Source organism: Pristis pectinata, chromosome 4, assembly GCF_009764475.1.
Source record: "Pristis pectinata isolate sPriPec2 chromosome 4, sPriPec2.1.pri, whole genome shotgun sequence".
Classification (NCBI taxonomy): Eukaryota; Metazoa; Chordata; class Chondrichthyes; order Rhinopristiformes; family Pristidae; genus Pristis; species Pristis pectinata.
Genome location: NC_067408.1, coordinates 14429808 through 14501896, shown reverse-complemented (window position 1 = coordinate 14501896; position 72089 = coordinate 14429808). Strand labels below are relative to the sequence as shown.

Here is a 72089-nt window from a genome sequence, read left to right as displayed (position 1 = left end):
CAATGACCTCAACCTCCAAACATCTGCCAGACCAATCACCCCCCGATCCAACCATTTTCTCTTCCACGTAACCCCTCCCATTGCCCATCCCCATGACACAGTAAATCTTTAAGACCTTAACAATCCACGGTTGAACTATTTCAATTATACTTTAAAAGACAATCCCTCCAATCCAGGGATCCACCAGATGAATTACCTCCAATCAATGTAGATCCCTCCTTAAATAAGGAACAAAACTGTAAACTTGTTACCTAAGATATTGGCAAATTTTTCTGAATTCACAAGGAAGAACTGAAGTGGCCCAAAAAGATATGAAAGGCACAAATCCAAGTTCAAGGTAGCAATAAAGCAATTTAAGATTTAAGAAAGACGTGCAGAACATTTGGTGACAGTTCAATGTTCCGTGGTAGGGGAACAGCTGTGTGTAATGCACCATGTCCAATTTTCCTTTCCATTGGCTTTCTCTCAGAAGTCACCTGTTGCATACATGTGAATCAGATGTGATTGTTGCCATTCTCACAGCAGTCACTGTGAGTCTGAGTGATGTCCTGGGGTTGTGGTTAACTCCATATTGATTTATTATTACTGGAATAACCATGAACAGTTATGGGCTTCAAATAAAATAAAGTCAAAACAATCATGCATTTCCTTTAGAAATAACAGGAAGTGTAATACAAATGATAAGGGAAGCACTTGGAGCCAGTCACTTGATCCAAATTATTAGCAACAACTTACACAGCATGCGTTATTGGCTCATCATACTGCACTCCGCAGTACCCTTGTGAATTCACTATGCAGGGTAATTGAATCACTGACCAAGTGTGGACGCTCCTGCTCCATGTGACTGTAACACTTGCTGTGACATCAATTGAACTAAACTTATATTTCTATTAAACCGGGCTCTTAGCGCAGGTGCAGTAGAGTAAGGGCTGGCGTAATGCTATTGCAGCGCCAGCAACCCAGGTTCAATTCCAGCCGCTGTCTGTAAGGAGTTTGTATGTTCTCCCCGTGTCTGCTTCAGTTTCCTCCGGGTGCTCCAGTTTCCTCCCACATTCCAAAGACATACGGGTTAGGAAGTTGTGGGCATGCTATGTTGGCACCGGAAGCGTGGCGACACTTGCGGGCTGCCCCCAGAACGCTTGACGCAAAGAGATGCATTTCACCGTGTGTTTCAATGTACGTGTGACTAATAAAGATAACTTATCTTAGTAGTAATTGTTTATGTTATTACCCTGCAAGAATCAACTTTGAATAAACCTGTTTTGAGCAACAGTGTCTCTATTTTGCTAGCTGCAATGTTACATTGAACAATTCATAATTTCAAAAACTTAACCCCTGCAGAAGCCATCAGTTGTCTTCAAGCCCGCTAAACAAGATAAACGAAAGTTCAGAATGTGCCAGCTCCATTATCAATATGGGTGCATTGCTAACTCCCATAATCTCCATAATACTCCAGCCAGCGAATAGTGGATGTAATATTTAACACTTTTTTAAATAATCATAAATATTGTAAAGGAATAAAGTGTATTTTCTGGAGCTTTCTCTTAAAGTCAGTCAATCTGCTGGGTTTTACCTACTTAACTGGATGGAAGCCTGGGACTTCCAAATTTATCTGGGACTCCAGCTGTAAAGAACAGCTGGGAAATTCCTGTAAGTATAGGATTAAAAGTCAAAGTCTTGCTGTTGGCTGGATTTCACCACAAGAAAGGTATCTGAATATTTACTTTACCCAATGCCAGAAAAAATAGATTAGATCCATTACTCCAGCTGCTGAAATGAACAAGAGTTGATGCTTAGGATAATTACAGAGCATAGAACATAGAACAGAACAGCACAGGAACAGGCCCTTTAGCCCACAATATCTGCGCTGTACACAATGCCAAACTGAACTAAATCTCTTCTGCCTGTACATGATCCATATCCCTCCATTCCATGCATATTCATGTGTCTATTCTAACAGCTTCTTAAATGCCTCTATTGTATCTGCTTCCACCACTACCCCTGGCAGCCTGTTTCAGACACCCATCATTCTGTGTAAAAAACCTGTCCCACATATCTCTTTCAAACTTTCCCCTCTCACCTTAAATGCATGTCTTCTGCTACTTGACTTTTCTACCCTGGGGAAAAGATTCTGACCGTCTACCCCATCTATGCCTCTCATAATTTTATGAACTTGCATCAGGGCTCCCCTCAGCCTTCAACACTCCAGAGAAAACAACCCAAGTTTGTCCAACCTCTCCTTATAGCTCATACCCTCTAATCCAGGCAGCATCCTGGTAAACCTTTTCTGCACCCTCTCCAAAGCCTCCCCATCTTTCCTGAAATGGGGTGACAAGAATTGTTCACAAGGCTTCAAGTGCAGCCTAACCAAATTTCTGTCTTTTGAATCTACTTTTTAATTTTAAAATGGAAGTTGTCTTTCCACACCATAACTCCATCCAGGAGTACAGTCCTTGTCTGATGAAGACAGACTAGATCTTTACTTTGTATCCCTTGGTCCCTTCAGTTAGTTATGTCAAAATCCAAAGCTGCAGCATCAACCCTTCCCTTTGCTTGGGTCGTATGTGGCTTGAAAGTGGCACTCTCACTTCTGATACAGAGGTTCCACCATAGAGGCCAGTACAAAATTTTGGATGACAAGTTTACTGCTAGGGGAAACGTCACCTTAAGGTTCGTGGGCTGTTACTAACGTAAGAGGCTGTCACGTGGCTATATCTTATTACATTATTTGTACAATGCTTGTATTTCAGTTGAAGGCCAACTGCCACGAATTAAGCTTTTGTTTACTTAATGCTCTCAGTCTTGCTGAATTTGCATAAACCTCAATTGTAGAATTCAAAAAAATCCAGAATACATTGCAGCATTAAGAACAACACTCCAGAGGAAGTGTAATTTTTCAGAGAAGTAATTGAACTGGGTCCCTCTCAAGTGCATGTAAAAATACTGATAGCAATATTTTAAAACAGAGCAGTAAATTACTTCACAGTGACCTTGCCATAATTATTCCTCAACCAACATCACAGGAACAGATTCTACAACCCACCCCACCCCAGCTGTGTTTTCACTATCCCTTCCAATCTTCCATTTTTAGGTTTCGAATGATCTCGACAGAGGTCTGAGCTTAATTGCTCCACTCACATTAGTGAATTCTGAGCCCAGCATGATGTTCAGCTCTTCTTCTTCCATTTTGCATCACTGAGAGGGGAAAGTTTAAAGGAGATTTGAGAGGCAAGTTTTTTACACAGAGAGTGGTGGATGCCTGGAATGTGCTGCCACAGGAAGCAAATATAGTAGCAATGTTTAAGAGACATTTAGGTAGGCATGTGAACAGCAGAGAATGGAGCGATATAGACCATGTGCAGGCAGATGTGCAGTTTAAATTAGCATCATGGTGAGTACAGATATTGTGGGCTGAAGGGCCTGTTCTTGTGCTGTACTGTTCTATGAAACAGATTACCTGGTCAGCATCACAAGGTCTGTTCTTCCTCTTTAGAGATGACAACTGATCTACTTTTTCAGTAGTTGTTTAGTTCTTATTTAATATTTCCACTCTTTGGAGATTTCTTTATCATTGAAACAAACAGATTGAGTATAACTTCCTGTATGGAAAGAGTCATTACAGGATGCTTTATACTGTGAAAAGAGAAAAGGAAGGTTCCTTAGGGTGGAATAAATTGAATCCCTTGGAAGGAGTTACACATTTTACTTCTCTGAGTGAGTGTGGTGCAAGGAAGGCAAATATTCCGATATTTAGAACCTATACAATCCATCAAAATAAACATTTCCCCAACTGTTTGTTGGGTAAATGGAGAACTTGGCACTGAGCTACATATATTAAGAAAACTGAAATTTTAATCTCTGATTAGTGTTGACATAACTGATCTCTGGTGCATCTGGACAACAAAGACACCTATGTTAGGCTATTGTTTATTGACTACAGCTCTGCCTTCAATACTATAGTTCCAAACAAACTCATCACCAAACTACAAGACCTGGGACTCAACACCTCCGTCTACAAGTGGATCCTTGACTTTCTGACCAACAGACTGCAATCAGTGAAGATTGGCAGCAACACATCCATCACGGTTATTCTCAGCACTGGTGCCCCACAAGCCTGCGTCCTCAGCCCTCTACTCTACTCCCTATACACTCATGACTGCGTGGCCAGATTCTGCTCTAACTCCATCTACAAGTTTGCAGGTGATACCACCGTAGTAGGCCATATCTCAAATAATGATGTCAGAGTACAGGAAGGAGATAGAGAGCTTAGTGACATGCTGTCATGACAACACCCTTTCCCTCAATGTCAGCAAAACAAAAGAGCTGGTCATTTGTTCAGGAAAGGGGGTGGTGTACATGCACCTGTCTACATCAATGGTGCTGAGGTCCAGAGGGTTGAGAGCTTCAAATTCCTAGGAGCAAACATCACCAATAGCCTGTCCTGGTCCAACCACGTAGACACCATGGTCAAGAAAGCTCACCAACGCCTCTACTTCCTCAGGAGGCTAAAGAAATTTGGCATGTCCCCTTTGACACTCACCAACTTTTATTGATGCACCATAGAAAGCATCCTATCTGGATGCCTCATGGCTTGGTATGGCAACTGCTCTGCCTTGGACCACAAGAAACTAAAGAGAGTTGTGGACACAGCCCAGCACAGCACGGAAACCAGCCTCTCCTCCATGGACTCTGTCTATACTTCTTGCTGTCTTGGTGAAGCAGCCAGCATAATCAAAGACACCACCCACCCAGGTCATTGTCTCTTCTCTCCCCTCCCATCAGGCAGAAGATACAGGAGCCTGAGGGCACATACCACCAGGCTCAAGGACAGTTTCTATCCCATGGTGATAAGACTATTGAATGGTTCCCTTATACAATGAGATGGACTCTTGACCTCACAATCTACCTTGTTATGACCTTGCACCTTTTTGTCTACCTGAAATGCACTTTCTTTGTAACTGTGACACTTTACTCTGTATTCTGTTATTGTTTTTACCTTGTACTACCTCAATGCATGTGTAATGAATTGATCTGTACGAACGGTATGCAAGACAATTTTTTCACTGTACCTCATTACAAGTGACAATAATAAACCAATACCAATACCAGTACCAAAAATATTACAGCAGATTGTTCTCAGCAGCCCCAGGAATTATTCAGTCAGCCTCTCTGAACCCCTTCCATTGACACCTTTGCTTGCCAAGTTTCTTTTCTTATCTACTAATTGTCATTGAATATTTTCTCCTGGGCTGTTAAATGCATTTTTACAGGTCATGTTGTTTGCCTAATGGTCTACATATTGAATGTGGGTAAATCCAGGATTGGATTTCACTGAGATCTGTATTGAATTGCTCTGTGATCACTTTATTTGGGGTACACATGAAAAGTTTAATATTGAACAACACAAGAAAGTTTTATTATTTGTGGCAATGGAAAGAATCAGGGCTGGAAATTTGATTGTGTAGTGTGGTTTCTTTCAGCAATTTCCAGTATCAGATGCACATCATGGTGTCATTCCCCATGGTGTTATGAATGAGGAAATTAGTCCATAATAATCTGGGAAGAGACCATCGGAGGCAATAGACCATCCACTAGTTGCAGTCTTCGAGTGACTTATTCAATCACAACAGCATTAAATAATCCTGCGTTACAGACTCATTACGCTCCCGATAACATGACATCTCAGGATCATGAAGAATCTCAATATTGTACCTAGACGAGCCCCTCGAAGCAGATCAGACGCAGAAACCACCTCAGGATGAACCAGAATGTTGGAGCTATGAAGCAGAGAAAACAAGCGAAGAAACAAAATAATGATTAAGACTGCACTGTCTGAAGAAATTATCAAAATTATGCACTGACACAGACTCAGAAATAACCAAAGTAATTCAAGGGTTCATGGCGGAGGGCTCAACTCTACGATACCCTCGAAGGTAAATCCCATGACTTCTTTCTATCCAGGCAACCCCACCAAATGGTGTCGACCCTCCCAATCTCATGACTCTTCACAATTCCCTCCTCTCACCAATTAATTCAGGTTCTGCCTCCCTAGTTGCCTGGTTTGCCAACCACCACCACCCCCCAATAAGACCATAAGATAGGACCATGAGCATGAATTAGGCCTTTTGGCCCATCGAGTCTACTCCACCATTCAATTATGGCCGATTTTTTTAACCCCATTCTCCTGCCTTCTCTCTATAACACTTAGCCCCCTTACCAGTCAAGAACCTATCAATCTCGGTCTCAAATACACCCAGTGATTTGGCCTCCACAGCCCTCTGTGGCAACAAATTCCACAGATTCACCACCCTCTCGTTGAAGAAATTCCTCCTCATGTCAGTTTTAAAGAGACAACCCTCTATTCTGAGGCTGTGCCCTTGGATCCTAGACTGTTCTACTAATGGAAACATCCTCTCCGTGTCCACTCTATCCAGGTCTTTCAGTATCTGGTTGGTTTCAATGAGAATCCCCCTGCAGTACTGGTCTTCCAGAGCTTGCAATGGAAGCCCCAATCTACTGATAACCCATTCCTCTGACAATCCTGGATGTGGGGATGGTGGAAATATTGGAAGCATTTAACAGTTTACATCATAAATAGAGGAAATGCTGGAAATACTCACCAGATGATGTCAGTACCAAAAGAAAGAAAAACAAAATTAATGTTTCAGGTCCTATTTCCAGAATGGTTTATTTGCTAAGGAATGACTTTAATGTAAATGTGGCAAATTAATGTGCATGACATATTGTCTGAAAAAACTTCGAAGTATAACTTCACTGTGGTGTAAGTACTATTATTGTTTCCATGATAACATCCTCCGCTCTTCTTAACACTGCACAACATTGTAATCTGACATGGACTGGAGGATGGGATCCATAACAGTGAAATATACATCCAACACTGCCTTAACCATCACATCATGAGTACTTCCCATTCACTGAAGTGGTTGAATCCCTGAAAATAAACAGGGAGCAGGGGTCACTCAAGGATGTTGTCTCATTCTCCCAGGCAAGTGTTGCTAAGCATCAGGAGAGGAACTGAAGTGTGTACATACTGTAAATCTTGCAGTGCATCACTCTGTGCAGAGATTCCAGCCTAATGTAAATCATACCTAACTAATGTACAATGTACAATTATAATATAGTGTTTAACTACAAACACTGTCACACATGTTTAAGGTAAGAGTGTGCAAATTCTGATATTGCATGGTTCTATCAGAGGTAGCCTGCAAGCCAACATCTTTCCTTGCCAGCAACAGATTCCGACAAGCTTAATGCACAAGGATAGAAAACAGGAAACAAAGGTTGTGCTCTGTACTCCGCACAGATGGATCCTCCTTAGAAAATAAGGATGTCATTCACACTGATCATCTGATGTTTTTGTGGAAACTTGGGGGCTGTGACATACATAGAACCCAACCCTGAATCAGATGTTAAGATATTGTCAAATTCTGTCTCCTTATATCATAGTAAGTTAGGGTAAGGCATGAGAAAGTCTAAATAGCATTAGTTAATAGCTAACTAAAGAAAAGTAACTAGTTTCTGGGTGGAAAATGAAGATTAAAACTTAACCATCTGGAATCTGAATCAAATTACATCAAGTGTTGTTTGGCTAGGATCACTGTTTTGTTCAAGTTATTCAAGTCTGCAAGTAGCTTTTGCTTCTGAACTATTCCTGCAGGAAGCAATTCAATATGAGACAATTTGGATTCTCCATTATGTCATCTTGGACATCAAAGAGAGGCGAAGAACCAGTCGCACAGTGTTTTTCAGCTTCCCATTTTACAGTGTCTGACACATGATTTACATTTAGAGTGAGGATAACCGAGCGAAACAAAGAGTCATTCAGCCCAACAGATCAAAGTTTTATTGCAGACTTACATTCATATTTTAATGCTTAGACTTTGCAACTTTATTGTTTTGAAGCAAATAAAGAACATTACCTTATTTATCTAACATTATCAGTTTGTCTATTGTGTTTCTCTCTTGTGACAAACAAGTCAAATCTCAAATTGAAATATTTATCAGTCAGTGTGTTTTCCTTTGTCTACCAGAGTGAATAATGTGAAGCTTTACAGGACTATTCCTGGAACAATCAACTGTCCCAGGTAGATGGACATTCCTTCCCGTTCATTACATGAAGTAGATTGAAAAGAGATGGCAACTGTATAGATGGAGAAAGGCTGGTAAGTTGGTAAATTGGTTTATTATTGTTACATGTACCGAGGTACAGTGAAAAACTTTGTTGTGCATGCCATCCATACAGATCATTTCATTGCATTGATGCATTGAGGTAGTACAAGGGCAAACAATAACTGAATGCAGAATAAAGTGTTACAGTTACAGTGTTACAGGCTTTGAAAGGTCAAATGGTAATCTGTGCTTGTTTCTTCCCCAATTATGTAGATTTATTGTTCACATAGCTGGACAAGGTTTTAATACTTGATCACTCATGATATTTGGGAGGCACAGTAGCGTAGCGGTTAGCGCGACGCTATTACAGCGCCAGCGATTGGGGTTCAATTCCCGTCGCTGTCTGTAAGGAGTTTGTACGTTCTCCCGTGTCTGCGTGGGTTTCTTCCGGGTGCTCCGGTTTCCTCCCACATTGCAAAGACGTACGGGTAGGTTAATTTGGGTTTAAAATGGGCGGCGTGGACTCGTTGGGCCGGAAGGGCCTGTTACCACGCTGTAAATAAAATTTAAATTTAAAAAAAAATTAATACTCATTCACAGGATGCTGGCCTTGTTGGTTTTATTACCATTCAATTGAATCAGCCACTTCAGGAGGAAGCTAACAGCAACAACAGTGCTAAGTGTCTGGGATCACATATATGGCAGCCAAATAAGGATGGTATATATCTTTCCCTGAAGGACATTGGTGGACCAAATAGCCTTGCGCAACAATCTGATAGATTTTTAATAATTCCAGATTTACTTAATTTCTTGAATATAACTTTCCCCAGCTCACGTGGTGGGATTTGAGCTCCTAATCAAAGAGGACAGGGCACTATGCTACCATATGGTTAATGCAGCCTCTCCACTACCACATACGCCACACCTCCCAGGATGTTGAAAATGGGCATGCAGCAAAGGTAAGATAGATGTGGTTGATCCTGTTCAAATGGAAAATGGTCACTTCCTGAGGCTCAAAGGTTGCCATCTCAAGCATGAATGCACTTCAGGTTCAGCTGACAGCAGACTTGAGATGTTTCACCATTGATTAACTTGAAATAAGAGAGATTCTCTGTATCCATATATGAACAGACCAACTCAACTCACTCTTACTGCTTCCCCCTTCCTAATACCTCCATCACATTTTTTGTAGGGAAAGCATCTTGAGTACACTGAACACTTTAAGTGTATTTAATGTGCGGGCTGCGGAAGAGTTCGCCTTCGGAGTAATGAGGATCATTGAAACTTCCTAAAGAACCTTCTTCCAGTTTTCCAGTGTGCCTTATTATTCCTCTATTTTGCTGCTGTTTCAGATGGAGTTATGGTGCTCTAAGAGAGCATTTTATTCTTATGATCTTTTTTATTCAAAAGGCCCATTATGAATTACATTATGGCAAAATTGCAATTTCAGTCTGAAGTTCATACTTAACATTTTCCCTTACTTTGAAACTCTATTTTTGCAACAGAGACAAGAAATGTCCCCGACTATCAAAAATCTGCAGCTAACGAAAATCTGAAATAAAGACAGAATATTCTGGAAACTCAATAGGTCTATGGAAAGAGAAAAAGAATTAATGCTTCAGATTGAAGATCCATTATCAGAACTGGGAAAGATACAAAACAAGTTAGTTTTAAGTTGTAGAAATGATGGGGGAGCAATGGACAGGATGAAGGGAATATCTGGGCACTGTTGCTGTGAGAATAAGGTGTAGATGAAGTCATCAAGTTGATAGGTTTATGGAGACAGTTATATAGAAAGAACGTGAACAAGAGAACATAAAAGCTAGGAAACAAGGGAGAGATTGAAAGAAAACTAACAATGGAATGTAAAAGCTGTGAAATGCAGGGCTCCATGAAATGCTAAGCAGGTGAGGTCATGCTAATGGAGAGAGAATAACTGAGCCAATCTGACCTTGAGCAGAACTGACTAGTTCTGATTTAAACAGAAAACATGAGTTACAAGAAGCTGTAGAACTGAATTCAGAAGGCTGCAAAATTCCCATACAGAAGCTGAGGTGTTGTCCCTCAAGGTTTCCATTGGGCCTCATTATAACAGTGCAGAAGGTCACAAACAGATTCCAGAGTGGGACTGCGATCGATATTAAAGTGACAACAACAGGAAGCTCAAGTCCATGTGGACCGAATACAAGTGTTTGACAAAGTGGTCACCCAATCTGCATTTGATTTCTCCAAGGTCGAGGAGAGCACATTATGAGCATTAAATGCAGAATGCTAGATTGGAATAAGTGCGAGTGAATCATTGCCTCGCCTGGGAAGACTGTTTGGTTGCCTGAATGGTGGGAAGGGAAGAGTTAAAAGGACAGGTATTGCACCTTTTGCAATTGCGTGGGAAAGTGTTCGAGGAGAGGTTGGTGGAAACAAAAACCAGTGAACTGTGAAGAGAACAGTCCCTTTGTAATGCTGAAAGAGGAGGGAGGGGAAGATGCATCTGGTAGTGCAATCTCATGGCAGAATTATGATTGTTTTGCATAGTCAACTTCATTCGAAAATTATGGAGGAATCCAACTGTACCTTGAAAGTATTTTTTTTATTCTCAAGGGGCATACCTGAGAACTCTTAGGTTTTGATAAGGTGTCAATCAAACTTGGGACTCTCAAAGTTTCATCTGCCTATGCCTTAGTACAGCACAGCAGCTATCTTACTGGATTAGTAGCCAGCATTCTGCACCTTTGATTGAATCCCAGAATGGAAGCTGGGGAGAATAAAATTAACTAATTTTTAAAAATATGGACTTCAAGCCAGTCTAAAATCTGGAACCATGAAACAACTGTGTTATCATAAAAAACCCATCTGATTTACTGATGTCCTTCAAGGAACAAAATCTGCTTTCCTTACCTAAATGTGATTTCAGACCCATCAATTTGGTTGTCCTTCACAGTGCCCTCAGTTCATTTATTATCAGGGATGGGCAATAACTGCTGGCACATCCAGTGATATCATCAGCGAATGAATGAATTGATAAAAAAAAAGTTTGCTGAGCTGTGCATGCACAAATTGGCCTAATGGTTTCAGTGTAAGGTCGGAGAAAAAGTTCCTAGGCACGGCTGGCAACACCAAAGTTTACTATCCATCTCTAATTACCCTTGAACTGATGGTGTTAGGCCATCCCTTTCAACCCTGAAGATACTCCCATGGTACTGTCAGGTAGGGAATCACAGTGATGACTGAGGTATAGCAATGCATTTCTATGCCAGGATGATGTGTAATTTGGAGGGCACCTGTAAGTGATATTGTGTTCCCATTCACCTGCTACCTTTGTTGTTCCAGATAATTTGAGGATTACCTGAGGAAGCCATGGAGAGTTGCCACAGAACATTTGTAGGTGGTGCATAGTGCAGTCATGGTGTAGTGATGGTGAAGGAAGTCCATCTTATGGTGGTGATTTTTGTTTTAAATTTATTCATTCATGGGATGCAATGCTGGCATATCAAGATCAGATATCTTTATTAGTCACGTGTACATCAAAACACACAGTAAAATGCACCTTTTGCGTAGAGTGTTCTTGGGGGCAGCCCGCAAGTGTCGTCATGCTTCTGGCGCCAACATAGCATGCCCACAACTTCCTAACCCGTACGTCTTTGGGATGTGGGAGAAAACCCGAGCACGTGGAGGAAACCCATGCAGACACGGGGAGAATGTACAAACTCCTTACAGACAGCGTCCGGAATTGAACCCAGGTCACTGGTGCTGTAATAGCATTACGCTAACCGCTACAATACCATGGTGCTGAGCCATAATCATAATAAATGGTGGAACAGACATGAGGGGCTGAATGGCCTACTCCTCTTCTAGTTCTTTTTCTCTTGTTCCTATGCCAGGATTTATTCTCTCCCCTAATTGCTCTCAGATTGAAGAACGGCTTAAAATCAAATGATGTAGTTGGGTCAGGAGTAGGACATACTGAATAAGAACAGTAGGTTTACTTTCCTGAAGGATATCAGCAAAGCAAATGGGATTTGAGGACAATCTTTAGCTTCAGGGTCAATGTTAATTCCAGGTTTTGTTTAATTACTTGAATTTAGATCGTCCAGCTGCCAAGGTGGGGATTGAATTCACATGTCAAGCTAATCAAGAAGTCTGTTTTGCACTCGATGAGGCCAAGCTTCTTGTGTTGTTGGAGCCGGTCTCATCCAGGAAAGTAGAGAGTACCCCACCACACCCCTGCCTTTTGCTTTCTGGATAGGGGAAAGGTGTCAATGAGGAATCATTCGCCTCAGTATGTCCTTTTTACACAAGTCCTTCAAGATCAAGGATACATTGTTTCTGTTTCAGTTTTGGGGTTTCTGAGGTGGCAGATGAGTCCTGTACAGAAAATGCCATGGATGGAGTCAGAGGTGCCTGACATGGCTGATGGGTGGGTTGTTTGTAGTGTTGTCTACTCCTTGCACTGTTTGTGCTTGGCTTCAATCTGCTTCCATCAGAGAGACTCAAAATGTCTCTGTGTCATCCCGAATACTCCTCCATTCCTGGCCAGGAATCTGGTGTAGAAAACTGGCGACGGATACAGCGTGATATAGATCAGTTACAGATGTGGGCAGGGAAATGGCAGATGGAGTTTAATCCAGATGAATGTGAGGTGTTGTACCTTGGTGGGACTAATGTCAGGAGGCAGTACACTGTAAAGGGCAAGACCCTTAAAAGTGTTGAAGAGCAGAGAGACCTTGGGGTGCAAATCCATGGCTCACTGAAAGTTGCTACACAGGTAGATAGGGTAGTAAAGAAGGCTTATGGAATGTTTGCTTTCATTAGAGGTATTAAGTACAGGAGTCAAGAAGTTATGATGCATCTGGTTAGGCCGCATTTAGAGTATTGCATACAATTCTGGTCACCTCACTACAAGAAGGATGTCGAGGCTTTAGAGAAGATGCAGATGAGGTTTATGAGGATGCTGCCTGGATTGGAGGGCATGTCCTATCAGGAGACGCTGGAGAAACTTGGGCTTTTTTCTCTGGAGGGGTGGAGGCTGAGAGGTGATCTGCTGGAAGTGAATAAAATTATGAGGGGTATAGATATGGTGGACAAGCAACATCTCTTTCCCATTATTGAGCGATCCAATACCAAAGGGCATGCATTTAAGGTGAGGGGAGTAGGATCAGAACAGACGTCAGGGGCATGTTTTTTACTCTTTAGAGTGGTGGATGCCTGGAATGTGTTGCCTGATAGGGTAGTGGAGGCAAATTCATTGGGGGCTTTTAAGATGGGCTTGGATGGGCACATGAATGAGAGGAAAATGGAGGGACATGAGATTTCTGCAGGTAGAAGGGATTACCTATGTTGGAACAACACTGTAGGCCGAAGGGCCTGTTCTGTGCTCTGCTGTTCTATGTCCTATGTTCTTCTATGTTCATTTCTTTCAAGAAGACTTTGAGAACATCCTTAAAGTTTTCCTTCGATCCTCCTAGAAATTGCTTGCCGTGACGGGGCATGGAGCAGATTACTTGCTTTGAGGGTCTGATGTCAAGCAGGAGAAGAAGCAGATCTAGTTAAAGATCTGGTCAGTGGTAATGGGGGAATTAGTAATGGGATATTGGTAGTAGGGGAATTAGTAATGGGAAAGCCATTGAATGTGAAGAAGCTGTGAATAGATTCTCGCATCAGAATTGTTGCAAAGCAATTTTAATGTGATGCTTCGATCCCTTTCCTATCACTAAGCTGTTCCTTGCTAAAATGTAACAGTTTAAATCACTTACTTAATTTTAATCTCCATTCTACAACCCTTACAGACATCTAGTCTCTACCACAGGAAATTCCTTTTCACCACTTCGACTCACATTTCCTGTTGTGTTTCCTGCTCCAGTTCCCCTTCACCTGCAGCCTCTCTTTCATCAGACTCACGTCTCTCTCACTCTCAGTGGTGTTTGTGGTCAGAGCTCTTCTCTCAGGTTGCAGCTTACTTCTCAGCAGGCTTTTTCTCCCTCCTCATCACTCCCACCATCCCTTCCAGTCCCCTGCGCACCTTTGCTGTTTCTCTCCGAAGTCTAATTCCAACCTTTATCCATTACTAGTCAACAACCATCTATCTCCCTGAGGATCCTTTGCTGAATCTTACCCTGGCTCTCTTGGACTCCAGCCTTTGCGTGGTCCTTGTTTGCTTAAGTGTTTTCCCAGAAACAAGAGGGATCAAATTATTGTAAAAGTTCCATCTCTCTTGATCTATTTTCCTTGCTCCGTCTTTGACAGTGACCACAGACTTTTAATTGTGAAGTGCACTGCACCGTACCTGACGCTGCTCATTATACATACTCTTCTGGCAGTTTCTTAAGTCTGAAAGAACCCTCACTCAATATTAAAGTAAAAGACGCAATTTTAAAATGTATTCAGAGAAATTCTGCTTCCAAAAATATTAAAATAGCATTTGACTTTTGTTCCTCTTATTTTTCTGGTTGAATTCTGCAAATTGGCTGCCGGCTGTAGAAAGGAACCGTCAGTATTTTTATAGCTTTCGAAGGCGTGTAGTTTACAGGAAATACGGTAACACCAAACTGCTCACCACAAGTGCACACAGCAGACCCGGGTTCAGTTCAAACCAATTGGGTGACTAAGTACTGAAGGTTTAATGTTTCGCCTTCAGCGTTACAGTCAGCAGACTTTACACAGGCAGATCTCTGTCAGCCAGTCTGGAGAATGGGCAGTAGCAACAGCAAGTTGTGCTGCTGTAAATCGAGAAAGAAGGTAAGCTTCAAGTTCCTTTGCTCTGGGAACTTTTTCCCAACTGAGGAAACAAGGCAAGCAATTGTGTTGTTGGTTAGTAGCGTGCACCTCTCGTTTCACTTCTCTGAATTCAGTGGCCAGTGTGTGAGAAACTTGTGACAAGTTTTTAATGCTCACATCTATCTGCCTGTTATCTGTCTGAGTAAATATGTAGACCCACCCGCACTACATTTGGGAGCCATACACAATAGTATACAGTGTGCTAGCTGCAACATTTCATGTGGATTTTCTAGAAGTAAGCAAGCAGGAAACTACAAGGTTCATCAAAGATAGTAAAATAAATAGTTTTTATTCAGCTGAAGTGCATTTATTTTTAGTAGTTAAAGAATCTGTTCTATGCTTTGCTCCCACCTGAAATAGTTGCTGACAGTTGAAGGGATTTTAACTTGAGTTAAACCTTGGTTGTTAAGGTTTCCTGTTTGCAAGCATGCTTTCGAGTACAGATGGCAATCTGAGCTCACTGAGTGTGGATAAAGAGAGGGGCAGAGTGGATCAAAAGACTGGAGACACAAGAGACTGCAGATGCTGGAATCTGGAGCAATAAACAAAATGCTAGAAGAACTCAGCAGGTCGGGCAGCATCTGTAGAGGGAAATGGATAGTCAACACTTTGGGCCGAGACCCTTCACCTGGACTGAGTCCAAAATGTCAACTGTCCCATTTCCCTCCACAGATGCTGCCTGACCTGCTGAGTTCCTCCAGCATTTTGTTTAATGCACAAGAAAAGACTTGCCCTTATATTATTGAAGTAGACAGTACCTAACAACGGTTGATATAGTTTCTGAACCGTAGTTCCTGTTACAGTGTTGGACTGTCATTCAAAGATTCTTGCATGAAGGCCTAGTTAGTAACTGGTGAATCAGAAGGACCTTCATCTTACTAAGTATTAGATGACAAGTAAGTCTCTTAAGGGGAAAGGAAGCAGCTGAACATGAAAAATAGAGGTTGATGGGATGCAGAGTTAGAAACAAGTGGGAAAGGATCAGGAACGAGTGTTGCTTTAAGTAGACACTGGGAACTGGCTGGAGATGGAAGCAAAAATTTTGCATTTGTAACCCCAAGTGTCAAACCAATATTTCATCCAAAGATTCAATATAAACAGAAAATGTTATATAAAAATGTAACATTTTCTTTACAGGCAAATGATTCTGAAGCAATTAGTAAAATTATTTCATGCTGAGGTATTTTTTTATTTTCGACTCTTACACTCTCCAGCCCCAAGAATTGTTTACAGCTGGCCCTCACTCCTTGTCAATGTTACGGTAACCATTTGGTGGCTTTCAACCTTATTCACGCCTCTCTAAGGTCCACTGTAAAGTTAGGAAATTGTTCAAATGCAAATAGAAAATGTTGGGATAATTGAGCAGACCAGGGAGCATGTGCAGAGGGGGAAATGTAGGGTTCTAGAACCGCTACAATACTTAATATTCAGAAAGTGGAAACTACTGTCTTTGAGCTCTGAAGCTGCATTTCCTAGCCAACAACTCCATTCTGCTTCCAGGCAAATGTCTTAAACTGAATCAGATAGCTCACAGATCTGGTGATATATTTTACTCCGGACCATATAGTTGTACCTTCACTAAGACCTATTTCTGCCTCCGTCACTTTGTCCAAATTCACCACCACCTCAGCTTATTTTCCGGTAAAACCCTGTTACCTTCGGATGCCGAGTCCAAAATGTCACAGGCTAGCTTACGATTCTACTTGAGCTCGAAAGGCATTGTTGCCTTGCACCCATCATCCCTGTACTAATTTATGTTGCTTGCCAGTTAAGCAATGCTGAGTTTTAAAATTCTCGCCTTTGTTTTCTTATCCCTCTGCGTTCTTAGCCTTCTATTTCTCTGTGATCCCAGTCAGCCTTTATCCCTGTTGCAAATCAATGCTCCTCTAATTTCCTAAACTTAATCTCTACTGAGGAATGTGCCCTCACCTGCCTGAATTCTCTTCCTAAACCTCCTCTCTGCCTCTCTTTCTTCCTTCACGTTGTTTTGTCCAAGCTTAAGTTAATCACTCTGATATCTCCCTGTATAGCACTGTACCAGTGATTGTTTGACAGTGCTCCAGTGAGCTTCTGTTGAAGCTGTTGTCACTGTTACTCCAGTGTTCTCTGTAAACACTCCCACCTTGCAGCATCCATAAATTTGAGTCTGTAGGGCAGCGCAGTGGCACTGCTACTGGAGCTGCTCCCTCACGGTTCCAGTGACCCGGTTTCAATTCTGACCTCTGTTACTATCTACACGGAGTTTGCACCTTCTCTCTCTGATTACATGAGCTTCCCCATGGTCCTCTGGTTTCCTCCCATGTGCCATGAGCATGCAGGTTGGTAGGTTAGTTGTCCATTGTACATTGCCCCTCGTGTGTAGGTGAGTGGTAGAATCTGGGGGAGAATAGATGGAAATGTGGGAAGGAAAAAATGGGATTAGTTCAAATAGGTGATTGTTAGTGCAGAACCAGAGGGCCAGTGCTGTACAACCTATGACTATGTGACTCTAAAACTCATTGTGTTGATGCTCCCTATGTTATTGACTCATTGTGTATATCAGCATTGGCCCAATATTGTGAGAAGCCAGGACTACAAGCTAGCCTGTGTGCCCAATGCTCAATGAAGCAGAGCTCATTCTGAATATTCTTGTGTGGAAGATTCAACGATAGCTGACCATAGAAGATGATGTGCACTGGATGACTTAGTGGAAAAAAAATCAGGCTGTTGACTAACCAAGGCCAATGTACAATGGAGACTGATAACGAATAGGGTTTCACATGGGTTAGAACAAGAACAGCAGAGTTTTTTGATGACCTCAAATTTACGAATACTGGATATTTATGTTTGACTTTCTCAAAGGTAACACTTAGTTTAAGGCATGTAACCACAACCCACAGCTTACCCACACTCGCAGTTGTTCAATTGTAACAGCCATATCACCCAATCATATTGCACAAGAGACTGACAAATTTCTCTCTTTAAAGGGAAAAGTGGCACAGGAAGCATTAGAAATTAACGGAAGGGCAGGGAGGAATACTGAATTGTTTCAACACCCCCCCCCCCCCCCCCCCAGAGGAGTACAACCCTTTGACTGTCTGCCCTAATATCTCCATGTTCAGTATCATGATCAGTACCAAACCTTAATTTTGTGACTTTATTTTGAGTCATTAATTATGGAGGAAATGTGTGCTTTTTTTTAGTTATAACTGGCTTTTATTAATACCCCTGACCAGATTGCTTTGGTACTAGGAGTCCCAAGTCACAGAATTTTACTTTCTTTTAATGCTTGGATTTACAAGATAAAACAGCCTGGTTTTAGTAAACAAGGAATCTTGCAACATGGAAAATAAAACAAATTATCAAACTAGTGTTAATATCCCACATGAACATCTTGCCACTCTGTTTCCTTTATCTCTCTCTTATCTCACCATAACAACATATCATTCAATTCTTCATGTACTTACCCAGATTCCCCTTGATTATATCTATGCTATTCACCTTCATGAATGTCTCTCTAACTCTGTTATACTGAGGCCAACTGTACTGTATAAGCTGTGACAAGGATCAGAATCCAGTTTTAAGTGAAACCTGTTTTGATAAAGTTGAGCTTGGAGCCCCACCTTTCCATAAAATACTGAGAATTTCTTCTGCTGACATGCAGCCCTAAAGAACCAGATGCCTTGTCCAAGAGCACAGTTACACTGCAAGCATGAAGCCGCCATATGCATCGAATGACGTGAAACCTGTTTGCACCCAGGATAATTCCTTGTCACTCAAATAACTCGTGCATTTTCATACTAGCAGATTTCCCACAGCTAATTGTCTGTGTAGTTAATGTTGTAAGCTAATGTTTTTCCAACAGCAGAACTTTGGTCAGTTACAGGAACAGGAGTAGTCTGTTCAGAACCCAAGTCCAGCAGTCATTGAAAATCAAGAATATAGCCTCTCTTCATAGATTTTGTAGAATCAGTTTTTAAAAAGTTGTAAAACAGGAAGGGCCTTGTATTGAGTCTTTGATTTCCCTGATTGTCTCATTTGCCTACTCATTGAAAAAACAATACATTTCCTCACAAACAAACTGTCAATCAAAATTTATAACTGGAATTGACATCAAGCTGAAATAAGATTTGGTCTTCTCGATATTCTCCCCTTCATGTGACTAGATTCTATTTCCACAGTTTTATACCCGAGTTGCCTGAGCATCTTGTCCCAAGTTAAACAGAAACAATCCACTTTAATGCAGTGTTGGTGGTAAAACTAGTTTCCATTAATATTACTTCATACTTCACATTGTATTTATAGCTAATGGAGTGGGGATTGGAAAGTGGAGTGAATAGTTTGTTGTCACAAATGTTTTAAACTAGAGCTATGCTAATAGTGCATATGAAGCAACACTACACTTCATAAAACCACAAGTGTAAATATTTTTTTGGTTTCCAGGCAATGACTATTCTATTGCCTCTTTTGAGTTCTTATCATGTTAGTGCACATTTCTGCTTTGCAATTCAGTTGCCGCATTGGAATTGTTTCAAGGGCTTCATAGTAATACTTCTTCCGTTGGTGGAAATTGGCACCTTTTGCAGTTCTGTGGTGAATCGAGGTGAGCTTCTCTCCAAAAATGGGAAGAAGCTTCTGACTTGATCTTGGTTATCATCTGGAATTATGGAATCAAAAGATGGTTACCGCATGGAAGGAGCCAATTTAGTTTCGGGACTCCTAGACAACTCCATGCAAGAGCAATTCAGCAGATCCCACCCTCCCACCATCAGAGTTTTAGTAAACAAGGAATTTAGTAAACAAGTAAACAAGTTAGTAAACAAGTGCTTCAGAGTTTTCCCAGGCAGCAATAATCATGGATGCGGACCCACTGCTGAGTCCTCCGCTCCAGGAGAGTGAGAGAAGATTCCAGTGTGCAGAAATTTGAGTCAAAGCTTCATATGGTACTTCTGTGGGGCCTGAAGAGAGCAGGAGGTTGCCACCACTGGACCTCTCCCCTTCCATGGGTAGATATCTAGGTCTTTCAACACTGCCCCGGTAATGCCCTTTGCTGCTGTCCCAGAATCTGTTTTATTAAAGGTTTAGGGAAAGGAAACATGTGGGTTGCCAGGTTGTGCTCCCTTGCTTCATTTGCACAGAACTGGGAAGGGAAGCCTGATGATCTTCCATGAATGAGAGTCTTGGTTAAGGTACTAATGCAGCTCAGTTGTGGTCCTTTTAGTGGGAGACAGGCCTCCACTCCGAAAGCTTGAGGCCTTGGTTCAGTTTTATGATCCTTATAGCTCTGAATCCCCCTTAACTTTGTATTCCTGCTTTTGGTATCCTTCTGTAGTGCCCTCTTGCATTCTACAAACTCCAAGCCATTATTCCTTAAAGAACGAACTGAAGACTTTTGTTACCTGAGACACTCTAGTGACATACGTTTGGAACTGAATGCACCAAACACATGGTACCTACCTGAGGGTAATACAGTGCAGACTCTAGGCCATGGATGGTGATCGTGAATCAATGGTGCTTGATCTTGGACATACCGCTTTGCTCCTCATAATTTGGACCTTACCACCTCAAGTAAATTAAGAAGGCTCAGAAAGCTATACAGTGTGTAATGACCTGGCTACAAATAGCCAAAACAGTATGAGATCACCAAGGTCATGGAGCTATACAGCACTGAAAGGTGCTACAGACAACAGAAACAGGCCCCTTGGCCCAAGTTCCCTAACTGAGCTAGTCCCATTTGCCTGCATTTGGCCCATATCCCTCTTAAACCTTTCCTCTCCATGTACCTGTCCAAATGTCTTTTAAATGTTGTAATTGTACCTGCCTCTACAACGTCCTCTGCCAAGTCGTTCCAGACATGCACCATCCTCTGTGTGAAATAGTTGCCCCTTGTGTCCCTTTTAAATCTTTCCCCTCTCACTTAAATCTACACCCTCTAGTCTTGGACTCTGCCTAGCCTAGGGAAGAGACTGGTCATCCATCTTATCTATGCTTCTTATGATTTTATAAACCGCTATAAGGCCACCCCTCAGCCTCCTTTGCTCCAGGGGAAATAAAATCCCAGCCTATCCAGCCTCTCCTTATATCTCCAGTCGTGAAGGTATAAAGGTTCAATGCAAGTGTATCTTTGAGGGTCAACTTAAGGGGTACCTCAGTTTAGAACATAGAACATTACAGCCATTATAGCCCTCCGTTTTTCTATCATTCACGTGGCTATCTAAGAGTCTCTTAAATGTCCCTAATGTATCTGCCTCCACCACCTATGCCGTCAGTGCGTTCCACGCACGCACCACTCTCTGTGTGTAAAAAAAAACTTGCCTCTGACAACCCCCCCCTCCCCCAACCCCCCGTACCTTCCTCCAATCACCTTAAAATGATGTCCCCTCGTGTTAGCCATTGTTGCACTGGGAAAGAGTCTCTGACTGTCCACTCGATCTATGCCTTTTATCATCTTGTACACCTCTATCAGGTCATCTCTCTTCCTCCTTCTCTCCAAAGAGAAAATCCAGAGCTTGCTCAACCTATCCCCATAAGACATGCTCTCCAATCCAGACAGCATCCTGGTAAATCTCCTCTGCACCCTCTCTGAAGTTTCACATCCTTCCTATAATGAGGTGACCAGAACTGAACACAATACTCCAAGTGTGGTCTAATCAGAGTTTTATAGAGCTGCAACATTACCTTGCGGCTCTTGAACTCAATACCCTGACTAATGAAGGCGAACACACTATGCACCATCTTAAGAACCCCATTAACCTGTGCGGCAACCTTGAGGGATCTATGGACATGGACCCCAAAATCCCTCTGTTCCTCCACACCGCAAAGAGTCCTGCCATTAACCTTGTATTCTGCCTTCAAATTCGATCTTCCAAAGTGTATCACTTCACACTTTTCCGGGTTGAACTCCATCTGCCACTTCTCAGCCCAGCTCTACATCCTATCAATGTCCTGTTATAACCTACAACAACCTTCTACACTATCCACAACACCACCAACCTTCGTGTCATCTGCAAACTTACAAATCCACCCTTCCACATCCTCATCCAAGTCATTTATGAAAATCACAAAGAGCAGGGGTCCCAGAACAGAACCCTGTGGAACACGACTGGTCACCGGTTTCTTCCTCCGTAAAGAGATTTCAGTTCTATCACTTACTCTTAGGGAGGAAACAACAACTGGAAGTGATAGCTTAGACAGGTGTAAAATGTTTTGATATCAGTGGCCTGATAAACATTGCAATTGAAATGTGCATTATAAGATCAATTGAGTCTTGTAAAAGTAAATGAGCTTTACAGGGAATATGGGATCACCCTTGGGCATCTTGTCATAGAGTCAGTGCATGTAGTTGGGAGGGAGGTAGTTAGGCCATAAAAGTTTTGACAATTAGCCCAACTGGGTTGGATGGAGCATGGTTCTGGTGCACTGTAGACATCTTGGGTTTTTGACTGGTCAGGCAGGTGCTGACAGTGGGCAAAAAGTAGAACCAGTCTGAAGAAATGAAACAGAAATGATTGAAAAGATTCAGCATGTCTGTTAGCCCCTGTGGGGAGAAAAATAATGTCTCAAATCTTTAAAAGTTCTTTAGAAACAAACAATGCTGGAGATACACAATAAAAACAAAAAAAATTGCTGTAAATATTCCACTGATTAGGCAACATTTGCGGAAAGAAAAGAGTAGAAGTTTCAGGTTGCCCTTTCTTTAGAAATGGGAAAAGTTAAAGCAAGTTTTGAGATGGAGAAAGGGGGTGGCAGGGAGAACACTAGGGAACACTTGCAATTGGGTGGAAGAGAGTAGAGATGAGATGATTGAGCAAGATGAGAAATATTGGTAAAGGATTAATGAATAACGAAAGATGGGTGTAGGGATGTGTGAGAAAGAATGGGTCAACTGGGAATTAAGTCGCTGAATGCATTGCTAGCCGGAATAGACTCAATGGGTCAAATGACCTCCTATACAATGAGGAAGTATTAATTTGAAGGTGATATAAGTAGGGGAGGTCAAATAATGATTTCAAATTACCAGGAGAATAAAAATACAAATAATGGAAAAGTGAAATGTGAAATTTGGATCTGCTGATTACCTGAAATTGTTGACCTCCATTTTGAGGCAAAAAGACTGTATTCTGCTTGGTCAGAAGGTAAGTTCGAGCAGCGTGCTACTGAAAGCTTAGGGCCACCCATGCAGAGTGAAATAAGGTGTTCCACAAAGTTAACTCGTGGTACTTCTTCAAAGTCTTTGAAGGTCCTTTTTTAGTCAAGAAGCAGTGTTTCAGGTCTACTTTAATGAAGAACTGAGCTATTTTAGGAATGGCAGCAACTTCTCTAAAGAAGGCTGAATATTTGGCAGTGTAAGAAAATAAATCTTGGATCATAAAATTCACTATAGCCTAAACCCTGCATTGTTATCACAAACATTAGGAGCACAGTTCAATTTTTTTTCCTTAGTTGCAAAACTGAGGTACTTGCACACCATGCTATCATGCACAATATTCTTCTCCTTCTTTGTAAGTAAATACCTAGCAGCTTATCTATGTACAATCTTTTAGGCCTGCACATCCTTCCACAAACAGTATGCTCAGCATATTATAGACCCACATGTCATATTGCATATTATAGATCCACATCTCATGAAGGTAGGAAATTATATATACTAAGTAATTAATGTGAGCTTCTCTATCCAACCTTGACTTAAGCCCATTGACCTTCAGGATCAGAATCAAATTTATTATAACTGACTTAGATGATTTGAAATGTGTCGGTTTGCGGCAGCAGTACAGTGCAAAGACATAAAATTACTATAAATTACAAAAAATAAATAGTGCAAAAAAGCTGGAATAACGAGGTAGTGTTCAGAGGTTCATGGACCGTTGATAAATCAGATGGCAGGAGGAAGAAGCTGTTTCTGAATCATTGAGTGTGGGTCTTCAGGCTCCTGTAACTCTTCCCCGATGGTAGTAATGAGAAGAGGGCATGTCCCGGATAGTGAGGGTCCATAGTGATGGATGGTCCTTCTTGAGGCTCCACCTCTTGAAGGTGTCCTTGATGGTGGGGAGGATTGTGCCCATGATAGAGCTGGCTGAGTCTACAACCCTCTGTAGCCTTTTGCAACCCCTTGCAACCTTGAGACCTTTTGATAGCCCAATATTATTCACTTCTAAATAACCTGCACATGTGGTCATTGTTTTTTTTAAAGCATGCAATTAGTTGATTCCAAAGCTTTTAATGTCACTGATGCAGGTCAACATTGGAAATACTTATAATCCATGCATGGTCATTGATGAAACTGATCACAGCACTGCAATAGTCTTGTCTCTGTCAGATAGTCTTTTTCTATATAATTTTATGTCATCTCATTTGCTCATTCCCTGCTGCTGTGGTTTGTTAATGCACAAATCATTTTGCAGAGCTTTGTAACAGTTCACAAAATCAGGACAGATAGGGACTTGCTGATGACAATGCAGTTCATAAGTCGGGCAAAGTAGAGGCCAGAAATTAACACCATATCATAGTTCACGTCAAACAGACTGCATTAATGCCTGAATTATAGCACACAAATAAGCCACCTGGCCTGTTGAGTCCATAGCAGCTCTGCGTAAGATCAATCCAGCTAGTACTACTCCCCTGCTCTCTCCCCATTGCCCTATAAATTATTTACTGTCAGATACTTAACCATCTCCCTTTTGATCACCACAATTGAATTCGCCTCCACTACTGCCCCTTACAACACGTTCCAAAACTTAAAAATACAAAGCTCTGTGAAATGATTTGTGCATTAAGAAAAGCTTGAGAACATGTACCACCAGGCTCAAAGGTGGCTTCTATCCCGCTATTATAAGACTCCTGAACAGACCACTTGTATGCTAAAGATGATCTCTTGATCTCTCAATCAATGCCATCATGTTCCTTGCACTTTATTTGTCGACCTACACTGCACTTTCTCTGTAATTTTAACACTATATTCTGCTTTGTGTTTTTTCCTTTTGCACTACCTCGATGCACTTTAGTATGGAATGATGTGTCTAGATGGCATGCAAGCAAAAGGTTTTCACTGTATCTCAGTATGTGGAACAATAATAAACCAATTACACTTGTTACATAAAACATTTTTTTCCTGTCGCTCTGGTTCTTTTGCCAGTCACCTTTATTCTATGTCTTGTGGTTTTTGGCCTATCTGTGATTGGAAACACTTTCCCTTTATCTACTCTTAAGTGTACCCTTCATGATTAGAAGGGCATTCTTATCAGATCCCCTCTCAGCCAAGGAAAACATCAGCTCCTCCAACCTATCCACATAAGTAAAGTCACTCATTTTTGGAATGATTTTGGTACACCTCCTGTACCTTCCCTCTAGTCTTTGCAAAGGATGGCATGAACGGAATGGAATATTCCAGTTGTGGCAAAATCATTGTTTTATAAAGGTTTGTCAGGATTTCCTGCTTGTGCACTCAATATCTGTGTTTATAGTTCATGATCAACTTGCAGTACCTATTCTCATTTTACCAAAATGTAACACTTTGCATTTCACAGCTTTAAATTTCATCTGCTCCTGTCCACCCATCCCATCAACCTGCTTGTATCTCCTTAAAGCCCATTACTATCCTCGCAGTTGACCCCACCTCCAAGTTTTGTGTCAAGTGCAAATTTGGAAAGCTTCATGACAGACCTATCATGTGCCATGCTTTCAAACACATTTGGAAGTCCATGTATACCATGAAACACCTTTCTCTCATCAGCCTTCTGTGTTACTTCATTTAAAAACTCTTACCACTTTAGTCAGACAAACTGTCTTTAACAAATCAATACTGGTCTTCTCTAATTAAATACACGTACTGGGATAAAGACAAATGCACATGTTATACTTGTTGATTTAATGTAATTCGATCCTTTCAGGAAATTGTAATTTTATCTGGTTATCATTTATCCCTCGACACTTGGAACCCAAAGGTAAAATGAGTGGGGAGAGAGTATAGATTGGCTGGCCACATCCAAACATCAGCTTATCACAGAACCACATAGGAAGGGATAACAGGCAGATGGAGGCCCAAGGGAATACACTTGGACCTTCTGGTCACAGTATTTTGTTTTGATAGATTGGAGGCCTCTTCAAACCCATCAACTGTCAGTCTGTTTCAGACCAATTCACAAACCAGCTGCTTCCCACTGAAAATGTTTCTGGGGATCTTTTGATGGAATAAAGCCCCAAGATGCATGAATTTAGGCTTCAGACAAGTGGCTCACCCACCTGCTGTTAAGTATCAGACAGGTGCAAAAAGGTCGAATTCCAATTTGGCAGGTAACCTTATTCTTAAACTGACCCCCTCCTGGTTTCTGCTGGGTCAGTAAGGGTTAAAATTGAATACATTGCATTCATTGTTTTGAGTTCACAGTACTACATGGTAGAGAATAAATTCTACTAAGTGACTGGGGTTGTGGATGTTTTCTAGGTTGGACTGCTACTTTCCTCCTGTGTTTTGATTTTTCACAGTGTCAGTGTCTGGAGGGTTTTAATCTGACTTCTGTGGGTTTGATGGTTACCCTGTTTGGGTTGGATGGAGCACACTGCAGCTGCATAGTATGTAGGGGCCCTGTCAAGGACTTCAAGGAATTTGAAGCATTCACTTGGCTCACCCTTTGGAAATGACAATATTGAGATTTGTCATGTGGTCTTAATGCATAAAGTAAGGAGGTATTTTGAGATGGTTGCTGTGTCTTATGGACCATCGCAGTACATCGTCTTTATGATAGGATTTGGTTTCTCAACAAGACGGGTAAATGTGGAGGATCGAGCCCTCCATGAAGTGACATTTGGACATTGCACACCGATTCTGCCTTTGTAGGTCAGCAGTGGGATGGTGTTTGTTTTCAGGGAATAGTGATTATAAATGACAAGGCAAGGTAAATGCAGATGGTAGATTGTACTTGCAATGAGAGGAAAACGTAATTGCAATTGTCTTACAGGGTTCAACAGTGTGAATGCAGCGACAGTGTTTTCCCCTGGCTGAAGACCCTTGAATCTCGGAATAAGAGGGAGGCCATTTAGGGCAGGAATGTGCAGACACTTGTTCACTCAAATGTTGGTGAATACTTAGAATTCTCTACTTCGGAGTGCTGAGAAGTCTCATTCATTGAGCTCATTCACAATAAAAATTTACAGATTTCTGATAGTAAAGGAATCTAGGGATATCGCAGGAAAGTGGACACATGGTAGAAGATTAGCCATGACCTTGATAAATAGTGGAACAGGCTCGAAGGACCAGATGCTTGCTCCTGTTTCTAATTCTTGTGTTCATATTGTTGCCTATTGCTGACTCTTTCATCCTGTTGCAAATAATTCAGAACAAATTATTCTTCCAGTATTCTATTTAGAAATTGCAGTGGAATGAGTAAACCCATTTATTTATTTTATTTGAACAGAAAGAAGCCCAATCAAAACAACACAAGGAAGTTTCTCAAGAATTAGCAGCACTTCATGGCGATGGTGGTAAGAAGCTGGTGGCAACTAACAGTTTCATAATGGTGTAGTATGGAGGAGTAGGTTAGAAGGTCCAAATTGCCTTGATCTGATCATTAAATTTCATGCTTTTAACTTAGTAAATTAAGTCTCTGCCAGTAAAATTGAAGCAGATTTAATTTGACTGGTGAAGTGTTAATTGTCCACCTTGTGGCTTTGATTAAAATTAATTCAATGACAAGATTATGTTATTGTCTATAAAATATAGTTCACTGAAACAGGATCGGTCTGGATGGAACTGGGCATCTGTCACATACCTCCATACGTCACCTCCAGTGTTGTTGGCCTTTCCTACAGGATTAGATTTGCCCCTTTAAATCTGCTGAATTACATTGCTTCTGTTGAAAATAAGAATCAGATTTGTTATCACTGGCATACGGTGTGAAATTTGTTGTTTTGCAGCAGCAGTACAGTGCAAGACATAAAAATCTATAAATTACAAAAATAAAGATAAGATAAAATCTCTTTGTTAGTCACATGTACATCGAAACACACAGTGAAATACACCTTTTGCATAGTGATTTGGTGCTTCCGGCACCAACATAGCATGCCCATAACTTCCTAACCTGTACATCTTTGGAATGTGGGAGGAAACCGGAGCACCTGGAGGAAACCCACACAAACACGGGGAGAATGTACAAACTCCTTACAGACAGTGGCTGGATTTGAACCCGGGTCGCTGGCGCTGTAAAGCATTATGCTAACCACTATGCTACCATGCCTACAAAAAGGAATAACGAGGTAGTGTTCATGGATCGTTCAGAAATCTGATGGTGGAGGGGAAGAAGCTGTTCTTGAATCGATGAGCATGGGTCCTCGAATTCCTGTACCTCCTCCCTGATGGTAGTCCCCAAGTACATCTTTCTGTTCCCTCCTTGGTGCTAAATTACAAATGTGCTCGCCTGTAGTTTTTAGATTACATATGTTACAGGAAGTGTGGGCACTTGTCATGACAGTGCCATTATCCCTTACAATCTAAAAATGCTGGACAATCCTTATTCACTGCAAAAAGGTAGAGTTCTTGTCTTGCACAGTACAAGATAGACTCCTCCTTTGTCACCAGAGGGGAGATCCACACAGGTGCTCTGGAAGAGTAATATTGTGAAGTTGGATTATTTACTTGCATAACAGAACAGAAATATTGAGCCAGATCATCCAATTGGAAGTCCAACCATGACTTCCTTTACTTTGTGGCTGCAATGTCTGCCAAACTCCTGATAGGCCAACCCGATACATTGTCTCTTTGATCATCAGCACACGAGGAAAACCATGTGACCAGCCCTTGCCCACACGGGTGTTTGACATGGAAACCCTTGATATCCCCTCTCAGCTATGTCCCTTTTTGGAGTGGGTTATCATTCTCCCATTCCAAAAAAAAAGGAGATAGCTGAGAGACACCACCATGGGTTTCCTTGTCAATCACCTTTGGGGAGGGGGAGGAGAAACTTAAAAATTTTAATGCATTTTTCAAAAATTTAGGGCCAGCTACAGGCTTCATTTAATTGCATGTTCAAAATATCTCTGCTTTGTTAGCTCGTATTTTGGGGAAATAATTATATGAGCAACGTTAACTAAATATACTGCAACCCAGCGCATTGGAATTTGTTTATTATTGTCTTATGTACTAAGGTACAGTGAAAAACTTGTCTTGCATACTGTTCATACCGGTCAATTCATTACGCAGTGCATTAAGGTAGCACAAGGTAAAACAATACAGAACGCAAAGTGTAACAGTTACAGAGAAAGTGCAGTGCAAGTAGACAATAAGGTGCAAGGTCATAATGAGGTAGATTGTGAGGTCAAGAGTCCATCTTATTGTACTAGGGGACTGTTCAATAGTCTTATAACAGCAGGATAGAAGCTGTCCTTGAGCCTGGCGGTACATGTTTTCAGGCTTTTGCATCTTCTGCCTGATGGGAGAGGGGAGAAGAAAGAATGTTCCCGGTTGGTGGAGTCTTTGATTATGTTGGCTACTTTACCAAGGCAGTGAGAAGTATAGACAGAGTCCATGGAGGGGAGACTAGTTTCCATGATATTCTGAGCTGTGTCCGCAATTCTCTGCAGTTTCTTGCAGTCCTGGTCAGAGCAGTTGCCAAACCAAGCCATGATGCATCCAGATAGGATGCTTTCTATGGTGCATTGATAAAAGTTGGTGAGTGTCAAAGGGGACATGCCAAATTTCTTTAGCCTCCTGAGGAAGTAGAGGCGCTGGTGAGCTTTCTTGGCCGTGGCATCTACGCCGTTGGACCAGGACAGGCTATTAGTGATTTTCACTCCTGGAAACTTGAAGCTCTCAACCCTCTCCATCTCAGCACCATTGATGTAGACAGGAGCATTTGTACCACCCCCTTTCCTGGTCAATGACCAGCTCTTTTGTTTTGCTGACATTGAGGGAAAGGTTGTTGTCATGACACCATGTCACTCAGCTCTCTATCTCCTTCCTGTACTCTGACTCATCATTATTTGAGATATGGCCCACTCCCTACTCCCACCCCACTGGTCCTGGATTGAGCCACGGACCCTGGGGAAAGCCAGGGCCTGAGACCTCTAACCACTCAGGCATCAAGTTATGCCAAAATATCTTGCAGGAGCTGGATCAATGAATGGTGTGGTGCACCACTCATGGTGTAAAAGCCAGGAGATTCTATCTCCCCAACAGCATGGTGAGTGGACAGTATGAAGGTGGCTGGTCCCAGCAGTTGGCAAGCTACTCAGCCAATCTGGCCACCTCCTGACCAGTGGATAACTCCAGTCTCTGCTGGTCCACTGGTTGGATAATCCAGTCCATTGAAGGAGCAGGAGAAAGTTGCATCAGGTTATTACAAGAAAATAATTATTAACAGATATCGCCAGTCGGTTAACTTAAAGTCACTTCATTCACTTTGCAAAGCACTATATTTCATGGCTGAGTGACTGCAACAGCAAATGATATTTTAGTGGAACATTGAGTCTGTAGTAGTGCCTTGTGCAGAGTGCAAGCCTTTGTCACTATAATTTCTCTCAATGTCACAGAGGAGTGTAACATTGCATCAAATTCATAGTATGTGCAGTCTGCACTAATTTAATGTTTCACAGTTATTAGCTTCCAAAGCAGTGATATCCACTTGTGACAAAACAGCCACAAAACAATTGCCATAATTATCTGAACTTGAATAAATATTCAAAATTATCATGATTGTTGTGATGTGAAATTAAAATGAATGCCAACGGGTTTGATAGTGTGTTAAAGGGATGGACGCAGATTTGAAAGTGCTTGAGGAGTGAAAGGTGATCAGTTTAAAGGGCAAGGGAAGGAAGGGGAAATCTCAATGCAGACGTAATAGAACTATCCAAAGTAGGTGATTTGCCTTTGACTCTTCAACATTGCAATTGTGGGAAGATACTAAGGAGTTGTTTGGTAGCTCCCTGCTAGTGGATTGGAAAGAAAGAAAAGAATGGAAAGTCTTCACCCAACACTCTGTCTTCAATGAGGGTGTGGCATTATTTCCCATCTCCAACAGGTCATTTCAGTGGCTGTGCTAACGCTGGACCAGACAAGGAAGAATGGCAATTTCCTTTCCTTAAGGCTGAAGGACATTAGTGAACCAAATTGGTTCTTGTTACATTTAGATTGTTCCTCAAACGCTATTATTGGTCTTTCTTTCTTAAATGTTTTATGTTCTATGTATTGGTACTCAATTAGTTTTAATTCCAAATTTATTTAAGTGAATTTAAGTTTCTAGTTATCCTGGTGTGTTATGTGCTAATTTTCTTCAGATCATTAATTCAGGCCTCTGCATTGCTAGTTAAGGAGTATAACCACTATGTTACTCAGCTCCATGAATATTGTTGAGGACACCAGGAATAATTCCAACACTCATCTAAACAGTCACTCTCACTTGTCAAAACTTGTCCAATCTTTACTTGTGAGATAACTCCCCCATTTTAGATATGGGTCCAGTAAAGCTTCTCTGAACTGCTTCTAATGCATTAATATCCCTCCTTAAATGAGAAGCCTAATACCCTACACAGTACTCCAGGTGTGATCCCGCCTATGCCCTAACCTCCCCATTTCTGTATTCAGTTCCTCTGGCAATAAGCAACATTCCAAGCTTTCCTAATTACTTGTATCTGCCTACTAGCCATTAGCATCACGTATCAGGACACCCGGATCCTTCTGCATCACAGAACTCTGCAATTTCTCACCACTTAAATAAGACACAACTTCATTTTTTCTGCAAAAATTGAAAATTACAAACATTACATCATATTCCATTTACTAGATCTTTGCCCACTCGCATAACCTATCTTTAATGTCTTGTAGATTCATTATGGCCACTTCACAACTTATTTACCACCTACCTTTGTGTCAACAACAAATTTAGCAACCATTACTTCAGTGCCTTCATCCAAGTCATTTGTGTAAAGTGTAAAACATTGAGGCCCCAGCACTGTGTGGCACATCACACATTACATCTTGCTAGTCAGATGAAGATCCATTTCTGCCAACTCTCAGTTTCCAGTTAGACAACCAATATTCTATCCATGCCAAAATCCGAACAGGTTATCTCAGGGGAGTTATTTATATGCTGTATCTTGTGTTTATTGAAGTTATGTGGGACTGCTTCTCCATAAGTGAATGCTCTTGACACTTATTAAACAAATCTGTTATTATTAAAAAAAATGATATTATGAAATGGAAGCTTTTATCTGGTCTGTGTGAACTAGTTGTGTGTATTCCACTTTTGGGTCACACAACTTGTTTACTGGCATGATATTAATAAATAAATCATTCTGTGCCAACTTTTAATAGGGCTGAAAAGATTGCTGTACAAGACCCAAATGACAGCCTCGTGTTCTGTAATGATGATAATATTGGTTTCTTTGCCTCTTTTTCTTCACAATGGCATGGGATTTTCTCCTCAAAACCCCTCCTCACACCAGAAATATTACGGAGCAATACCATGCACAAGGTAGAATCTGGCAATGATTTTGCATTAATTATAGAGCATAGACATAGCCATCAATCAAGTAGAAAGTACTCTAGTATCCTATCTTTTTCATTTGTTTCACTGTAGAGTGTAATATACTGGGAGGAAAAAAATAAGTGTGCAAATTGATATGTGACATTATCAATGTGAAAATTAACCAGCAATTCATAGTGAGGAGATAACTCATGAATTGTAAATTACTATAAGGTGGTGGGTGACTTGCTCCACTTGCTAAATTTGTAATAAGACAAATATAAGCTATAATGTATCAAGTTTTAAATTGTCTTCACTATGCACCGAAGGATAATGCCATTAAGGTTGAAATTCATCTTCAGCTGATAGGGTAGTGAATATGTGTTAACATATAACATCAAACAGTCCTTCGGCCCACGATGTTGTGTTGAACTAATTAAACTAGTGATTAACCGCCTAACTAAACTAGTCCCTTCTGCCTACACAATGTCCATATCCCTCCATTCTCTGCACATTCATGTGCCTATCGAAGAGCCTCTTAAACACCTCTAACATATTTACTGCCACTACCACCCCGGCCGCACATTCCAGGCATTCACCACGCTGTGCAAAAAAATTTTGCTCCGCACGTCCCCTTTGAACTTGCTCCTCTCACCTTAAATGCATGCCCTCTAGTATTCGACATTTCGACCCTAGGAAAAAGATATTGGCTGTCTACTCTTTCTATGCCTCCCATAATCATATAACATGGTACTCCTCTTCCAAAATTCAGTTCCATTCAAGACATGAAACCAAAGTTTGGAGCACAACCCAGATGAAACCAAGTCTGTACCTCTGTTACTTTGAAAGCTGTATATATGTGGAGAGAAAGGTGGCAAAATTAGTTTACAGCCAATTTCTATCCAGATGCATCATGGCTTGGTATGGCAACTGCTCTGCCCATGACTGCAAGAAACTGCAGAGAGTTGTGGACACAGCTCAGCACATCACAGAAACCAGCCTCCCCTCCATGGACTCTGTCTACACTTATTGCTGCCTCAGTAAAGCAGCCAACACAATCAAAGACCCCACTCTCCCTCCCGCCCCTGGATATTCTCTCTTCTCCCCTCTGCCATTGGGTAGAAGATACAAAAGCCTGAAAGCACATACCACCAGGCTCAAGGACAGCTTCTATCCTGCTGTTATAAGACTATTGAACAATCCCCTAGTACAATAAGATGGACTCTTGACCTCACAATCTACCTCGTTGTGACCTTGCACCTTATCATCTAGCTGCACTGCACTTTCTCTGTAGCTGTGACACTTTATTCTGCATTCTGTTATTGTTTTACCTTGTATACCTCAATGCACTGAGTAATGAATTGATCTGTATGAACAGAATGCAAGACAAGCTTTTCACTGTACTTCGGTACATGTGACAATAATAAACCAATTCCAGTTTTTCAGCATTTAGCAAGATTGTAAAGTGGTTAAGAGAGCAAAGCTTACGCAGGGATTAACATTTAAAAGAAGAATTAACCAAATCGCAATTGGTAACAAAGTCATAAACTTGTTAATAATCTTATTGCAGAGAATGACCAGAAGAATTTTCTCTTTACTGTTTTAGAAAAATCCATTCATTGATATTTATAAATGTAATTACTATTTTTGCTCCTTTGTTTTAAAGCATCAGAATCAATTATACAGAAAAAGTCTTTCTATCTCTACTCTTTGTAAAACAAAAAAGGTGCAGACTATCAAATTGCCTATGAAATCTTGGAAGTTGGCAGTGTTTCTTATGGCCTGTTGGTGTATAAGCATGTGTGACAGCTGGCAGAAGGGAATTGTCTTTGAAAATTAATTTGTGACAGAGACTGTTTCCAAAATGCAGACTGCATTGCTGTGGTTGCTTTCATCTAGCTTCTTGTGTTCATTGCACTGCTTACATTCAATATAAACTACCAACATTAAATTGAAGCTGACTCTATTTACTATTATCTTCTGAGAAACTCTTTATTCTCAGTGAATTTTGATTTGGTGGTTTTGCAACAATGAGAATAATCAGACAGTACAATTAGCAACAGAACTGAAAAGTAATATTCATGGAATTGTCTCAAACAGCAATAAATTATAATCAAAGATAATACTGAAAACTTCAGACCGTCTCTTTGGTGAATGTGGAATCATTCCTTTAAGTATCAATCCCCTTAGATAAGTATTTCCAGTGTCCTTTAATTTGTCTTGTCTCAATCTGGACAAGTCCAATTAAAATTGCTTGCTCTTTCAAGAAGCCACATGTTTTAATTTTATTTGAATTGTGTGACCGCTTATCCTGTTTTCCAAAGCAAGTACTTATTTCCAAAATGGACTGTCATTCAGCATAAATGCATGATATGATTTAACTGGTTGCAATTCTAAAATTCAAGGGAATTATCAAGTCAGTAAAATACACTTGGGGGGGGGTGGAATGTATAAAAATCACTACATTAAATTTAACAGAGAACTGTTCAGGGCAATGAATCAAATAACTGAAGCTTTAATGAATTCATGTGACAGCTCCTTTTAATGTCACTGATACTTTTTTTTGCTTTTATGTATTTGCTCATTTTTCGAGCAGCTTTTTCTTTGCTTCTGTGGGACAATGAGAACCTATTTCATGGTTGTTCCACTCAGCTTGCACTTCACAATTTGTCCTCCCCATATGCCAGTATAAAAGCTTCTTTTTGTTTCTCCTTTTTCTTTGCCTCCAATTCTTTTCAGCTCCACAGCCCTCCCATGATCTTGGAGATGAAGATTGAGAAATAGTCAATAAATCCATTTTGCACAAAATAATTACTTAGCTTCTGCATCATATTCCGTGTTTAGATTATTTGCCTAGTTTTTAAAAAGAACTGAAATTGTAACAGTGCCAAAAGGTTGAAAATGTGTACAGAGGTTATGTGCAGCTTGCCGGCCAAGGCAGCTGACACGTGTTTAGATTTTAGACTCCCTTTATCACAACAACTGCAGACTTAGTTCTCTCTTCATGCTTTGCTAACCCAAACACATGGAGCAGGCCTCGGGACTTGTGATGATTGTGGGGTTTTGTGTGATGCAGTGGAGCTAGGATCAGTATGAAAGGGAACAAATTGGACCTGTAGCTTGAGGGATGCTGAATTGTAGAATTGCTACAACCTAAAAGGCGGCTGATCAGGCCATCACGTTTAGGGACTACCTGTTTGCAGAGTAATCCAGTCAATCCCATCACCTTTTTCCATGTGGTCCTGCAAATTATTACCCTCTGCATAAACTATTTATTTTCACTGATACAGAGACCTTTAGGATGTCCCTAGGTGCTTTTCAGCCAGTGAAGTACATGGTGTAGTTACTCTTGATATGAAGGAGTTGAATTGTGCAAAGCAAACTCCCACAAAGATCAAAGTGCCAGATCAGAGTTACTGAAATTGATTGAGAGATTAAAATCAACTAAGATGCCATGGATATTTCCACTGCTCTTCTTTGCAATGGAACTGTGACATGCTTATAATAAAGTCAACTTGACTTGTCTATCTGAAAGAGTAAAGAGTTGGGGGGGGGGGGGGGAAGAAGGGGAGGTGGGGTCTTGGTTTAATGTTTTATCCTAACAACACAACCTGCAACAGTACACTACAGTTTCATTTCTAGAATGTTGACCTAGAATTTTAAGCTCAAGTCTCTAGTGGGATGTGAACACACAACTTTCTGACTCAGAGGCACAACTTCTGACATCTGGAGGGTTTAGCACATCCAAGTGTGGATCTTCACTGGCAAAGCACCCATTGTAATTTCAGTATTAGTTGTTAGGATGTGACATCTAATCTTTAATGGATGACAAGTGTTTGAATCCATGTCCAAGAATTGATCCTTGACATATGGGAACATGACTGAAACCTTTGTCTATGTCATTAAAAAGTTCATAGCATACCCTGGGATTTGCTGCTTAGTTACCACAAGGGCTAGCTGATCATCAACAACAGTGTAGCTCTGACTAAGCGCCAGCAAACTGCTGTGAATATTTAATTGATATTATTTTCATTTAAGGCCTTTTCATTTGTCTTTTGTTCAACAAGAAATATTACTCTTAATGGCAAGGGCTGGCACGGTAGTGTAGCGGTTAGAGCAACACTATTACAGCACCAGCGACCCCAGTTCAAATCTGGACACTGTCTGTAAAGAGTTTGTACGTTCTCCCCATGTCTGCGTGGGTTTCCTCTGGGTGCTCTGGTTTCCTCCCACGTTCCAAAGACGTACAGCTTAGGAACTTATGGGCATGCTATGTTGGTGCCGGAAGCGTGGCAACACCTGTGGGCTGCCCCCAGAGCACTACGCAAAGAAAGATGTATTTCACTGTGTGTTTTGATGTACATGTGACTAATAAGGAAATCTTGTCGTATGTCTTTATAAGAGGAAATTTTCTGCTTGGACACTTCAGGAGTGAATTTGGGAAATAAAACAACTTACAGGCTGTGATTTTTCTCTCTATGAAAATATCTACCCCTTGTGCTTTCCAGTCCTCAACAATCATGTTCCTTCTCTCTTTCAGATTTGCCTGGAGCTGCTTGCAATCAGCTGCAGAAGGCAGAAGCTTTCCTTCTGGAACGGCATGAGAAAGAGGTGCAAAGGATCAGAGAGGAGCACGAGGAGGAGCTTGCACAACTCAGGGAAGACCTGTGTTCAACGTACAACACAGAGAAGCAACAGCTTCAATATCTACATGCAGAGGAAATTGAGAAACTGAAACAGGAACTGCAAAAGGTTTGAACTATAAATGGAGGATAAACTCTGACAACTCTACTTTGTGGCTGATGTGCAAATTGCACGTGGAGGGCAGAAAAGGGTGTATCCTCTGCCCAGTCTCCAAGAAGTAAAATTTAATTTGTTTACCCTATGACGGGGAGAAAATTGGGTGCAGTGCAATGCAAATTGAGCATGACGACTTCTGTACTCAATTTTGTCAAATGTTTCTATTAATGAAATTGTGGGGTCATTCAAGATTTGATAAACAATCTGCCATTGTAGAGATAGAGAGATGGAGTTTGTAGTTAGCTTGGTTGGTCACGAGGCCCTTCACTTGGGAATGATATCTGTGCTCTGACACAAAACCAACAACCTGACATTGTCATACTCACAGAATTATGCCTTACACACAGTGCTGGACTCTACCATCATAATCCCTGGTTACACTCCCACTCAGCAGCAGGACTGACCCACCAGAGGTTAAGGCACAGCGGTACATGTGCAGGCATCAGTGGTCTGGGAGTCTTCAACAGTGAAGCCTCATGGCATCGTCAAACTTGGTCAAGGAAACCTCGTCTTGCCTCAGCCAATGAATCAGTGCTCCTCACTTGGAAGGACATGATTGCACTCTGGGTAAGGGATTTTAATATCCATCATCAAGATTGGCTCAGTTGCTTCACCACGGACTGCATTGGCCAAGTCCTGAAGGGCCTCGCTACCAGATTTGGTCTGTGGCAGGTAGTGAGCCAACCAAAATGAAGGATATTGAAACTGGACTCTATCAAATTCTCCAACTTTAGGTAACTTGATCTTTCTGTCTGCATCAGAACTGGCCACTTCGACCTGCCATCTATCTGTGAATTTTGGTTCAGTTTTCCTCTGTCCATTAGCATAGCCTGACACAAACAAAGAGGAACAAGTAATCCCTAACTGCCCCATTAACCTATTTGACCTGTTCTCACCCAATTGCAGATGCTTCGTTTGTCACAGACTTAAAACATTAATCCTGTTTCTCTTTCTACAGAAGCTGCCTGACCAGCATTTTCTGCTTTTATTTCAGATTTCTGGTATCTGCAGTTTCTCTTTCTGAGTTTCAAAATGAAGGATAAACATTTAACAGTCTACCTAACAGCTCATGACAGCCTTGGTAGGAGTGTCAACTGCACAATCCTTGTGACAGTCCAGTCTTCACACAGAAGACAGGCTCCAGCATTTCTAATGGTACGACTGTTGTACTAAGTGGGATGGACTCAGAACAGATCTGGCACCTGTCAAATGCTATCATCAGCAGTAGAAATGTATTCTGTCAATACTGACATGGGCTGGCATGTTTCTCACTCAAGCAGCTCTGGTTCATTAAAGTCAGAGGAGTATCTTAAGAGCTGCACCTGGTGTTCCTTAACCTGGTTGAGCTGCAATACAGGAGAACATCAGTGCTAAACAGCAAGAATAACATGGAGCTTAGTGTTCCTATAACCACCATTCCAGACCAAAGTTCTGCAGCCCTGCCACATCCAGCTATGAATGACTGTGGTCAATGAACCTGCTGATGCAAGGAGGTGGCTCCAAGTTCATCCCCATCCCAAACATGTGGTTGACTCTTAATTGCTTCTTGGTTTGGGGGCAATTAGGGCTAGACAATAAACGCTGTCATTGCTGGTTTAAAAAAAATTACAAATAGATGGTGGACCCCATCATGTGATTGCCAGTGTCAAAGCTGAAACACTTGCAACCATTTTCAACTAAAATTGGTGATTCATTCGGCTTCTCCTTGAGATCCCCAGCATCACTGAAACCTGTCTTCAGTCAATTTGATTCATTCCACACAATATCCAGAAATAATTGAGAACACAGGATGCAGCAAAGACCATGGGAGCAGATAAAGTATCAGCTGTAAAACTGATGAGATGCATCAGAATATTCTAGCCAAGCTGCTCCAATGCTGGCATATCCCTGACAATGTGGAAAATCGCCCAGCTATGTCCTGCTTTCAAACACCAGAACAAATCCAATCTGGCTACTTGATGTTGAATTTATTCTGAATTACTCAATCAGCAATAAAGTGATAGAAGATTTTGTCGGCAGTACAATCGAATGATACTTACTCACCAATGATCTAATGCTTCATGTGTAGCTTGGGTCTTGCCAGTACCACTCACCTCCACATCTCATTAAACGCCACCATCCACAAAGTACAGCTCAAGATCTTAGTACTATCCAGGTCAAACCGGCCTGCTTAGCTTGAACCCCATACGCCAGCTTCAAAGTTCATTTCCTCCGCCATCAGTGCACTGAGGCTGCAGTGTGCTCTAGCCACAAAAAGTATGGCAGATACTTGCTAAGGCTACTCTGACAGCACCTTCCAAAGCAGTGATTTCTACCACCAAGAAGGACAAGGGCAGCAGGCTTGTTGGAGTACCATCAGTTGCAGTTCCTCTCCAAGTCATCCTCACTTGGAAATGTATCACTGTTGTTCCTTCGTCATCACTGAATGTAAGCTCTGGAACTCCATTCTCAACAGCTTTGTGGGAGCTCCTTCATCAGAAGGACTGCAGCAGTTCAAGAAGACAGTTCTCCACCATCTTCTCAAGGGCAGTTAGGATAATGGACAACGTCTTACCAACAATGTCCACATCCTGAAAAAGATGAATAGATAAAACTTGCAATGATGGTGCCTGAAATCTCTCAAAAATATTTACATCCTTTGGAGTGCAATCACTGTGGAAATGGCAGCAGTGTGGTACAGCAGGTAGAGCTGCTGCCTCACAGCTCCAGTGACCTCGGTTCTCTGGTGCTGTCTGTATGGAGTATGCACATTTTTGCTATGTTTGCATGGGTTTTCACTGGTTGGTTGGTGGGTTAAGTGGCTAGTATAAATCATCCTTTGTGTAAGTGGGTTATTGGAGAGTCAGGGTGGAGTTAATGGACATGTGAGAAAGAAAAATTGCAGGGAAATAAGTGGGGGAGTGGAAATGATGGGAGTGCTCTGGGAGCTGGCATAGACTCGATGGGCTACATCTCTCCTTCAATGTCATGGGAGAAATTTGGCAGCAAGTCTGCAAGGTGCCCGGCCATTTAATAATTTGGTGAAAGTTGAATGCTCATCCACATACTGAGGGATAGCCTCCTGACTGTGTGCAGATGAGAGTTTTGAGGTAGTAAGCAAAACCATTAGCCAGATTGCAGTTGATCCAGACTCCCACCCATTTCCCTCGCACTCTTTTCCCACAGCTGGTTTGTGCAGCTCTGTAGATCCAAATAATTTCAAAGTCTCGATTCTGCAGCTAGTCCACGATTCTGAGTAGTCCACGAGAAGCTGCTAGGCCTCAGAAGGTGGATCCTGACATCCTGCCCTGATGGCCTTTTGATAGATCACTACTGTCTAAGACATTCAATAGTTTTCAAATGTCTCTGATAATCAGACCATTTTAAAACAGTTCAAATTGAATTAAATATTTTTTTAAAACTTAAACACATCAACAAATAAAATAATTTTTAGAAATGTACTTAAAAACAAAGATAAAGTAAAATAGAAAAAGCAGAAGATAATAAAACTTTAATCCACTATCTCATTGTTTGGATATTATGATGGTTTGGCATCTGCCTCATAAAATGCTGATTCACACATTCTCTTTAACACATCAGAGGCCTCAGTCCATGAAACTTGGTTTGCTAGAAAATTTATTGTACGATTGTATAATATCTTTTCAAAAATAAAGTGTGTTGGAGTATTAATTGGAATAACATTCAATGGTCTTGAAAACCTACCAGTCCGGCACTATCAAAGTCCCAAGTATGCTGAATTAATGATGTTTTACCATACTTGCACTTAAATTTTCAGTTAAATGAAAAGAATCATACTTTGCAGACCAGACATTAGTGCTAGAAAGAGCAGCAGGCTGTGAAGTGCATCTGGTCATTCAATGCAAGGCACTTATTTGCAGTCTCTGGACTAAATAGAGAGTCCATTGGTAGAGTTGCAAGGTCAAGTGTGCCAGCGTCTGTTCTGCCGTTGATTTCTGACTTGTACAATACAATGCAATGCACAGACATGGACGTCAGAAGTGAGCTGAATCACAAGATTGGTTCTCAAAGGAGCTACTGGCAAATAGTTAGGAACACTTTGGGGGCGTTTCTAGAGTTGCTTTGATTATGTCAGTTAGCTAAGGAAGGGACCAGGGAAGGTCCGTTAAAGTGATATGGACCACAGAAGTAAGGAATTAAAAGAACTGAACTGAGTGACTGTGTTTTAAAGGCTCACATGGAGCTGAGGAGCCAGAATGCATTAAAGTCACACCAATACTCTGCAATGCCATGTATTGGTGTTCCATCAATATACAAATGAATTCTTCCTGAAGGTCATTTGTTAAGTTTTACTGATTTGTTGGACTAGGTATTATCCCAAGAAATAACGAAATAATGCAAGAACAAAATAACATAAAATTTGGAAACAGTGTTCCATTGCATATTTTGAAAATAATTACTGCTATGGAAGAATTCAACTAATGATAACAATTTCTAGGATAAACCAACATAGTTCTATAGCTCAAGCATTTAAGTGTTCAAGTTTATTGTCATAGATGTACATACACACGGTATAAACGCCTTGAAAATTAGCTTTTGCAGCAGAGTACGTTACAAACATGACAAACACAAGTTAACATAAATTATACACTACTTGCATGACAAAATAAACATAGTGACAGTAATGCAAGTTGAGAGAGAGTAAAAGAAATATCATCTGAGGTAATATTAGGATTTAGATATAGCCTTTCATTCAGTTCACACAATGTGTTTTGAGATCCAAATCTCTATCAGGCACCTAGATACTTTCAGATAATGTAGATGTCGGATTTATATTTTTGACAATGGGGGAATACTTGTTTAAGATTTGGAGTAATGAGTTGCTTTGTTTATTGTTAGAAAGAAGGAGAGCTGTCAGACTCCAGAATAGTGGAACTGAAAGGCAGACACTCCGAGTACGTCAAGTCCCTCAAGGAAGAATGTGAGACTGCATTAGCAGGTATTGTGCATTCATGCTCCTCTTGAATAATATTTGTTCTGAGTGTGAGTGACCTCACTTGGCCTCTTTTTCGTTTAAAGAGAAGACCGATTTGCCATCCATAGTAGCAAATATTTACACTTTGCAGATAATTTGAACAAAGATTGTGATAAAGGTACCTAATGCCAGTTCAATAGAAGCAACAGAAAAGACTTGTTTTACGTGGAATAAACTGAAAAAGGATAGCTTCATACTGACTGTGAAAAGCAAACACCTACTCGTATAATCCTGGTTTATAAAAACTGTTTTAGCAACGGTTTCCATAGTAATAGAGATCTGTTAGTTCCATTCACTAACAAGCCACTCCTGTACAGTTTTTCAAAGAAGTTTCCTGATCGGAATTAAATTGGCATAGTCTCAGTTTTTTTTTCAGAACCTTACCCAACATTGTTGTCCACTTACAGGCCGCCCTGCGCTGGTCATCTTTCACCCCAGTTTCTCTGAGACAGATTTGCATTCTAACCTTTGGGACCCTTGCCCAGCTGAGGTAAAAGTTGGTCCCCACCCTGTCCAAAGCCTTGCATGTTTCCAGGGATATTTTGATGGAATCTATCTATCAACATTGTCAACTTTCTTGATGATTCCACTGGCACTAAACTTCCCTGTGGGTCTTGTTAAAATTCTTGTTATTTTTCTATGGACTGTGAATGTGCTGAAGTCAATCTGAAACCCGGCAAATATAATATTTGGCTCAGATTGTGTTTCTAATACTCCTAATGAATTGGAAAAACTGAGTCATCCCATTTCAATGATTCCTTTTGTTTCTAAGAGGCGATAACTGCATTTTAAGGCTGTGTCCCTTGAAGATATGCACAACCAGAACTGTGCCCGCCCCAACCTTGTCTCCCCTCAGTTTCCCCATTTTCCTTCCCGCGCAAATACATGGTTCTCCATAGGGTAATATAAGGAGATCCTGCTCACCGGTTATAGAAACTCCTCAATTAACATTGAAGTCAATAGAAACATGATAGTTTCACCAGCTGTACAATTTGGTGACAAGTCGTAAGTTCATTTCTTTGTATAGTCTCTGAATAAGTGCAATCAGTATCCTGAATGCACCAACTGATCACAACAATTGAACACTTCAGACAATGTGCCAGACTCCTCTACTACAGACAGGGCAGCATTGTAGTATACAGGCATAAAGGAATGTCCTGGGAATTCTCAATATTGACTCTAGACCCCAGGAATTCCCATGGCATCAGGTCAAACCCAAGCAAGGTAACTTCCTCTTGATTACCACCAACCATCCAATTCAGCTGATGAATCAGGGCTCCTCTGTGTTGAACAACACTTGGAAGGAGCACTGAGAATACCAAGGACAGGGAGTACTCTGGGTGGGGGCCCTCAAAGTCCAATATAAATGGTTTGGTGGCACCACTATGGCAGATACCTGAGTAACTCTGAATGTCAAAGCTATAGATTGAGAAAGATAGTCTGTGAACCAACACAAGGTGCAGTAGGGCTGCTGAAAGTAGCGCCAGTCTTACCTAAAATAAGGTGCAACACTGGGTCCATGCATGCTTAACTGCAAATACTGCATGCAATAAATCAATGTGCCTGTGATGCTATTACAAGCAAGCTTTTCATTCTACCTGTACCTCGCCATACTTGTGTACATTACAATAAGCTCAATTTGAGCCAAGCTATCTCTCAACCAGTGGATCAGACCAAAGCTCTGCAGTCCTGCCACATCTAGTGTGAATGGTAATGGCAATTAAACGACCAACAAGAACAGGAAATTCCAAGAGCATCCCTATTCTCAATGATGGTGTCATCCAGCATATGAGTGCTAAAGACAAGGCCGAAGCATTATGTTCAACCAGAAGTACCAAGTGAATCATCTGTCTCGCCTTCCTTCTGAGACCACAGCCATCACAGAAGATTGTCTTCAGCCACTTTGATCCACATGTGATATCAAGGAACAACTGAGAGCATTAGATGCAACATCCCACCTGAAGAAGCACACTGCAAAGCTAGCTGCATCTCCAGTGATGTTGTGCTGCTACAATAACAACACTGGCCTCTGCAAGACAATGTGGAAGATTGCCCAGATACATCCTCTCATGCAAAAAGTAGAATAATTGAATATGACTAATTCCTATCCAATCAACCTACACTCAATCATAGAAGTGGAAGGTGTTCCCAAAAATACTACCAAGCGCCACCTATTCACCAATAACCTGCTGACTGATGTACAGTTTGGATGTCACAGGGTGACTTAAGTCCAGCCCAGATCACTGCCTTGGTCCAAACATGGACCAAAAAGCTAAATTCCAGAAGTAATGTGAGAGTGACTGCCATCAAGGCAGCATTTGACCAAGTATGGGACCAAAGAGCTCTAGTAAAACTGAACTTGATGGGCATCAACGAGAAAACACTCCAGTGTTTGGAGTCACAGCTCATACAAAGGAAATCAGTTGCAGTTATTGGAGGTCACTTTTTCCTGCCCCTTGCAAGAGTTCCTCAGGACAGTGTCGCAGGCCCAAACATTTCCAGCTGCTTCATCAGAAGTACAGTTATTGAGTTGACAGTCACATGTAATTCAGTTCCATCTGCAACTCCTCAGCAAATGAAGCAGCCCACATGTACATTCAGTGAGACCTAGACAACAATCAAGCATTAGGCTGATAAGTGACAAGTAATATTCATGCCACAAAAGTGCCAGTCAGTGATCAGCAAAAGAGTTGCTATTGACCAGAACCTCACCTGGACAAATACTGCCCAGAGGCTGGATGTTGTATGGTGAGTAAATCACCTCCTGACACCCCAAAGCCTTTCCATCATCTCCAGGTCACAAGTTGGGGTGGTGATGGCATCCAGTTGCTTGGATGAATACACATTCTGCAATCCAAGAAGCTCGGCAGCATCTAAAACAAAGTAACCTGCTTGATTGACACACCATCGACCTCACTAAACTTTCATTCCTTCCACAAAATACACTACATTTACCCACCTAACTTATTTCAACAGCTTCACCCAAACCTGCAACCTCTACAACCAAGGAGGACAAAGGCTTCAAGCACTTGGGAACATCTCCATCTCCATGTTTCCCTCCAAGTCGTACACTCTCCTGACTTTGTAAAGGAATGACAATACATTTCCATCGCTGGGTCTAATTGTGGAACTATCTCCCCAGCAGGACCTCAGCACCTTCTCAGGGATAACCAGGATGGACAATAAATGCTGGCTTTGTCAGTGATGCTTATCCTGAAAAATGAATAAACAAAACAAAGTATTACACCTTTGGATTGGCTGGAACATGTTAGCAACATGTTACTGCATCACAGCATCAAAATAGGTCCTCTCTTTAGTGGACCCTCGTCTTTGAATATGTTGTGGCTTCCCAAATTTGAGTCACAGAATTGTGGAAAATTTGAGTCACAGAAGGAGGTTATTCCACCCATCATCATCTTGCTGTTCAAAAAAAAGAGCTACTTATACCTTCACCACTTATACAAAGATGACCAGAGAATCACCTGCAATGGGTTTCTATTTACAGCACAGAAAGAGGTCATTCAGTCCATTAGGTTCATGGTACCTCCCAGAAGAGAGTTTTCTCCCTCATTATTTTCCCCTGTAACCCAGGAACTGATTCTTTCCCCTTTCCCTATTAACTCCCCTTTGATACTTTTTGTCATTAACCTACAATTAAGGGGTAGGTTACTCTAGCCAATTAACCTACCAGCACATCCTTGAGATGTGGAAAGAAAGTGGACACCCAGTAAAAAAACACTAGGTCACAGGGAGAACCTACAGGTTCCTTCTGGACAGCACTTGAGGTTTGGATCAAACCTGGGATCCTGAAGCTACCTGCTGCATCACTGTATTGTCCTTCTCTTCCTGCAGCTGCCCAGTTACCTCTGGTATCCTCCAAGGATCTATCCTTCACCCCACTTTCCTACTTATTTACATGCTGCCCTCTGTAACACCATCTACAAGCATATCGTCAGTTTTCACATGGATTCTAACGACACTTATCTCGACCTCATTGATGCCGATCCACCATTTAAAATTACCAGTCTGTCCAATATTTCACTGAAATAGCTTATCCAAATTTTCTTCCAGTAAAATTTTGGACAGACTGGAACCATTGTCTTCAATCTCCATGACAGAATCTGAAGCCTGGCTACTGACTCCATCCCTTTCTCTGGCAACTGGCCGAACCTGAACCACAGTTTGCTATACAAGACCCTGAAATGAGTTTTGGACCAAATATCTCTACCCTCATTAAGATGGCTTACAGTCATCTCTGTGACATCAACAGAGATGTCACAGAGATGCCAATAAAACCTTCAACTTTCTCTTATCTCTAGAATAATCATGTTATAATATTAAATCATGGCCTCCCTTGTTCTATCCATTGTAAACTCAATTTTACGTGAAGCTCTGCTGCCCATGTCCTAACAATTCATCCAGCAGTTTCTGGCCTACACTGCCTCCCAGTTGATGTTAACATTTTCACCCTTTATCCCCATTTTCTTCCCCAGACTTTAAATACTGAGATATTTGTACAATTCTAGTTCTGGCCTCTTAATAACCTGCAGATTTAAGCTCTCTACTGTTGGCAGCCATGCTTTCAGCTGACAATGCCCTTGACACTGGAATAACCTCCCTAAATCCTTCCTCTCTCACCTCCTTAAAGAGGCTCTACAAATGGAATGCCTCTAGCCAGGATTTTGGGCATCTGCCCCAAGATCTCCTTACACTCGGCTCCAATTTTTAATGATTACGTTCTTGTGAAGCACATTCAGAGGTTCTCCTTCATTAAAGGCACCTAGTAAATGGAAGCTGTGGCAATTACAAACTACAAATCTATTCTCAGTGTACTTTGTCTTTATGTTTTCAACCCTAACAATCAAAGATTGATGGAGTCTTCTTGAGATGAAAATGTGCTTTTATTTAACTTATATCGTGAGCAGTACAGGAGCTGTGTTAATTACTCCAGAGCTGCTAATTGCCATCAAGGCTTCAGTAGCTGCCAAATATGCAAAGGATAAAAGTCATTCTTTGGCAAATTCTAACCGCAGCTTATGAAAAGGAACAAACTATTCCATCGTACACTAAACCAGGCTCAGAACAGTTAACATCTGCCAACAGGCCAACAATTTGTGTAAGATAATATTTTCTTTTCAAATGTTTCCTCCCAAAGTAATTTACAGGGATCCAGATCTGTGAGCATCAGGCAGCCTCTAGCATGTTGCCCTCATTGTTGTCCTTCATACAGCGTGAATCAACAGGTTAATTAAGCAGGCCAGGATCCATGAATGAGTCCTATCGCTTCTCAATGTGAATACACACACATGCAGGGATCCAAAAATAGCAAAGACGGACAACAAACCTTGCTTACTCTTCCCTTGCATACCTTAAAGTTATGGGGGGCATTTATAGAACACATGCCTTACTCTGTGTGTAACAGCTAATTTGGTGCAGACCAGTGATTGAACCTGGGGCATTTCTAGTCTCTTGGGCTCTGATCCACATGGAGATTAGTTTTTGCCTATGAATTTCTTAACTATGGCCTAAATTAAAATATCAAAAGTAAGACCCAGGGCAAATTCTATTGAACAACTAATACAAGGTAAAAATCCAGAACACACAATGGATTGATATCCCACCAACACTCAGAAGTAAATCAACACAGGTTTCAGAGCAAAACTAGGGAGGGGTGGTAGCAACAGCAATTCAGCCCACTGCATTTCCCAGTCATGAATATAAATGCACAGAAAACTTGCAGGCACTGTGCTAAGGGACTTACATTCTCTGCATTTTCGAATCATGTGCCTTACACCACACACTTAGTGGGGAAAAAAAAACCTTGAATCCCAGTAGGATCAATATAATAAAAAAAAAGTAAATGAAAAGAACTTATTTATTGCAGTCAAGGGTTTCAATGACACCAGCACTTTATAACAACACAAGTAATTGGCCAATAAGCACTGGATGAGTTATGTAATGACTAATTTAATGCCCAAACAGCAAATGCAAAAATTACCTCAATGGCAAGAGATTCTCATTGCAGAATTAAGAGAAGCAAAGACAACTGAAACAGGTGATAATTTGACATAACCCAATACAGCAAGATATGTTGAGGGAGAATTGCAGACAAACTTATGAAACAGAACAACTGGGGACACCATAATCCTCAAGCACTCCGTCACTCACACAATGTAGCTAAATTAGACTTTGGAATGTAAGGAGTCACAGACCCTTTAAACACAAGATGAAAATGGACACGGGCACTTGAAATAGACACACCAAAACAAGAACTGGCATAAAGCCAATGGATATTTGGTTAATAAAAAAGCTTTTGCAACTGAACATAAAGATAGAAGGCTTGTAACAGCACGTACAGTGTACACATTAAATTACACTGTATTACTTTCTGTTTTTATTATGTTACCAAAATATTAAGCCCTTACTGGGGTTGATCTTGAGAGATTTTGCTACCAGAGGGGAACCTCACTAGTGTCAAGTATATTTGCCACTGAGGGGGATACAACACTGAAACCCTGGTTCTCCAACTCACATTTGCCTCTCTAGTGATATTACTCGAGGAAGTTACCTTGGATCTGTTAGCCTTGACTCAGTGGTTGTCACAGTCAATTAATTCAGGGGATTTTGGGTTCAAGCTCCATTATATATGCTTCTTTTAGATAGGGCTATGGATTCTTGATTATTAAGTATATTCAAGACTGAGATTAATAAATTTTGGACCCTAGGGGGAAAAGAAGTGAAGGTGTTGTGGTTGAGTATCAGCCATAATATTACCGAGTGACATTGTAGGCTTGAGCACCTAGTATATCCTTTTCCAGCTCCTACTTTTGATGTTCCTGTTCTCTAAAGGGAATTACATTTGTACTTGAAAAGGCAAAATTTGCAAGTCTGTAGGGGTAAAGTGCTGACGGGACTAATTCTTCAAGAAATCAGCACAGATAACAAGGATCCAATTGCCACTTGAGAGATACCTGTGGACCCTATCTCTTTCAGGTCTTGGCCTACAGGTATTTCCCTCTGTAGATGCTGCCTGACCCATTGAGTTCCTCCAGCATTTTGTGTGTGTTGCTCCAGATTTCCAGCATCTGCAGTTTCTCTTGTGCCTGCCTCTTGAGATGCATGGTTCTGTAATTCTGCTTCAATAAAGTAAACAATGTCTCAGCATTATAAATGAGATCCAATAGCCAAGAGAAAGTTGCCCTAAAGTCCACTGAAGTTTTACTGTACATTATTTTCTGCAAATTCCCAAAGCCTCGGTCTTGCCTCTTGAAACTATTAATTTATCTCATATGGAAGACTTAAAATCAGTTCCCTGTAATGATGTCTAGGCTGTATTATGAACTTACTGCTCTTAAAAGAAATGAAGTTCTTCATCTCCGTTAGACTGGAAGATAGGTGGTATTGGGTTACCAGGTCTTGGATGTAGGTGCAACTTTCTGTCAAACAGGGAATTAGTTGACATCTTCTTTATGTGGCTGAAATCGAACTAAAAGCCTAGCTTTATAACATATTATAAGATTTCTCTATTACTCTCACGTACATCAAAACACACAGTGAAATGCATCTTTATTTGCATAGAGTGTTCTGGGGGCAGCCCGCAAGTGTCGCCACACTTCCGGCACCAACATAGCATGCCCACAACTTCCTAACCCATATGTCTTTGGAATGTGGGAGGAAACTGGAGCACCTGGAGGAAACCCATGCAGACACAGGGAGAACGTACAAACTCCTTACAGACAGTGGCCGGAATTGAACCCGGGTCGCTGGCACTGTAAAACGTTGTGCTAACCGCTACACTATTATAATCTTGTTTGATACAGTTATTGATTTAAAAATATATGTAATTTAATAGTATGAATCAATGATGTTTAAATTTCAATGTTTTATTTGTACTGCTGCTGACCTCCAGTCTGAGGGACTGTATTTTCTTGCACCAGGACTTGTCAAACAGCATAAACAGGAGCAAGAGTCATTGACTGAATCCTTTGAGAAAGCCAACATGTGCCTTAAGGTAAGTTTGTGTTTCATCTGTCTATCCTCCCCTGTCAACCCCGGCTCTGTCCTGCCTTGGTCTCCTGGAGAAGCTGATTTCTTGTTGAATTACCCTCCGGGAGCACAGGCTCTTTATGATGGTTCCCATTATTCAAGTGTGAACTCAGGCAGTGAATACGGAGAGACCAGATGTTCACTGAGGAATCAAAGGACAGTTCGTGTCCCGAAAGTGAACATGTGCACTCATCCAGAGGAATCATAGGTAGTGGATCATGAGAATGGAAATTCTGGATTACATTACCTTCCTCAACTCAATGCAAGAGCATTAAGGGCAATTGTAAGATCCAACCATGGTCAGATAAAATCAGATAACTGGCTTCCTTCCTGGTTTGCTTCATTCACCTCTCCTCTGAATGAGTTTGTTGTATTTAAGTGTGAGGACTGGGGTGGCAGGATGGAGGGTGAGTGGACTGGAGATGGTGTTGGGCTTCTGGTTGTGCCGATCTGATTTACTATTGATATTCCAATAAGGAAAGAATAGAGGAACTGACAACCCAGGTCAACTCGTTTCAAATGAAGACAAAGAAAATTGAGGATGCAATATTAAGAAGAGGTCTCAACAGAGATGATAAGGTATGTAGAATTACTAATGCTTGAATTTGTAGTTCTGACTAAAACCATCGTTATGTTTTGGAGTCAATTTTCTGATCTGCAGACTTTAGAGTCATAGTGCCATACAGCACAGAAACAGGCCCTTCGGCCCACCATGTCTCTGCCAGCCATTGTACCTGTGTACACTTATCCCATTTACCTACCTTAGGTAAGGTAAGATACTGTATCTTCATTATTCACATGTACATCGAAACACACAGTGAAATGCGGAGGAAACCCACGCAGACACGTGGTGGGGGGGAGGTCTGTAGCCTTCTATGCCTTGATGATTCAAGCACTCGTCTAGATGCTTCTTAAATGTCTGTAGAGTATCTGTCTCCTCCACCTTTTTGGGCAGTCCATTCCAGACTCCGACTACCCTCTCCCTGAAAGCTTTCCCGCTTCAGATCCTCTCTAAACCTCCTTCCTCTATGCCCTCTTGTCTCAGACACGCCCACTATGAGGAAAATATTTTTACTGTCTATCCTGTCTATCCCCCTCATAATTGTATAAACCTTTATCAAGTCACCCCTCAGCCTCCTCCACCCCAGAGAAAACAAACCCAGCCTATTCAGGATCTCCTTATAACCATAATACTCCAATCCTGTACAAATACATGACAGTACATTACCAGCATTATGCACTCATTTTCACATGAATTTGTTTATTTTGACTTTATGTTTCCCACAAATTGAGAATGTCAGTCTGGTACATACTCACTAGGAGCAGGAAAGTTGAGTGAAATACAGTTATTTTGTTTAGAATACTAAAGGAACAAATGATGTCAACCATGACAGGCTGATTTAACTTATCCACAAATTAGAGGTGGATAGTTCATCCAGCTCTTCAAGGAGGAATAACTTCAAAACTAATATTCCAGTGAATTCATGATCATTTAATGGAGCAGGTTTTCCAAGGAACTTATGGTAGCAGTTAATATTGATTTAATCAAATCCTTCATTTTGTTACAGAAAATGTATATATTCAATATGGTATCATAAATGTGGCAGGCTCAGGTAGAATAAGAATTGAAAAATACAATGATGCTGGAGGAACTTATCAGGCTAGGCAGCATCCATGTAGAAAAGCAGATGGTCAACGTTTTGAGTCATGACCCTTCTTCAGGACTGAAGATAGGAGAAGGGGAAGCCCAATATATGTGAGGGAAAAGCAGAGCAGTGATAGGTGGACAAAAGAGGGGATGCGGGGTGGGCACAGGGTGGCGATAGGTAGATGCAGATAAGAGATGGTGATAGGCCGATGTGGGGGAGGAGGGGAGAGCAGATCCACTGGGGGATGGATCAAAGGTAAGGGTGGGGGGGAGTTTGTGGGGAAAGGGGGTGGGGAATAAGAATTCCCTGACTACTTCCTTCATCGAGGTTTTTCCTTATCTCAGACCTGGGTCTGCATAAACTAGTCGAAGGGGATTGATTGTAATGAACCACCAACATTGTTACTGTATCCTGTGACTACCACAATGGTAGAACATGAATTTGAACCATGTCTGTGTCATCTTTTTCTTGCAATTCCTGTGTTCCTATCACTATTACCAACGTACAAGTAAATTCACTAGCATCCATGGAATGCCCCTTGCAAAGGAAGCAAAGGTGTGGTGATGCCTTCAACAGTGAAATAATAATTTTCTGGCTGCAGGAGCTCGACCTGAAACATCAACTATTCCCCTGCCTCCACAGATGCTGCTCGACCCGCCGGGTTCCTTCAGCAGTTTGCTTTTTGCTCCAGATTCCAGCATCTGCCGTCTCCTGTGTCTCCATTCTGTGGCTGTGCTGCCTTATCATAGACAGACAAGCAAACTGACAGAGATGGAGGAAGATGCAGTAAGACCAGAGTAGTTAAGGGTTTGGGGGCTTCTCCAAAGATGCGTGCACCCAAGAAACAAATCTGCTTCATAATTTTTTTCTGAATGGATTAAGAACAGGTAAATGCACACTTTGTGCTTTAAATTGCAGAATTTGCATCCACCAACACTATTCTGGGAGCAGGAACTGGAGAGCTTACACTTTGTGGTGGAGATGAAGAATGAAAGGATTCATCAGCTGGACAAGCAAGTGTTACAGATGAAGAATTTGGTATATTCATCTGCCTGTCAATTCTGACAGAATTACAGTTTGACACAAGCACTGACTTTTGTTATTGCTGTGTTTCGATTTTATTACTAAAACAAAGATTTATCTTTCTTTCCCTTGACTCCTGTTAGGTTGAAGTGAATATCTTACTTGAGGAGAAAGTTAAAACACTTCAGCAAGAAAATGAAGACTTGAAAGTTCGCCTGAAAAGCCAACAGGACTTTGCAAGGTACTAGCATTCCTGATTGGTAGCAGAATGTATCTGTTGGACTTGGCATGTGGAGCATTCAGATGGTGCAGGAGTAGGGCAGGCCTTGATGCTGCATCCAAGGCACTGATAACTTTGCAATGGCAAAGGCTATGGTTTTAGGTTTTGTAGAAATCGGGAAATCTATTCAATAGTAAATTGCTAGAATTTCACACAGAAAATTTAGGAGAATGATATTTGAACCAAAAGGAAACAAGTATCAGAAATGGCTGAAGAGTCTTGGGACTCTTTCTCTGTTAAAAGGCAAAAGTAACTCGAGAGGTCCATAAAAAGATGAGGGGAAGTTGAGACGGTAGATGTAGATGAACTGTTTCCATTTGTGGGGAGTCTAAAACTGGAAGCCATTAAGCTAAGTTTGCCATGACTAAATCCAATGAGGAATTTAGGAGAAGCTTCTAACTGAATGATGAATTTGTTGAACTTACCACACATGGTATGGTTGGGGCTATCAGCATAGATACATTTAAGGGCAGTACTTAAAATATATCTGGAATAATGGATTAAAATAATTGATAAGGTGATGTGAAGAAGGTACTGCAATGGTTATCAAATCCCAGCACAAATTTGTTGGCTGAGTGGATTATCCCTATGCTGTAATATTTCAATACATCAACTTGTCTTTGCCTTTTTCGGGCTTGGGTGCATCCTGTGGTAATTTTATGGCAAGACTCCATTAAACTGGCTTTGATGCTGCAAATCCCAGTGGGAGCCCACTGTTGAACAGGATGAAGCTGGACTCGAGAAAAATGTGAAAATGTCATTCCCTTCTTAATTGATGGCCTGTCAATGTTCAGTGCCTGGGATCAGAATGAAATATGTTTATTGGAGCTACCAGACAGCTAGTGACACCAATGGAACTTCCTCCAAGGAAGAAATAGGCAAACCAAAGGAACCATAAAGAGGGTATTCCATGCTTATTGCATGTGAATGAAAGGTAAAAAAAAATGCAGATGCAATTAACTTCATAATAATTACCTTAAATACATGTAATTAACATGTGCCTTAAATTATTGCATATATTCTACTTTAGGCAATTATCCATGGAACATGAGGCCCTGCAGCAGACATTGGAGAAGGAAGCTATGATGAAGGAGAGACTCTTTCATGAGAAAGAAGAACTGGTCTGGAAACTGCAAAATGGAGATGGCTCACCTACTGGGGAGATTTCATTGGGGCAGCTTCACTCAGAGTCAATAGAAACATCATTAAGGTGACAGTAATCAATGGATGGACTGGAACTTTTCCACAGAACTAATAACCTTTTTATATTGTCTGAAAGAAGCTGGAAGCATCTACCTCAGCATGCTTGGTCTCCGGTTATATCAGTGGATTCGGGAGCTGAGCTAATTATAGGCCATAATTGAACTTAGGAGTAATGTTGCACTGTATCTTTAAAGGATACATTACTAATGCATTGCCATTCTTCAGGTGAAGCTTTGGAAGAACAGACTTGGAAGAGAGAACGAATGAACTTGATCTTTTGTGATCCACATTTAGGACACTGCTTGTCAAAAAGAAAATGCTGCAGATTTTGCCTCTGGAATGACTTATTAAAAGGTGTTTGCTGTTTTATTTTCTCACAATTTCAGATACCTGGAAGTTTTCTTGGTTTTATCAAAATAGCAATCGTTTTTGTGCTACTTAGTGAGATTTGTCCTCCTTGACACAAACTGTCGTTCTGACATTAAAAAACAAACCATAAAAAAGTGTATATGTTCAGTCTCTCATAAACTCTGGAGAATAGAGATCCAGTCTCCCTAATCTTCTCCTCATTCGATAATCCCCACATTGGAGGAATCAATCTGATAAACTATTGTTGTACTCCCTCTATTGTATATGTATCGTTCCTTGGGTAGAGAGACCAGACCTTGAACGTGCTGTTCCACAGGCAGTCTCATCAGGGTCCTATGCAATTGCAGTTAGGCTCCTCAAAACACTGTTATCACTATTCTATTTACAATAAATATTTTTGCTTGGTTAGCTCAGAATTTCATAAAGACATCTGTAGTTTTCATTTTCCCATGCAGAATATTTTGGGTCTTTAACTTAAACATTTAGGGACCACTGCCACTATAGACTGCTGTGTGCTTAAGTATTAAAATCCAGCACCAGTTGGACTATCTGTTGGATTCGTAAAAACAGCTCAGTTATCCTCGGGAAGATGGCTTGTGATATCAATGGAAGTTACAAATATTCTTGCAGTTTACCTGTGATACACAGAAGATGGCTTTCAGCTTTTATACTGTTTGTGATTTCCATGCAAACTATGAAGAGTAAATTTTCACTGGTTACTGCACAACCAAAATTGGTAAAGGAGTTTATGAATAACAAAACTCTCAGCTGTGCAATTGATTCTGCAATTACAAAACAAAATATTCAAACAGGATGTTAATATTGATCTTGTAAACTCTCAGAACCCACAGCACCATTCAGTAAGGTAAATGAAGTAAAAAAGACAATCAGAAAAGTCAAGAGATGTATCAGTAAAACTAATATATTGCAGATACATGTGAAATAATAGCACTTTATTTGTTTTGTGGATGAGAGGATATTGTGTTCAATTTTGATTATCACTGATGCATATTTAAAATAAATGTATACCAAAAATATTCAAAGCTAAAGTTTGTGGTTAGAAGCAGTTGGTTTGATTGTATTTAATTTAGGTTGATCCAGTGGTTAAGTGTGGTTGACTGTCCTTTAACCCCAGTATCTCTAACTCTGGACAACATCATTCACACCAATTAGTTATAGAAGTTCAGAGGTGGCGATACTGATGTAGGTCAGTAGACATGGTAGATTACCAAAAAGAGGGGAACTTCATTTAGCATTGTACAATGTAAAAGTTCCCCACCACAGCACAATTCTGCAATAGGTTGTTGGAAGGAAAAGGAATCAAGGGCATGAGGATTGGGCAGGAAAGAAGAGTTGGAGGCCAAAGATCAGATCAACTATGACTAACCAAATGACAGAGAAAGCATGAGGGGCCATTACTCCTTCCCCTGTTAGGATATTATGAATCAATATTATCCCAGGATTGTGCTCATGTGGTCCTTGAGAATATTAATTCATCTGATTTTGGTAATGGCACGTACATTTATTTTTTTCAAAACCTGGTAGTGTTTTATTTCCTCAGGCACTTTTAAAGCAGGGGTTATATTTACAAATTCTTAGGTCAGAAATTGGAAAAAGTCATTTGAATCAGGGCAAAACTAATGGGCTGTCAATTTTTAACAGGAGGGCAACAAATAACAGTTTCATAGATCCAGTTTACTAAATTAAAATTCTTGAGTTATATTCTACAAAGTGATAGGGGATACAGATTACTATGATTAGTCAATAACTCTATTATCATTGTAATGTGTAACTTCCAAGATAGCAGAAGGGAAATGGGATAGATCTTTGGCTTTTCACGTCCGATATTTCCTGTTTTCCTCGGGTAGTGACTTAAATGTAGATCAGCTTCGGCCAATTGAATGATAGTACAGACTTCAGGGGCTCATGGTGTACTCTTCTTCGTTTCTAATTATGGGCATTTTTTCCATACTTCTGATGCTAGAATTGATTCATGAAATGCAATTATGGTCTAATAAAAAAGAAACCGTAATTGCCCTCAGCCAGTAAGGACTGCATGGTACAAATGTTTCTATTCTTGAGTTAAAAGGCTATGCAATTCAAACCCCACAAGCCTGTAACTTGAGCTGACACTTGAGTAAAAGATTCAGACAGAGCTGGATTGCTAACTGTGCCATTTTTCAGACAAGTTATTAAACTGATTTCTCTAATTCAGGTGGATATTGAGGATCTTGTGGAAGGAGATCAAAGAGTTCTCCCAGGCCTTCAATCCTGCTGTTTAATATTCCAGGTTGACATTACTTATACACAATCTTGTAAACTTCTCCAAGGTAAGTTCTTCAAACACTGTGGCCCAGATATTAGATGGGCAAACGGGAGAAGAGATACCTATCAGCAAACGGGAGACCTGGAAAAACCAGGAAAAGTAGAAGTCTTTGGTGTAGAACATCAAAGGGTTTTTATTGTGATTCTGTTGCCTGTCCAGTAGTTGCCAGACTGAAGGCTGGTCAGTTGCCAGGCAACACGAGACAGCAACTGATAACTTAAGGGGTCAATGTGGTCTTGAGTCACGGAGGAGACACAGGAGGAAAATTGAATTATGTGGGGCAGAGAACATGGGTGTTAGAGATCTTGAAGGGAGATGCCGAATCCAACTCTTTCTGTTGTCCCTTGTTTTATTAGAATACTGAATGCACATGGTAGTGTAGGTGGGCAGCACGGTAGTGTAGCGGTTAGCGTAAACCTATTACGGTGCCAGCGACCCAAATTCAATTCCCGCTGCTGTCTGTAAGGAGTTTGTATGTTCTCCCCACGTGTCTGCGTGGGTTTCTTCCGGGTGCTCTGGTTTCCTCCCACATTCCAAAGACGCACAGGTTAGGAGCTGTGGGCATGCTATGTCGGTGCCGGAAGAGTGGCGACACTTGCGGGCTGCCCCCAGCACATTCTCAGTAATGCAACAAGACGCATTTCACTGTGTGTTTTGGTGTACGTGTGACTAATAAATAAATGTCTGAAAGTCTTTCTGATTGAAAATGTAAAACTGCAGATGCTGGAATTCTGAAATAAAAACAGGAAGTGATGGAAATATTCAGCAGGTCAGGCAGCATCTACGGAGAGGGAAACAGAGTTAATATTTCAGGTCAATGACCCTTTTGACGAATCCACCGAGCTCCCTCTGGACTCTACCTGTGTTATACAACAAATCGCATTTAACACACTTCTGAATCCATCAATCCTCTCTGTCCTGATGCAGGGTCTCAATCCGAAATGTTGGCCATCCCTTTGCTCCCACAGATGCTGCCTCACCCACTGAGTTACTCCAGCAATTTGTTTTTGCTCCAGAAAACAGCATCTGCAGTCCCTAGTGTCTCCATTCCATTCTGTTGTCTCTCTTTGGTTGCTCAATTAAAACATCTCTGCTGTCCGATGTGCAGTATTCAGCTCAGTCTGCGCAGTAACATTCTCAGTTGATGTAGCACCCTCTGCTGTGCATAACTCTCCTCTGCAGCTGCCCATTTTATTCAACACTCAGACTCTACATAGACGAAGGGGATGGGGAGTGGGAATCAAACATAGTAATGCTGCCTCCATGTCTTGTGTGAGTTACAAGAGCATAGATTTGAGCATGCATGCACACATAGGGGTATTACTTCTTCATTAGGGATTTTATTGTAGACTCAGCCAGCTCCCTCACGGACACAACCCTCCCCACCATCGAGGATATCTTTAAGAGGTAGTGCCTCAAGAAGGCAGCATCCACCATTAAGGACCCTCACCATCGGGACATGTCCTCTTCTTATTACTACCATCTGGAAGGAGGTACAGAGCCTGAAGACCCACACTCAATGATTCAGAAGCAGCTTCTTCCCTCTGTTATCATGCTAAACAGTCCATGAACACTACCTCATTGTTCTATTTTTTTGCACTATATTTATTTTGAAATTTATAGTTTTTTATGTCTTTGCACTGTACTGCTGCCGTAAAACAACACATTTCATGTCATATGAGACAGTGATGTTAAACCTGACTGATTATTAGTAGAATCTATGCCCAGATGAAATAGGCTATAAAAAATCTTTGACCCTGCTGGCATATTAGTCACCATTGCAGGCTTTATTTTACATTTTCATTGAGAAATACAGTGGCAGGCATAAGTGATATCATTATCTTACCAAACAGGTATCCTTCTCTATAAGGGGTGAAGAATAGTCAATCATCGAATAAATGCTCATTGCACAGACCAATGTACAACTGAATGTCAGCTTTGTGATGCAAGATTAAAATATCATGAAATATAGAGGAAACTTTAAACAGTAAAATATAGCTTCTTTTCTAAGATAGAAATAACAAATGTACAACTAAATAGTTAGCACAGATTTAAAGACAATTGCAGTTAGTTTCTCCATTTTGCAGAGTAGTTGTCAGTAACCTGAGGAAAACTCTTAATCATGCTCCACTGCTTACGCTTGACCCAGACTTCTTTGTGGAAGTACCTTGACAGGGGTGGAGACTGTAGTCGTCCCCTGCAGGTTCTGAGCAGTACAAGTGTAGAGCCCATCATCGACAGGGCGGGCCTCGTCCACCAGGAGCACACTTTGTGATGACTGGGCTACTTTACCACCAGCATATACTGGCTGCTGGCTCTCCATGGTATAGGTTGGTCTCCCCAGCTGATTGCAGTGAGAAGGGAATAAAATGGAACAGCAGACAGAATAAAAAGAAAATGAATTCCATTTTAGACACCAACAGAGTTATTTAGAGCTGTGCAAATAAACATATTAGTTTCACTCTCTATATATGACTAACAAGAAAAATAAGTAAGCTACCTTGAAAGAAATACTTTAATTTCTTTGCACATTCAATTAGTGGAGGCAGCAGGAACTTAAATATTTATAACAACTACCAGAATATATATTTTTGAGCATCAATTGGCATCAATAAGGACAACAATATTCTCAGCCTGTGGTTCCAATCAGGAAACACTTGAGTGAGCAAACTTCAATATTGTTCAGATAAACAATGACAGATTTTTCTCAGGATGGCAATGCATTGTCTCTCGATATATGGAAATCAAACATTTACAGTGATTCTTGGTGGTTGTGAGTCTTACAAAATATATATATTGGAATATTATTGATTGATAACACCCAAGAAAACAATTGGACCATACCTTACCATGCAGAAAATGTCCCAAACCAATTCATAGAGTTTTCATCAAATAAATAGGTACTGTCTTATGGTATGTCAAAGGAAGTTTTATTTACACAGACAGTGGTAGGTGCCTGGAACACCCTGCCAGGGGAAGTGGTGGAAGCAGATACGATAGCAAGACAGACACATGAACAGGCAGGGTATAGAGCGCATGGACCATGTGCAGGCAAATGGGATTGGTTTATATTGACATCATGGTCGGCACAGATATGGTGGACCGAAGGGCCTGTTCCTGCACTGTACTGTTCTATGTACTACTGTACCTTCCACCTTCGCATTTAGTAAGAATTTTTACAAATTTACCTCTTTGATGGCAGCATGCAGTGAATTCTTTAAGACCTGCCAGTTATGCAGGAATTAAAAGTGGTTTCCTTGTAATCCAATTATATGTCCTGAAGTCTTATATAGGAGTGAGGCCCTGGACTGGAGCTTGCAAATGGCATGATACCTGTTTGAAGTGTGAGCTCTAGATGCTTATACAATACTGTTGATCATAGATTGTTCGGCTATTATCCACCTCAGAATGGATGCAATTCCCGTCCTAATGTTCTGTCTGATTCCCAGTCCCAATACCTCAATCTCTCCACTCCTTCACCCCATAGATGGGTTCCCACTGGTTGATGTGGACATGGTGGGCCAGATAGCTGTATGACACCCACCATCATCCCTGCTTCTTACACAGCTTCCTCACTGCTCTCGACGCTTCAAATGTCCCCTCCAAATGGGTGCAAATCTCTTGATGGCTACCGATCACATCGCCTTCCCTTTAAGCTTTTATCTGCTGAGTAATATCAGCGAGGGTGTGGGACAGTGAGCCACCTAGAGACACCCACCCAGTACCTGTTCAGACGCCAAAGGCTGAACTTTATGTGCATCTCAGGTCAGCAAGAGAATTTCTAGGCCAAACTCTTCTAGAGCCCTTGGAGAACTGAAACTTACCTGCTGGCCAGGGAATTCCCACGTGAAGTCCACCTCTATGTTAGTTTCTCCAAGAACGGTGCACGTTAAGTTGAAGTTTGCCCCCGCACGTACAGATTTAGATGAGGCTTTGATCATAGCTGATGGAGGTGCAGACGGATCTGAGAGAAAAATAAATATATAGTTTGCCCTCAGAGATGGTCTATAGTTCATATATCATTATGAATCATCTTTTGTTTCTCTCTGCAATTTAGATAAAACTTCATAGGCAATACATGGCATATTTGGCATTGAACATGGAACATAGAACAGTGCAGCACAGGAACAGGAATGGGAAGAAGAGAAGCATGAACATTGAATTCTCCCATGTTAGGTAATCCCCACCCCACTTCCCCACAACCCCCCCCCACCACCACCACCGTGCTTCTTTTCTTCTTCCCTTTCCTAGCCTCTTTTTTTCCCACCATTTTTTTTTTGCTTTTTTTCCTCTCTCCTTACCTTTGACCCATCCCCCGGTGGATCTGCTCTCTCCTCCTCCCCCACATCAGCCTATCACCATCTCTTACCTGCATCTACCTATCACCACCCTGTGCCCACCCCACCTCCCCTCTTTTGTCCACCTATCACTGCTCTGCTTTTCCCTCCTATATACTGGGCTTCTCCTTTTGCTATCTTCAGTCCTGAAGAAGGGTCCTGACCCAAAATGTTGACCGCCTGCTTTTCTCCACAGACGCTGCCTGGCCTGCTGAGTTCCTCCAGCACCATAGTGTTTTTTCATATCTATACTAATCCCATTTTTCTATTTCTGTGCTGTATGGCTCTATAACTCTGGAGAGGTACTTGAATGAGCAGGGCAAGGAGGGATATGGAATTAATGCAGGCAGGTGGGATCAGTATGGATAGGCATGATGGTCGGCATAGACACGGTGGGCTAAAGGGTATGTTTCTATGCTGTACAACTTTATGACTCCATAATATACTTACAATGGGTAAATATGAGCAGGTACTTTGTGGAACTCTGCATTAGTCCCTGATAGTTTGCCACACAGTATAGTGTGCCACCAAACAATGGAAGAGCTTTATGGATAATAAAACCTTTCTTCACGTCAAACGTGATTAATTTCCCATCCACTGGAATCAGCTCCGGGGGAAACTCTCGATGCAGAGTCACTTTGGCAAGAGGATTTGTCACTTGGCATGGTAATCTTGTGGGCCTGTCAGTGCGAAGCTGAATGGCTTCGTAGTAATCATTCGCTGGTACAAACAGTTCACGAGGATCTGTAAAGGAGATACATTAGCAACCTGAGTCATTTCAAGCTATGCAACTTCACAATGTTTAGACTTGTTCAGTGATTTAGTTCCAATTCAGGGTGGCCGATCAATTAGGAAAGTAATCTGATTTTATTTCATATTAGCTTGTGTGCTGCTGAGAAGTATCAATCTATCCATTCCTCAATAATCAGAAAGGATTTAAAAGTCATTAAGATAGTCAGTGAAAGTAAGAGTTTATTTCTAATTAATATTTATAGTTAGTTTACACAAGTTGAGTGGTTTGATTTTATTTTAATTATTTGAATTTTTTTGATGGTTTCTACATGTCTCTGAATATCAGAGGCGATCTGGAACAGCAAGAGCCTTTCTGACAGCACAGACACATTAAAAGACACTCAGGATGGTCTGTGGACAGGGCCTTAGTTTCCACCATCAATGCCCCAGTCACCATTCATGGCCTGCTCAGCCTCATGGTATAGGCATGGTGCATTGGGAGCTACGTGTGACTGCAGGAATCCTACAAGTGGCAAATGCAAGGCTGGATTAGGTCAAGCTAAAGCCAGTCCATCATATCTGCACAATTTTCCACTTAGCTACGGAGCTGGCACTCTCAAGGCAATGGAATAATTTATCTGTGTGGAGAAGAGAGATAGAAATAGTTTGTTCTGGGGAACAGGACTTTGGTACTACAGCCAGAATATTATCAGTTTCTATAATCTTTACTATGGTATGTGCCTGTGATGCTGCTGCAAGTAAATTTTTCATTGCACTTGTGCATACATGTACTTGTGCATATGACAGTGAACTCGACTTTGACTTTTAAACCACTGATAATCTGGCACCCTGGAGAATTTAATGGTACTAGACCAACAGATTTTCCAGATGATTGAATATTTCTCCTCTTAATACACCAATACATTTTTAATTTGTTCCCTTTTTAGATGTTCCACAGTGGTATAATAAATTTTCCAATACCACGGAGTGCAGGAAACAGGGCCTCGGTAAGTTTAAGGGAAATGTGGGAAACAGAGGCCTGGTAAGTTTAAAGGGAGTGCAGGAAACAGGTCCCTGATGAGTTTGAAGGGAGCACAGGAATAAGACCCCAGTGAGTTTAAACAGAGTGCAGGAAACAGGGCACTCGTGAGTCTAAAAGGGGTGTGGGATACAGGGCCTCAGTGAGTTTAAAGGAAGCATGAGAAACAGGGCCCCAGTGAGTTTGAAGGGAACACAGGAATAAGACCCCAGTGAGTTTAAAGGGAGCATGGAAAATAGATCCCTGGTGAGTTTAAAGGGAACGCAAGAAACAAGGCCCCAGTGAGTTTAAACAGAGTGCAGGAAACAGGGCCCTCGTGAATTTAAAGGGGATGTGGGATACAGGGCCTCAGTGAGTTTGGAGGAAGCATGAGAAACAGGGCCCTGATGAGTTTAAAGGGAGCACGGGAAAGAGAACTCAATGAACCAGATGCCATACCATCTGAATTTCTGAACATCAGATGCGAGATTTGGTATCGTCAGCACCTTTCTAATGATGTGGCGTGAACTAAATTTGCTGAACTTTGACATCCAACATCCAAATGGTGGTTACATCAGGGAATTGTCAGGTTAAAAAATTAACATGGCACTTTAAGATGAACACACCAGTACTTGTATTATTATAAGGCACCTCCAGTATACGACAGCTTTGACAAAATCACCCAAGATTTCAGACTAGTGGGGAGGATCTGTTAATACCACAGATATCCTGTATAAAGGAGGAAGAAAATGATACACTTTAAGATTACCACATTCTAAATCAGAATGGAAATCTGACAATCAAAAGGTCTCCATTCACTTATCAAGAAATAAATTGCAGTGGATCACAGCATCTTCTGGAGTTAGAACAGATAATTATATTAATTTCAATTAAGTTTAAACCTTTCTGCTATCTGAATCTTTAAAATCAGATTCCAGTAATTAGCCCTAACTCTGTGCCTGCTTTACAGCTAGTATCTGAATGTGGTCCCCACCAGTAAAGAAGACGTAAGTGCTCCCCTTTTTGGAGTCATCCTTTCTGCAGGTCTCAGAGTCACAGTCCAATGCCCAGCAGCTGTATTCACCGGTATCAGCTCCTGTGCTGTTCACTACCGTCAGTTGGCTAAATCTTTCCCGATGGTTAATGCTGCAAAGTAAACATAAACCTTTAAAATATAATTCAAAAAGCAAGTATTGTTTTCATAAATTCATATGGTTTCAATAAATTCATCTAAAACATTCTTTTAAGTTCAGATATTGTTGAAAATTTATTAACACTTGCTCTGCTCCCATAAAGCCAAGTTGATTGAGCCATATAGAGACACACAGATTCCATTTTAATCTCCACTTTGTACCAAAGTGTCAGGAGTGCTGCCTTTTTAATGAAACATTAAATTGGGGCTTCTGACTGTCATCTCTAGTGGTTAATAAAGCTCCCTCAGCACAACCTTAGAGAAGATCAGGGGAGTTCTGACCAATATTTATCCCCTAAAAACAGACCACTCACTATCATGTTTGTGGAACCTTGCTGTGCACTAAATTGATCACTGCATTTCCTATGTTATAACTATTGTGTATTTCAAAAGTAAGACAATGTGTAAGTGCAAGTTTCTCTAACTCATTTGATCTGACTGGGATGGAACAATTCATTCCTATCCTTTGGGTCTGAGATGGGAATATCAACCATGTCTTCCGATCTGAATGAGTGTATGTCTAATGTAAGGACAGAATCAGGTTCAGGCGTGTGATCTCCTACAAAGGACTGTCTAGCTGAATGCTTGGCTCACTCCAATCAGCTGATATAGCAGTGCCCCAGGAATTAATATCTTCTTTTCTGAATTGAGTCTAAGGAATCTCAGAAGAGTGTCTTGCACAATTAAAGTTGACTGTTGTCAGACACAAATCAGCCTCAAAGGGGCGCTAAATCAGCTTCAAAAAACTACAATAAATGAAAACAAGGAAGATAAAGCTTCTGTATGAAAAATACTGAACTCTACCAAGCCTAATTTTATTAAATGAACACACTAAATACACTAGTGTAGAAGTTCTGAACCCACCAACAGCAACCCCCACTTCATCCACCTTTTATAACCCCTTACAAAAAATACAAAAAAAATGAGACTTATACAGTAGTTTTACAGTATTCATCATTGCCAGTTTATGCCAATTGTCTTCATTTACAGAGACTCCAATAGACAAGGTTTAAAAGATTTTTAATCCATCATGAAACTACACATTTTTTAACAGAAATTTTCAATCATTAAATTTGGGTTGCTCCACATGTAATTGATTGAGAATATGATTAGAACTACTTCTTTTGTGATAAACCTATCTTCAGGTGTATTGATCAAATTGCATCAAGTGTCCACACTGAAATATTGCAACAAATACATTTATAAACTACTTCTTAAATTACATTTTAACCCCTACCCCCACACAGTCACATAGAAAAACACACACGTATACACATGTTTGTGATAATTCATGGCAGATTTTGTTTTTGGCAAAATGCAAAGTGAACTGAAATGGAAGCTTAGGGAAAGAAAACATTTGTCAAAACCATTGTAAAACTATTATACCCAAAATCGAAATTCTCCCCTCTAACTGTACCTAAATAATAACTCACATGACCTGAACAAAGGGGAGCTATAATATAGAAGATACTTCAATAAACAACTTCCATTTATATGGCACCTTTAACTGGTTTTGTGAATCAGTTACAGGTTTAAAGAATAATCCAATAGATTATGATGAAATTAAAGGCTAGATTAAATTTTATTTCTATCCATTGGATGTTTATTGAGGAACTTACCATAACAGTGCTGTGTTCCATCCCCTTTTTGCCTGTGTTGTAAAGGTGCTGTAGTGTGGTTAGTTCTTGTCTCTTGACTGCACTCTGGGAAATGCTTGTGGGTCGGTTGCTTCGAAAATAACTAAAGGGCATTTTCCAGTGTGATTAAGCGCAACTGGTGAGTCTAGTTAAGTGTTGGGCAAAAGACCCCCACCCACCATTGCTGATGAGTTTGGCTGCACAAATACACATTAGAACAAAAACATTATAGCAAACAGATAAATACCTGAATCTGCCATCATTTTCCTCATCTAGATAAATGGGGTAGGCCCAACTGATGTACTCCCCCCTGCAGCGTAGTACAAGTGTTTCTCCAGCAGGAATTACCAAGGTATCAGATGGTTTCTGAAACCTGCCTTTCTCCAGTAGCTGGGTCATGATGCTGATTCTTGAAAGCTTCTTAGCCGCCACCTTCTTCACTTTTGGTTTGCTTATGGGCTTTTTGTTGGTCAGTTTATTTTTCTTGCCAGTATTTTGCTTTTTACTTTTGGCAGCTGTTTTGGTGTTTACATCCTGGCATTCCACTAAAAGAAACAACCTTATTACATCAACAACATTAATTTTAATATGAAGCAAATTATTTTGCTTTGTAATCATGAATCTTTATTGAACTTACAAGTGAAAATGTCTTAAATTCCTTACTCCAGGCCTTTCATTTTTATTCAGCAATCTTCCTTCTTACATCAATGATGCACAATTGTGCACAGACATTGTACACGATGATGCACAAATATCATTACATTATGGCACCATAGAAATAGCTACTGGCCATTCCAATTCATTTAGTGAATACCAAGTCTCCCAAACTAACAATAGTCTTAGTTCCATGGGTTCATTCTGCTTCCATGTTTCTTTATCCTACTGCCCTTCTATCAGTCTATTCTTAAATCACAGAAAAAGGTCCTTATGGCCCATTTGGTCCATGACAACCATAATGCCTATCTATGCTAATCCTATATGCATTAGGTCTGTATATCTCTGCTCCTTTCCTAACCAAGTACCTATCCAAACTACTCGTAAATGTTTCTCCTGCTTCCTTTCCTAAACCTCTCACATTTCCTTTCCATCTATATTCTACTTTTCCCATCATGAATATAATCATAACTTTTATCCATCCTTATTGAAATAAAAGCAGAGTGTTGAGCATTAAACTGGTGCTTCTGTGAGTATTTTAATAGATACTTAAGTCATTATGTATAATACAAACTGAATGGTATAGTTAAGCCACACTTTCAAAGGACACAGGGAACATTAAAGTCCATTGTCTCAGAGGAGCACAAAATTCTCCAGTTACAATACAAATTATATCATGCGTATTTTAAACAGATTGCACTTCTCAATGTAACACAAATGGTTTGCTCTCGATTAATGTCAATTAACATCCATTCGGATGTTACATATATGGGCAGACTGAGATATGCATGTGACATCCAATGCCATTGCATTGCCTGCTGTCATTTGTTATCTAAACTCATGAATAAATTGGGCAAACATGTGGCAAGGAGAATAGAAAAATACAAGTTGGTCCAGCAAACCAGTTTCACCCTGACATGGTGTAAATAGCATCCCTATCAACTCATTCAAGCAACAGAACAAGCGCAACCCTCATGGGGAACCATGCTTGGAGATTCCTCTCTAACTCCTAGACGATCAAGGAGGCTTCAGTAAACCACAGTGACGGATATGACAATTCCCTGCTAATTCTCCAATCTTCTATTAGCTCAAATGTCTTCCATGCCGAAGATCTTTTCCAGCTTCCCTTAGAGGCCTGAAACACCCCCACATTGAAGAGACCCAACCCAATCCGGAGGTACATCAGAACACCATTCCTAACAGAGTTTGAACTGATGCCCTCAATGCACTCCCACTTCTCTGCCCTGTTAGAACCTAATGTCTTCATTATTTTTAATGCCCCAAAGACTATGTTTTATTCTTGGGAGAAAAAGAATCCAGTAACAATGGGACTTTAAACAGGCAGCAGCTTATTAGCCTTCCAGTGAGAACCTCCGTAACCCGTAATATGGGAGGGAGCAGAAAAGGGATACGGTAGTTCAACGTGGTCAAACCAGACCCTTGCAGAAGGTAATAAAGTACATTAACCTCCCACTGATTCTGCAATATGCAGCCAAACTAGATGTGGATCTTCACAATTAAATGTGCTTCCACATCTATATCCTTCTATTCAGCAGTGTTGTCTGTCGTAGTCACGGCTGGAAATTGCATTGAAAGGAAAAATGTTGTTTCTCTGGGAGAGAATAAACTTTATGCACATGGTAATGAAGTCCAAAATGATTCGGCGTTTTGTGGTGCAGGCAGGTGAGGGTTGGGAGGGCAGTGGGCTATAATGGAGAAACAATTCAAAAACTGTTTCAGTCCGTCCATGAGCGACGACATAAACATGTGAGAGCTTCAAGGGGCAATTTGGTATTGTTGGGCAGGGGGAAGAGGAAGGCAGTTTGAGAGTCTTTGTATTCATTGGAGGCATGGGTGAAGGTGGGTGTCTTGGTGTTGATGGCTGGGGAGGGAATGTGAGTGTCCTGGTATTGCAGGGGGTGCTAGGTGAAGGTGAGGCTCTTGGCACTGTAGGGGAAGGGACAAAGGGTCCTAGTACTGCCAGAGAAGAAGATGAAGGTCCAGGTACTGCTGAGGTAAACTAATCGGGATCCTGAAATTACCAGGGTGCAATCATCCCAAATTCCTGGCTGACATTCCAATGAAATATTCAGGGAGAAGAGTATTTTTTATATTCCATCAAGGAATGTGGGCTTTGCAGGCAGAGCCAGCAGTTAATTGCCTATCCCTAGTTGCCCTTGAGAAGGTGGTGGTGCTTTCTTGAATGTGTGGGAAGAGTGCTGAGAGAGTGTTGCACTGTCAGGGATATTGTCCTTCTGAAGCAACGTAAATTGTTCTTCCCTCTTCAGTGAACACACAGAAGACACAAGAGCAGTAGTAGGCCTCAAGACCCTTAAGTCTGCTCCACCATTCGATAAGATTATGGCTGGAATGATGTTCGCACCAACATTTTACACAATCATCCCCACTCAACAACAAATTCCTCCAAAATCGATCTCAAGCTTGAATATATTTCATGACTTAGCATCTACAGGTCTCAGAGAAGAGAATTTCAAAGACCCCCACAGCCCCATATTGAAACAGACAGAAAAGTTGTCACTAGTATACTCACCAATTTATCCAACTGAAATATCAACTGATTTATCAAGTCTCTGTCACATTGCTGTTAATCAAGGCTTGCTATACACAAATTGGCTGCAGAGTTTCCTCATTGAAAGAATTTAAAAATTACATCAAAATTACTTCAAAAGTACCTCATTGGCTATAAAGTATTTTGCATCATCACGAGGCCACAAATAAATGCAAGTTTAAATCAACACATTTGCCTTTACGTTGTTGGAGATATTTTAAGCGAAAGATGTCTTATAACGTCAACTTTTTTCTTGCCATAAACCAATCACTTTTTTCCAGCAGTTATATTGATAATTAGAAGCCACAGATTTAAGGTGAGTTGCAAAATATGCGGTCATGAACCGAGGAGAGATGTTTTTATACCCCGCGCCTTCAATACACTGCCTAAAAGGGGTTTAGATTCAATTGGCGCTTTCAATGGTGATCGGAAAAATCCTTGAAAGAAAAAAAATGTCAGGTGCCAGCAACAAACTGGGTGTGGAAGGTGACGTTGCAGACTCGAGGGGCCGATTGGCCTCTTCCTGCCGTCTGCTAATCTGAGATACAGTCATTCTGCAAATTGCAAATGAGCAGTGTGTTAGGGGCAGTGTCCCTCAGAACTGGGACCTGAGGCACGCAAGTCAGATTGTTGCAAGTCTCCCACAGCATCGTGTACAATAATTTATATTTATTACCCTGTGAAAAAAACAAGATTTTAACCTCCAATTTTTGGTTACCAGGGTGTTATTTGAAAATACCATCGGGTAGCTATATGGGGTTCAAAAATATTTCAAGTTTCTCCATTCTAATCCCTTGCAATTTTACTCACCGAATTCCAGCAAAAAAACGCTCAGACAAACCAACACGAAAACTAACCCCGGTCTCATTGTGGAAAATTTGTTTAAAAATAAAGCAAACGAGGAAGCTTTTGCATTGCAGCCAGCGAAACAAATGCCGACCCAAACCGGAGCGAAATTCACACCAACTCGTTGTTTCAGGAACCCTCGCAGCAGAGAACCGCGGTTCCAGAGAACTTGCTTTTCCCCAAACGGAATCCAGGAGCCAGCTATTTCTTGTCTAACAAAGTGCCCTCACAACTGAAACCTGATGAAGCTGGCAGTTGAAAAGACAAACTCAATAGAATCCATTCAACAGCATTCAGCTCTCAATAAACACCCACATTCCTGTCATACTTCCCTTTCCGCCGTTACGTATCTTTCCTAAATCTATTTCAAGGCATCGAAAATCCATCATGAATCCATATTATAATATAGCTATATATAGTTATTTTTTCCCCTTGAAACCACAGAGGTCAAAAATAAACTTGACCTCTTATGGTTTAATATTGAGCCTATCGAATTTCATCCTTAAAACCAGAATTGTACTAAATATTTCTGAAATAGGACTGTATTTATATGACACCTTTCACCGTGCAAGATTTTTTAAGGTTATTGATGTACTCTTTGTGGTGTAGTCTCGGGAATGTGGCACACAAGTGAATCTCACAAACAGCAACACAGTAATAAACAGGTAATCTCTTATGATGGTGGTTGAAGGACTATTATTGGATGAAATGCCAAGGATAACTCCCTATTCTTCTTTACATCCATTCGTGGAAGCTGACAGGGCTTCAGCTTAATATTTAGTTTAGGTTACAGAAATTAAACTCTTTCTTTTATATTTTTTTGTCAGTGTGTGAAAGTATGTAGGATTGTAGAATTGACTTTTTTAATTGGTCACAGTCATAGAGTCATACAGTGCAGAAACAGGCCCCCTGGCCCACCTTCTCCATGTTGACCAAGGTGTCTTCCTGAGCTTGTCCCACTTGCCAGCATTCGGCCAGAATCCCTGTAAACTTACCTGTACAAATGTCTTTTAAACATTGTAATTTTACCCATCTCTGCCACTTCCTCTGGCAGCTCATTCCATATACATACCACCCTCTGAGTAAAATATTTGCCCCTCAGGTTCCTATTAAATCTTCTCCCTCCCACCTTAAACCTATCCCCTCTAGTTCTTGATTCCCCAACCATGAGAAAAAGACTGAGTGCATTCCTCCTATCTATACCGCCTCAAGGTCACACCTCCCAATTCAAGGGAGCCGAGGGCCAAAGAACCCAGCCTTCTGCATGCAGTTCAGGTGAGTGGGAGCATGCGGGTCTATGGGCAGCAATTCTGATGAGGACCTAATATGCTATTAAAAAGGACACCATCCAACTCTGAGGAGATCCCCTTTTAACTGGCTACCACATCCCATTGATCATTGTCCTCCTCTTTCTCTCTCTGCTCTTACAATCTGGGCTCAGCCCTCCTTCTTCTACACCCTCCAGTTGCAAATAGCAGGAGATACACACGGAGGGAAAAATGTTCCTTAGTCAGTGCTACTCTTCACCAAACATTGGGTTCCACTGAATTCATAGGAGCAAAATGTACAGGAGAAAGGACAACCTGAACTCCTGTAGGTGACTAAAGATGAATTTATCTTAAAATGCAAACATTAAAACAGAAAAATAATTGAAAATTTCAGGTTTATTTTGAAAATATTACATTATGAAAATTGGTAACACTACAGCAATATATTCACATCCGTACATTTAAAAGAATCCTGTGTTGAAATGGTTTTGCATGTGCATTTTTTCCCTTGCACTGAATGTTATTTTTTTAAATTGTTACTTTTTTTTATTTTTCTGAAAAGCCAATAGGTTATTTTGATACAGTATAATAGTCAATTGAACATTCTGTTTGAGGCAGTCCCATCATTAAACTATTCAGGTGACTGCAAATGTGCCACAATCACACCAAGAATCAGGACTTAGGTCTGTCCCAGTACCATATCAGAAACCTTTAACAATACAATTAGTCTAGAGTTGTTATCACTAATACCTCCAATCACTGTAACAGTGTTGGCCTCATTTTTAAAAAATGTTTGTCTGATTTGGTTATGATCCCA

The 72089-nt window shown here is 41.0% G+C and overlaps 2 protein-coding genes across 2 annotated transcripts; one reads left to right on the top strand and one right to left on the bottom strand.

Moving 5' to 3' along the window:
• Positions 1-14726: 14726 nt before the first annotated feature.
• LOC127569606 (coiled-coil domain-containing protein 69-like) lies at positions 14727-55689 on the top strand. The gene is made up of 10 exons (XM_052014391.1): positions 14727-14862; positions 27291-27357; positions 36871-37082; positions 41988-42087; positions 50061-50134; positions 50647-50748; positions 52737-52856; positions 52985-53082; positions 54152-54331; positions 54550-55689. Exons 1-10 carry the CDS (start codon positions 14815-14817, stop codon positions 54551-54553), a joined length of 1005 nt encoding a protein of 334 aa, XP_051870351.1. The 5' UTR covers positions 14727-14814; the 3' UTR covers positions 54554-55689.
• Positions 55690-58932: 3243 nt separating this feature from the next.
• Positions 58933-70177, bottom strand: LOC127569775 (platelet-derived growth factor receptor-like protein). The gene is made up of 6 exons (XM_052014657.1): positions 69969-70177; positions 66183-66480; positions 64101-64252; positions 61807-62100; positions 60844-60983; positions 58933-59363 (listed from the first exon to the last, which is right to left on the bottom strand). The coding sequence occupies exons 1-6, from the start codon at positions 70024-70026 to the stop codon at positions 59154-59156; spliced, it is 1152 nt and encodes a 383-aa protein (XP_051870617.1). The 5' UTR covers positions 70027-70177; the 3' UTR covers positions 58933-59153.
• Positions 70178-72089: the final 1912 nt, after the last annotated feature.

Excerpts from the sequence above, each read along its gene's own strand:
- LOC127569606 (XM_052014391.1), top strand. The coding sequence starts at position 14,815 with ATGGGCAGTAGCAACAGCAAGTTGTGCTGCTGTAAATCGAGAAAGAAG. Across the intron at positions 27,358-36,870 it reads AGCACTTCATGGCGATGGTG|ATTTGCCTGGAGCTGCTTGC; the intron begins GTAAGAAGCTGG and ends TCTCTCTTTCAG. Across the intron at positions 50,135-50,646 it reads AAGCCAACATGTGCCTTAAG|GAAAGAATAGAGGAACTGAC; the intron begins GTAAGTTTGTGT and ends TATTCCAATAAG.
- LOC127569775 (XM_052014657.1), bottom strand. The coding sequence starts at position 70,026 with ATGAGACCGGGGTTAGTTTTCGTGTTGGTTTGTCTGAGCGTTTTTTTG. Across the intron at positions 62,101-64,100 it reads CACTTACGTCTTCTTTACTG|ATCCTCGTGAACTGTTTGTA; the intron begins GTGGGGACCACA and ends TCTCCTTTACAG. Across the intron at positions 59,364-60,843 it reads GGGAATTCCCTGGCCAGCAG|CTGGGGAGACCAACCTATAC; the intron begins GTAAGTTTCAGT and ends CACTGCAATCAG.